At 35.6% G+C, this 72089-nt stretch overlaps 1 protein-coding gene across 1 annotated transcript; it reads right to left on the minus strand.

Annotated features, from left to right (window-relative positions):
- Positions 1 to 31030: 31030 nt before the first annotated feature.
- On the minus strand, positions 31031 to 39762 carry LOC131858607 (codeine O-demethylase-like). Its single transcript, XM_059211901.1, has 3 exons — positions 39580 to 39762; positions 38574 to 38811; positions 31031 to 31167 (listed from the first exon to the last, which is right to left on the minus strand). Exons 1-3 carry the CDS (start codon positions 39760 to 39762, stop codon positions 31031 to 31033), a joined length of 558 nt encoding a protein of 185 aa, XP_059067884.1.
- Positions 39763 to 72089: the final 32327 nt, after the last annotated feature.

Raw genomic sequence — 72089 nt, forward strand, 5'->3', positions numbered from 1 at the left:
TCTTTTCATTGTTTTCTAACATAATACATGAAAAGTACATGCGTAGTATACAAATATATAGTAAATACACAAGAACGTGAACTACCTTAATGAAGGTATGCCAATCATGCGTTTTCATCCTTGGCCCAAATTCACTCTTCTTTGATATGAGATTGTTTATGTTCGCAGCAAATCCTGTGGGAAATCAAAATTTTCGTATGACTTCTTTTATAGAATTGCTTTGCTGCTCTGTTAATAACCAAGGAAGGGCATTTATATTAATCTGATCTCCATTGCTATTTGATTGAATGATATTTTTCATTGCATGATTGGATTCCACAATGTCACTACAAATTTTGACAATTTTTTCTTTGTCACTCCTTCCATCCAATATTTTCCATAATGTCTCTGTTATATTCTTTCCAATATGCATTGTATCAAACAAATGCACAATTTGTAGCTGCTCGTAGTAAGGCAACCTACTGAATTGTTTGGGATAACTTTTTAGTCCCTTTGGAAGGTGGCCATCCATGCCTTGACTACCTTCAGTATCATCAATTACATCATCAGTAAACAAAACACGATAGAAAAATTCAAATTCCAAACATAAACCATTAGATGGAATGACATTACCTTGACGATTAATTCTATTATATTCCAACTTCCATAAGTGAGGAGTCATTCTTCATGGTTTTGATGTAGTCTCTTCTTTCCCATTGAAAAGATGTTTTTCAGTATTCCGGTACTTGTGATTTTTGTGAAGGAAGTGCCTATACTCTTCAAACACCTACTTTCCTAAACTTTTTGAATGACGGGATTTCATTTTTGGACCACAAACTGGACATGCAAATTTTCCCTTTGTTTGAAGACCTACAAGATAATGTATAATTCTATTAAATCTGTTAATTTTTATAATTATAATTATCATGCGCAACTTGAACACTATAACGTACCACAAAAATGTGTTAGCCCTAGGGCATCATGTATTGTCCATACAATCATTGCATGGAATTGAAATTGTCTTTGTCCTATTGGTCTAGAGATGTCATACATGGTCACACCATTCCATAACTCCAGCAACTCGTCGATAAGAGGCTCAATATATACATTCATATCTTTAACTTGGTACTTGCCTAGTGGAATGAACAAAAACATTACATAATTATTATGACCATTTTACTGCAATATTTATAATTAAATGCAGATGACTATTAAATGATAAAATACTTGGAACAATCATTGCCAACATTATGTTCTCCCTCTTTATTGACATCCATGGAGGAATATTATTGTTGATAACAAAAATAGGCCACACCGAGTAAACAGATCTCAACTCTCCAAATGGATTGACACTGTCAGCTGCTAATGAAAGCCTGAGATTACGAGGTTCTTCTTTAAAGTGTGGCCACTTTTCCTCTATGTCCATAAATGCTGAACCATCTGCAGGCATTCAAATAATGTCATCTCGACTTCTATTGCATGCATGGTAATCCATAAATTGTGCCAAGCTAGTGCACCTGAATAATCATTGCATACGTGGAATAATGGGAATATAACGAAGAACCTTGCGAGGCACCTTTTTTGTTATTTGATCTGTTCGATATCTACTGATATGACATTCAGGGCTATTCCAAATTCATTTTGTTTATGATATATAATATGATCATTGGGACAAGCATCTATTGTTTGATACTCCATTCCAATATCTTTCATAATGGCAGATAATTCTCGATATGAGCGAGGTAGAATATTTGATGGTGGTAAGAAAAACTCACCTATCAATCTATAGCAAAAAAAAAAGTTTGAGGTGTTAATATAAAGAATATTAATGGTACATGATTCACCATTTATTAACTGTAATGACATGTATGACACACCTTAACATACGAGAGATTGTTATGTTGGATAAACCATTCATAACCTTCAAGTTCACCAACAACAATACAACAGAGAGAAGAATTGTTTGGGAGCCTTTGTAAAGGAGCTCATATGCCTTCTCAAGAAGAGGTAAATCATGAACATCAAGGTCATCCTGATCATCATGATCAGCTGTGCTAGTACTAAATGTGTCATGGATCAATGTATTTGTACCATCATCTTCAATTGTGTTTTCTGGTGCATGATCGTCATCTTCCATGGGATCATTATCTTCAGCTTTGATATTCACACCTCCATGTTCGTCCACTTCCAAAACCATATTCTCAGGGTTTTGTTGATCCATACCATGTGCTCTAGGGTGCTCCACCTATATAAAATTGATATACATAAATAAACCGTGATCATGGTCTCATTATCAAGTGATTTATTATGTATATAAATTGTTAAAATGATATAATGAACAACTTACCAGTGGATGATAATCATGTCCCCCTTCAATGTGACCATGCTGCCTACAATGTTTCTTAGTTGTTTTGATTAGAAGTCTTCTAGTCTTTAAGCCCTTACAAATTTTGCAGGGACAATAACATTTCCCATCACCTTTTCTTTTCAAGTTAGACCATAATCTAGCAATTGTCTCCTTATTTTGTTCTTCGCTGATATTATCTGACATGGTCTTTCTTCATAGGCAAAAAAATCAAGCTATGGAAACTTCAGTGCAAAAGCTTCACAAAAATTGCAAATCGAACCAAAACCATTTAACTCTTCTTTTTCATCTTAAAACATTGAACTTAATAGAGAACATATTTAATGTAGCTGATTGTGTGAATTTCTGAGCATTGTGTCTGCAAATTCTTACTAAAAGTTTGCCTTTTGCAGACTTTCTGAGAGACATTTTTGAGTATTCTAAGCTAATTAGGCCATGAAAAGACAGTTTTACACCTTGCAAGGGTTAGAGAACAAGTTTTACAAAAGTTGCTCATAAGGAGTATGCAACATTGACAACTTTTCCTTTCTTGCTTTCTACAAACACATCTTTAGTATGAAAACCAATTACATTCTAGAACATGAGAACATGTCTATCATTAGAGACACAAGAGAATAACATTAGCCCTACACAAAAAGGCATTGGCAATTACAAAACAATAAGTTGTTCACTGTCAAGTTAATTATCACTGTATTTTTGCCCTTTCATTGGTTTTTCACTTTGGACCTGCACTTTACACTATCTAAACTCTTTCCCAAAGGTCTAATTTGTGCTCTTTATTAATGCCCTATCTTTGGATGCTTGTTATCCTTCATACCTGCTATTTGGAAGAGGAAGATAGCATAAACAACTTCAACAAAAGTGTAAAAATCAGTCATAATTAACTGTGACAGCCAGCTGGGCGTTACTACTTTTCCTAAAAGATCATTAATTGATCTTGGCAACCTCAAAACCCATGGGTAGGGTCAAAAACCACTCCTTGATCTTGTTTGCAAACAAATAGATGGAGGTTTAAAGCTTTACAAACTCCAATGTATGGTGGAGAGTAAGATATTGAATGGAAATCAACTCCAAAATAGTGACTCACTAGTATTCTAAATGATCATTCGACTAAAGCTACAAACATCAACATGATGCATTTCTAGCATGTCTACATGAATATCTATGGTTACTGTAACGTATTTCTATCATCATGAGATTTCTACTTTTTTGGTCAGTTTAGAATAGGATGTGTGTAGATGTATATATGTAACCACAGTTATTACTTCTGACACATCAAATAGACCATAGTAGATAAAGTATATATGTAACCACAGTTATTACTTCTGACACGTCAAATAGACCTACAATTCTAGGTACTAGTCTGGCAAATTTTCCCAATGATATAGAACTCTTATGAGGTTTAACCCTCAAAAAGACTTTGTTTTGAAAGTCCCATTCTTACATGCATAGCTCTTCTATATGTTTTCTACCTCCCTTAACCACCCCTTGGTTAATCTCATTTCATCATGTATCTCCTAAGATATTTGAACCAATTCCAATCTTGTCTTCAACTAGATATCCCAAATGATATGTGTACAATACTTTCATACATAAAGATATTTAAATGGTGTCATACCCAAAGATGCATGATAGGAGTTATTATATGTAAACTCTTCCAATGGAAAATACTCCTCCAACGTAGACTATTAATCCATGGAATACATCCTAAGGAGGTCTTTGACTACTTGCTTCACTATCTTTGTTTGTCAATTTGTCTGTGGGTAGTATGTCAAACTAAAATTCAATATTATCCCAAATATTTCATTCAATATTTTCCAAAATTTAGAAATTATATGAGTATCTCATTTTGATATGATCATCTCAAGTACTCAAATCAAATGAAATATCTCTCAGATAAACTTCTTAGATAACGTAAACAATCCATCCTAAAAAATCCTTTGGGTGAAGTATGCTACCTTGGTCAACTTATCCACAACTACCAAAATGACATCATGTTTATTCTTTTATATCGGCAACCCTTAAATAAAATCCATGCTAATAACTTGTCATTTATATTTAAGTATGTCATGTGAGTATACAAACCCTACTAGGTGTATATGCTTAGTCTTGGCTTGTTTGCACTCCAATCATCAAGCTACAAATTCATTCTCATCCTTCTCGAGTCTTGGCTAAAAATATAAAGATCTCAATTTTTCTACCATGGTGTGTTGTGGATCTCCTCTAAGACCAACTTCCTCAAATCCCTAACTTTAGAATGTACATTCTCCCTTGGTATCTTAATAATCCATCCAACTTAAATAAATATCTATTAAATCGATGGTCCAAGGGGTTTTTCTCTACATCTTTCTCCATCATGGAATAATCTCTTTGAAGATTATGAGCCACTTTTTCAAATTAGACCTTGTAGTAATCATGGCTGGTAGATGCCTTCTTCTACTAAGAGCATCTATTTATCTATGTTTCATCTCCTTAATGTATTCAATCCCAAATTTATATTCAATAAGAAACTATATCTATCTATTTTTGTGACCATTGAGATTGGGTTAAGTAAATATATATTTAAGGCCTAGGTCGTCCATCTTCAATTCAAAAGGCTTACCCAAAAGATAGTGCCTCCACATCTAAAGCACGTGAACTATGGCTAATAACTCTAGGTCATGGGATGCAAAGTTTAACTTATATTATTTCAACTTGGACTAGACTAATAAGCAACCACTTGCCCATTTTGCATTAGCACTCCTCCTACTACTTATCTTAATTCATTTTGTTATCACCATGAATTACCCATTTGGATTGGCTACGGTCAATATAGGATCTGAAATGAGCTTCTTCAAAAATTGGAAAGCTTGGTCACACTTCTCATTCCACTCAAATATTTTCCCTTTCTGTGGAGTGAAGTGATTGGTGCTACAATTTTAAAAAATCCTTATACAAACTTATTGTAGTATCTTGCAAGTCCCATGAAGCTCTAGATTTTAGTTACATTATGTGGTGTAGGCAACCCGACAATTGCTTTTATTTTCTCTAGATCAACTACAATCCCTCCCACTAAAATCATAAGGTGTAGATAATTCACCTTGTCCTTGTAGAAAGTACACTTGAATAGCTTACCAAAGATCTTATTCTCCCTTAAGAATTATAAGACTATCCTCAATCTCTTGGTGCAATGTTCAATAAATTCATGAAAGTTGTAGCATTATGTGACTCAATGACACTAATGTGAAATCGTGGTAGCCATAATAAGTCCTAAAATCTATCTTTTAAATATCCTCTTCCTTAATCCTTAATTTGTGGCAGCCATATCTAAGGGACCTATCTTAGATAATATTATAGATCATCTCATATGATCAAAGAGATCATTAATCCTTCATAGGGGATACCCATTCTTGATTTTTACCTTCACAATTTATGAGACTTCACAATTTTTTGAGTTGTTTGAAATGAGCGATTAGGTCAAACAAATTATGGTATCTGTTGTTTTTTGAATTTGGTAAACTAATGATTGGGTATGTGTTGTTTTGAATTGAGCAAGTTGGAAATTAAATGTTTGTGTATGTATGTTCTATCAAATAGACCAATTAGCTGGCATATGCAGGTATTAATGGGCCAAGAGGTGTGCAAGTCCCTGATCCTCTCCAAACATTGTTCACAAGATGGGGTAGTGATCGCTTCAGTCTTGGTTCCTATTCACATGTTGCAGTTGGGGCATCTGGTCGTGATGACCTAGCGAAGAATCCTCTAAAAGAAGATTTAGAGGCTACCAATATAAAGACATAAAAGCATTTTTATAAAAATAAACAATGATGAAATTTGAAACTGTTTGTTACAAATTAATTTCGAGTACTCATTCTTTCTATTCGCATCATTTGATTTAATTAATTAGAAATGATATATTAGCAGAGAGCGTGGGAGATGGTAGGTTTTTTTTTGTAGGAGAGGCCACCAATAGGCATTACCCTGCAACAATGCATGGTGCATTCTTGAGTGGCTTGAGGGAGGCAACAAACATTTCTAGAGTTAGTTAAGAAGGTGATTGTCGTTGTTTTAGATTAGCTAACAAATTTTATTGGCACGAGAATAACAATGAATCCACCATACATACATACCAGAAACAAAGATGAGGCGAGGTGGAAACTTCAGCCAAAAACCCTTGCTTGCAGTGCAAAGATCACTCTAGCGGGGGGGAGGCAGGCACGGCTTGCTTTCAAAATGAAAATGAGTTGTCTTTTTTTTTTAAAAATAAAATGCCCGAAGTCGTCAGAATTCTGACGAACACGGGCATTTTAAAAAAAAAAATTCAAATTTTCACACAATGCTCCTTGTCCGTCGAAAACTTCCGTTAGAATTTGACCCCAAATGTATTAGTGCATTTTTTGGTGAACCCGACGTTAACTAACAATTGTGCTAGCAACAATTGTGCTAGCATTTCTGATGTTTTTTTAATGAGTTCTTGGCAGGAACTAGGAGATAGACTTTAAAAGTGTTTTGTGCGGGTTTTGAAGTGTTTTGCATCTATGATCATAGTTTTGAGCCCAAATCTGCATCTCAAATTTACTCTAAATAGGAGGTTTAAATCACTAGTTTGGACTAATTCTTTTCTTTTGGGATTAAAATTAACATAAAGTTGATTTACATTTTAGTTAAAATTAACAACAAATTGCATCTACTTTCAATGCATGGGTTAAAACTGAACACAATCTGCATTTTCACTCATCTAGTTTAAAAAGAACCCACAATCTACATTTTCAATTTTAGTTGTTTAGTTTAAATTTCAATCAATATTAGATTAAATAGGGGATCAAATTAACCACAATCTTCATTTTTTATTTTACAAATCGGTTAAAAATAACCCTATAGCTTTTTTGTTAGTTGGATGTTAGATTTTTAGCTGCATATTAGTTTTTTTTATAAATTGCACGTCATTTTTAAAATAAAAAATTGCATGTTCCCTTTTTTTTTTTAGCTTTTTGGCATGTTAGCTTCCATAACCTTTTTTGCATGTTATCTTTTTTAGGTTTTTTTATTGCATGTTATCTTTTTGAGTTGCATGTCATTTTAAAAAAAATTGCATGTCAGCTTTTTAAGTTGCATGCCATTTATTTTAAGTTGTATGTTAGCTTTTTTTAGCTTTTTTGTTGCACATTAGCCTTTTTAGTCGCATGTCATCTTTTTTAGATTGCATGTCATTTGTTTTATCTTTTTTATTGCATGCCAACATTTTAGCTTAATTGCATATCCGTTTTTTATTTGCATGTAGCTTTTTCCATTGCATGTCGCTTTTCTCCTTTTTGCATGTTGTTGTTTTTAATTAGCATGTAGCTTTTTTCATTGCATGTCACTTTTCTTTGCTTGCATGTTGCTTTTTTTCCTATTGATTTTTTTTTGGATTGCATGTTTCTATTTTTGTTTTTACTTGCATGTTTCTTTTTTATTTTGCATATTATTTTTTCTACTTAAGCAAGTTTTATGTGTTATTAATCATTTTGTGCAGCACCTTGGCATTTGTTGGGAGAAGACAAACATTGAAACTATTGACATATTTGTTGCAGGACGCGGCCAAAGACATATTTCAAACCATGTGTTTGTCATTTCTAGCTTAGTTGCACACTTCATTTTCTAAGGGATAAATGAACACCTTGTATGTCATTTATTTTTTCATTTGTTTGTGTGTTTTAACCTTTAGTTAGTGGGCCTGCCTCCCGATTTGCCTAGTACCTCGATAGGCATTGGTGAGAGGGAACGACCCTAAGTGGTGACGGGGTTGAAGACAAACCTCTTCCAAACCACTCTAAATAACTATGGATGCAATGAAAGTTGCAGACAATGAGTGCTGGAATAGTATTGTGATGATTTATTCACTGGATCAATACCCACTGGAATGGATGCCTTAACTAGAACCCTTTGTTTGTAGAGACCAAAAACCTTCTATCTATTGGCTCAGGCATTGTGATACGCACATGCCAAAGACACCTCTCATGTACTCCTTAGTTAGAGATAGCATATTCTTGGGAAGTGATACCCCTTCAACTCAACTCGAAGCTTGGTATGCCCGAGAAGTGAGTGCACTATAAGGGGGAGCCAGTGCTACCAAGCGTCTAGCTATCCAGTTGAGTGTTATATTTTATGGTTAGAGGACTCAACAAATATTGCCCCGACCAGCCATAGGATATGTTGTGAATGAGCATGATTATCTTGGGTTGAAGTCCAAACATCATGTCTTTTGTGATTGTCAAAACTTGAATCATACACATTGTCACAAAAATAAAAAGGTAATTTTAAAACAAATTCAAAACAAGGTTCAAACAAAGGTCCAAAATCTTATCCAATTATTCATCCAACTTTCAAACATGGCTTGTCAAAATATTGGAAATCCTTGTCTCAAAATTCATGTCACTTAGGGTTAGACTTTGCATAGTCCAAACTTAGGTCTTAGGACATAATCAGTACTCTTCATTTTAGTCCATTTCATTTTAGCATCCTCATTTTGCACTCAGGTTTAAAATCATTTCCCTAAGTCTTCATTGCATTGTCATACCAAAGCTACGTTTTCACTTAGGTGACATCTTGCATTATCATTGTCATACCCAAGCTAGGTTTTCACTTAGGTGACATTTTGCATTATCATTATCATAGCCAAAAACTAGGACTTGTCCTAGGTTGCATTAGTTGCATACATCATTCCCAAAAATCAAAAATCCCAAAAACATTGCCTAGTGACATGGCTATTGAAATAAGGTTCCAAGCTCCAATGATGCAACAAACTTTGACATATCAACCGACAATGCAATCGAATTTTAATCCAAGGCAATCACAGTTATATCCAACCCAACAACAAAATATAGGTCAAACTTTTTATGATGAAACAAGTCTTCAAATACAAAAACTAGAGGAGAAACTAGCTCGAGAAACAAAGATCATTGAACAAAAAGTGAAAAACATTGAGAAGAATAGATCACAAAAGTCCAAAATGTTTTAAAAATTTCTAGGTTGAAATCCAAATATTGAGCCAATTGATGTAAGATCTCTTATCGAACGATCAAACATACCAGCTCTCCTCTCACAAATAGAGATGATGAAACAATTTCAAGAAAAGAGACAACAACATTATGTGCCTCCACAAAAAGAACAAGAAGGTTTCTACTATCAATCACATTTTTGACCATCACGACCAATTGTTCAAGAGTTCCAACATTTCCAACAGACACAACCAACGGTCCAGCATATAAAACCAACATAACCAATGGTCCAATTTCATCAATATGTCCAACCAACTGTTAATTATCAACAACAAACTCAGTATCAACAACTACAATCACAAATTCAAAAACAAAACTTGCAACATGCACCAAGCCAAATTTTGAACATGTCAAACCAATTTGATCAACATCTAGATCGAAATCAAAACATGAAATCAGAACAGAACCAACTCCTTGCCAAAGAAGTTCAAATTCCAAATACAACTATGTCAAAACCTCGAAAGAAAGGTGGCCTTATTGCAAGGATCTTAAGAAAATTACAAAGTGAGTTCTTTGAGGAAGATCAAAATAATGCACTTATGTCTAGCAATGCCTCATCCCCTCACAAACAAATTGAATCTCTAGTGGCATCTATCCCTACACCTTTAGAAGTTTCACAAGAACCTTCCATATTGTCCTCATAAAACAATACACCCAAGGATGAAATTATCCAAGGGCTATCCATAATTTATTGCCAAGATAATCCAATTCATGATGCACATCCTTCTCATGTTTCAGAAATACTAGACCCAATGCCACTATGCACTTTATTGCCTTTACCTGTTTTAGAGGACCCCATTCAAAGTCAGTCTCCTCATGTTCGAGCATTGATTCCTTGCCAAAATCCATCAAAACTATTCAAAGTGCATTTCCTTCATGCCAAAACATTGATTCCTTGTTAGAATCCTCCATGCATATCCAGAGTCTAACCCCACATCAAGAGGATAATTTAGAGCATGAAGAAATGAGTCCTAAAGAAAATCAAGATAAAGATCTTGAAACCTTATCATCCTATCTAATTGTTGACCAGGATCCCATTTCTCCAAACACTCGCAATGATTCCCTTATTCCTGTCCATTTTATCCAAGAACACAACACCCTTTCAAATCCCATTGACATTCCACATCCTGACCAAGATCAAGATATCCCAATCCATCCTATCCAAAATGATCCTCTTCCATTGCATGACAAAAATGTCCTTTTAAATTGGCAATCTACTGCCTGAGAAAGGTCAATATATCCCCTCCATCATTTCTAATTATCCCATTGAAAGTCAAGAGCCGAGCCCTTTTAAAGAGGAATCCAATGATCTTCCTCCTTGTCAAGATTAGAGTATCTTTCCAAATTCATGTCCATCTCAAGATCCTTTCATCCCTTTAAATTCTCCACAAGATTCCTTTGTTCCTCCATCTCCATGTCCTAATCCTACATATCCACTCCAAGATCTCATTTCTTTTGATGATCCCATTATTCCTCCCATTCTATCTCATGAAGAGTTTGTCATTGGTCCCATTTCCCCTCATGAAGCTAACATCTTGGATCAATATGTTCATGAATCATCCACTTTGATCTAGTCTGATCCACTTCATGATCTCATTATTTCTCTCATGTCATGTCCACCTCATAATGAACTCGCATCTTCTTCCCAAAGAAAAGAGTATCCTAGAAGTCAATATATTCATAAAGGCAAAGGGGTAGACCTCCACAAGCAAGAACCCCTTCATGTTAAATAAAATATTAATGGTCATGGCCTTAGTGACATTTCTCAAAACCTTGGCACCCCTGCTAAATCCAACATCCCTCCAAAATCCAAACATATCCCTTCCCCTTCATCCCTTCCATCCATCTTAGGTCCTTATATTCCTTCATCCCCTAGTCAAGGTCAACACAAACACACATCTTCGAGCACCTTCCATCCATCAAAAAGACCTCCATATCATTCCTATCCATCTATACATTCCATTCCCCCTCCAAGCAATTTGGATGCCAGTCATAAAAGTCATAAGTCTAACAATCCACGTGTATTGAAGGATCAACATGTCTAGTCTAATCGACATGTCAAAACAAAGAAAAATATGATCCAAAAAGAAAAAGAAATGTCCAAAAGGCCACAAAGGCCGACTGAGAAAAAAATATATATATATATATATATGGGCTCCTAAATCCCTTGTGCAAGTTATGCATTCCAAAGAACAATAGAAGCATGAAAAATCAAAAACCATGTGGATCCCTAACTAGCTTCTTAATGCACAGAAGCCTAAAGAGGCATCCAAAAATTTTATTCCTCCATCCAAACCTTCCAAGTCTATTCCTCTATCACCTCCTTCATCTATTTTGGGTCATTATGTCCCAAAATCCATTGCCTTTCCTCCATCAAAATCTTAAAATTTGAGATCCACTTTTCCTCCATTAGTCCACCACCCCTCAAGGTGTGTGCCAATGTTGATCTTGCCTTCATTTCCATCTGCTCAAGCCCAAATCTTCCAATACCCTATCCATTAACTAGCACCTCCTTTCCATCCTTTCATCCATCCTATCCAATATTTTGCATAAATCCTTGCCTTAGTTCCAGTTAGGCGAGGTAGAGGCTGAGTAGAAGAGGAATGAAGAAGACTGAAAAGAACCAACAGTGGTGAGAAGAAGAGAAATAAAGAAGAGTGAAACCGGTAGTGTCTAAACCGATAAGACTGAAGCATAGAAGCAGTGAAGAGACAAAATGACAAAGAGAATTTATTGGAAGTGTTACAAAATTTATTTCTAACAAGGTGCAGATTATTGTATTAATTTATCTCATTGTATTTCACTGAGTGGGTTCTCGGTGCAAGGGTTGGTCCTCCTTAAGTTGTTGCTTAAAATAGATTAAGGGTTGGTTCTCCTTGAGTTGGTGCTCATAATAGATTAGGGTTTTGTGCTCCTTGAGTTGGTGCTCAGAATAGAATAGGATTTGATGTCCATAAATCATTAGGGGTTGGTGCTCCTTGGGTTGGCTCCCTAAACATTGTAAATTGTTGTTTCATTGTGAGGCTGGATTGGAGCAATAGACTCCAGCAACATTTATCACCGAGTTTTTTCCCACTTTGGGTTTTCCTCATACATCCAGTGTTATGTGATGTGTCTTTGTGTGTGCTTTCCTTTTTATCATTTCCTTTATCTAACCGGTATACTCCCTTAGTCCCTAAATCTCTAACCGATACACATAGTCAGGTTTAAAAGGTTTAAGGTTTTTGATAACCACTAATTCACCCCCCTCTCATAGGTATCTTGTGATATATAGTCCAATCCATAAACAAGGTCATCTCCAAACATGTCTCAATTCATCCTTTCTATATTAGGTTTTGGTTCACCCAAATCCAACAACGACCCTACAAAATGAGAAATAATGTTCATGTCTACCCAGTGCTGATCCTCGTTGGCAAGAAATTCTTCTCCTAGTACACACTTTATTGCTACAATAATCTAGCCATTATGAGTATTTAAAAAATATTGAAGGCATGCATTACTAATTCTACCCAAAAGGCCTTTTGAGGCTTAGTTCTCATCAGGCTCACGAGAGCATCCATCTCAAAATACTATAACAAGTTATCACTCTGCTAAACGCTTCACTAATTGCCCAATTTGGAATGACCATAAGATTACTAGAGGCTTGATTTTATAGATGGCCAAACCCTTTTCACACAAGAGAACCTTTACTCCAACGATTAAATTTAGCAAGGAACTATTCCTAAGGAAGATGTGGTACATAGCAATAGTCTTAAGGGTAGTAGGCTCTCAATGCAAATATTTCTTGATATGACAACAAGGATTATATACACGACATGCCTTAAGTGAAGGAAGAATTAATGAAATTAATATTTTTATGACATAAGATTGTTTTGATCTTGTTATCTTTTTAGTTTCATTATTAAAGATTTGTGTGGTTTTTAGAATGCCTTGTCATGTATAGGTGTAATTTTTGTGTATCCTTAGCAATAAGTTCACATTTAACATCCCCATGAATGATAATATGAAAAATTAAAATATGTTTTAGGATTAAATGAAAAATCAAAAGGTCACTCTTGCTACCACTCTAGTTCCCAACCTAACAAATGGCTTAAGTGGTAATTGAAATATAAAAAGAAAGGGTAAAGCTTGTGCAAAAAGTAAAAATGTTACAAAAATAGGTGATGCAGACAACTCTATCAAGACTATGGATGCCTATCTAGTGATAGAGAAATGTTCAATGCGAATAAGGGCATTATCCTTATCGAGGCTATGAATGCCTATCTAGAAACAAGGCTCTATCTAGTTGGCTATGGGAGGTTGGGTCCAACTATTTAGCTTAACTTAAATTATATTTATTTAACTATCCTAATCTTGGGAAGAAGGAATCAATCACATGTACACACCTAAGTAGAAGAGTTATCCACCCTAACATGAAACTTTCTAAGTAGTGAACAATTAAATATAAAGTTGGGAACTCAACTACCAAATTCAATCTTATATTTTAATATAATGTTTCATGTTCGACATTCTCATATATCTTATGGTACAAGATTTATATTATCTCATCTTTGGGCAAAATGTGATGTCTACTTTGGCGATCTTCTTCTCTATAGGTAGTCATCTTATGGCCTTGACTATCTTTGAAGTTTATTCTTGATCTGCTGTGAATGTTTTTGGATGTGATCTGAGTTAATTTGGGTCATACAATAAAGGGTTTGATTTTTCCTTTAAAATTGTATCTTCTTTTATTTTCTTACATTTGACCTTTCCTAGTTCATAGGTGTAGTGTCATAAAATTGCGACCCTAACAATTTTAACAACATTTGAGGTCCTCACCTTGGCGACAACATCTTCCTTCCCAACTAAGACTTGTCTCTGCATTTTCACCTTGAAGCTCTCCTTGTTTAAGCCCCGAGATGGCCTCATGACCCTATCTGGACCCCAAGATAAGGCAATATAGGGTTGTGGCACCCCTGTCCCCCCCTCTGAGGGTGGCCCCAAGATAGGTCCCCCAAGTCCTATCTTCATTTTGGCATTCCAAAATTCCTGATGTCAGCCTTTAGTGAGATGAATTAATTCTCTGAGACATGTATAAAAGGGAGTTGGTCTTCTCATTTACATATACACAAAATATACAATAGGCAAAATTCAAGCGAAATGTCTTCATCAAGCATTCAAGTCTTCAAGAATCCATCAAGTCTTCTTCTTCATGTGTCTTCTTCATTCATCCATTGGAGCAACATCTACAACATTAATTTGCAAGCATATGTGTGCGTTAGTGTTTTGTCATGTTATATGCCATTTCATGGAGCACTTGTGATTTCATTCAAGAAGCAAAGCAATCATCCTCAACAAATTGTAGATCTACAAGGTATACATTTCCATTGTTTACATTCAAGCATTTGCAATTAATTTCCTTCAAGGTTGATTCCTCAACCGGGGTTTGACTGAGACAAACCCCTATCCACAACCCTTCTTCCCTTCTTTTCTGTGTGTAGGTTGCAGGTGCATAGTTGTATTTTCAGACTTGGACTCCATTTATAGAAGTGGAAAACCCTTTTCATTTTAGGGATTTTTTGGAGTACCATGTGCACTTTCAACATGGTCCTGATGACTTTTCTCCAAATTTGCAAGGAAGATCTGTATCAGTCTAAATATCAACTCAGATCCGAAGTTATAGTGCGATCCAAAATTGGTAGCTCCTCATTTCATTCATTTTATCTCTCTTTCCTACATAGTCAACCAGTCAACTTTCTCATTTACAAAAGAGGGCAAATCACACTTCAACCCTTGTAATCCACTTGGAATTCACATCCATGTTTCCCTTGGATTTGGATCTAGCGGATTCAAGCCCCTCTTTTGAATGTAAAGTTCCTCCAAGAGAAAACCATCCTAGTGACTTCCTTTCTCTCTCCTAGGTGGGGAGTCACACATTAATTTTGAATTCTCATTATTAGATCTGATTAAATGCAATTTTAATTTAAAAATTTCATTTCCAATTTTGATCTATTTTCAAATTTTAGAGGTTAATTGAATTGAAACCCTAATTTTTCATTTTGAGGAAATTAAGCTTGTGAGGTGTAAAATTTTAATTCCTTGTTTCAGATTTGATTTCTATTTCAAAATTGCAACTCAAATCTGTATTTTTGTTCTAAAAATTCAGTGGTTAAAAAGCACAACCCTAATTTTTAAGATCCTTTTATTTTTGACCTTTGACTGCCAATTTGACCACACTAGACATCTCCAAATCAATTGGTTTTTTGGATTCTGCAATAAAATCATAATATCTATAATCCTTGAAAATTTCAAAAAAGGTTGATCGGACTGTGTGCACTTTCAACACGGTCCCTAGCTTTTTTTCCCAAATTTCGGGAGATGGAATTGACTATTTTTTTTGCTTAAATCTAGAAAATTGGCATACTTTATTAATTTTAACACCTCCTAAGGTTGAACACAAATTCAAATTTAAATTTTAAGTTAATTTTCATACAAAGGTCCTAATTTTAGATCTTCTTTTCCAAAAAATTAAGATCTTAATTAAGAGACTGTGTGGGAGAAAAAGTGACACTAAGCAAACATGCCCTAATCTCACTTTCAACCACACACTTGTGGAATACGAAAGAGCCTAGAGGTATCACACAATTGGCTACTTCTTCTTGTGGAAGAGAGAGCCACGGGCTACCTATTAGGATTTCTATTCCTTTGTTGTAATTGAAAGATGAAATGATGCAAGTTCAATCCCTAACCCCAAAGTGCAAGTATGAACTAATGACAAGATTGCAGAATTGAACTTAAATGATGGAAAGTTGTAAACACAAGGACAAGACAAGAATGCAAATGCGTACCCGGAGTTAAAATATGACTGAAAATGTTCAGGATGGGGGCTCGGGCGCCACTGTCCTGATTCTACCCCTGAAACTGCTCTGGAAACTGCTGTTTTTGCACTCTGGAAAAGTTGTCAAAAATGTTGAAAATGCTATCTGTCAGGAGGACCAGGGCGCCCAGCACCCCTGTCCCAGGGACCAGGGCGCCCAGCACCCCTATCCTGGTAGGACCAGGGCGCCCAGCGCCCCTGTCCTGGTAGGACCAGGGCACCCCACGCCCCTATCCTGGTCTTTTGCTCTGAAATTTGGTGGGAAGGTCGGTCTCAGTCTGCTTCTCCCGGATCTGCAACTTGCGGCGTCGTCCGAGTCCCGAAACCTCCACTTATATCTAAAAAGGTGTTTGGGCGGCTATATAGGGTTTTGCCTTAGTCAAACCCCCGCTTCGGTGATTTCCACCTCCACGAATAGCCAATTTGTATTGTAAAATGTATTGTGTGTGCAGACCTAGTGTGTGTGCAAGGTCCTAAAATGCAAGAAAGCAAACTAGAGCAACCTAGAAAGTAAACCCTAATTGCTTGTAAATGATAATGTAAATGCTCTAAATCAAGATGCAAAGTGATCTAAAGCATGAATAAAGGATATTTGAAGCTTATGCAAAGACATGAAAACAACATGAAATCATACCCAACCCTCAAGGGAGGAGTACAAGCCAATCTTCAGTCGGTAATCTCCTATTGTTCTTCAATGTCTTCAAAGCCCTAAATGGATGAATGAAATTGATAAATGCTTGATAGAAGGATGTTGAATGTTGTTGAAGTCTTCAAAGATCTGCTCTTTCGTTGCATAGAAGGTCCCTCCAAGCCAAAAAAAATCCGGATCCCTTCAAATGAGGAAAGAGAGCTCTTATGTATGAAACCCTAGGTCGCAAATTCATATTTTGGCCAACCTAGAGATTGAATATCCTGCCAATTTCTTGGGGTTAAGCTTTATTTTATGATTGGATCGTGCTCCCAAAATTTCGGGAAAAATGTCCGGGACCATGTGCACCGGGCGCCACGGTCCCGACAACTTTTCACCAAATTTTCAGGGCCGTCGGATATGATGATTTTAGAGAGAATCCCGAAGTTACAGGTGATTTCGAGATGTTTTGACCCCCGAAATCAAGCCCCCAAGTTCAAAATAGGACCTAATTAGGGTTTTTGATTAAATGATGTATTGGAAGAATAAAATGAAAGGGGCACACTTTAATGAAAGGGCCCAACTTTATGATATGGGAGATGATAAAATAGAACCTTAGACCTAATTAATTTGACTAATTAAGTGCTAAAGGGGAAATGCAATGCAAAATACAAAATGCGCCAAGGCGGGTGCTAAACTAGGTGTGAAATTGTACCACCCTAGCAAGTGCGTACAATTTACGACGCTACATTTAGCCCCCACTTTAGCGGTCATATGAACACTACGTGCATATGCAAGCTAAAGTATAGAAAAGTAAACATTATTTGAAAAAGGATATATCCATAAGTCTGTCGAACGAAGCCCCCAGTGGTATCTGCAGTACACAGTTAGGAACCGCACCCTACAAAACACACGTTAGATCACAAAATCACCTAATGCTTACTAAGGAAGGTGATGAAAATTCAAGGGTAGCTATATAGTACAGAAAAGTAAACATTATTTGAAAAAGGATATATCCATAAGTCTGTCGAACGAAGCCCCCAGCGGTATCTGCAGTACACAGTTAGGAACCGCACCCTACAAAACACACGTTAGATCACAAAATCACCTAATGCTTACTAAGGAAGGTGATGAAAATTCAAGGGTAGCTATATGCCCCCCCTGTTTCGGCTTGCTAATTTTAGTGAGTTGAAACAGGGTATCATGTTTACCACTTCGAATTGTTAAAGAATATTGATGACAAATGCTCACAAGAAGATTTGATATGAGATCAAAAACTAATGGAGAATCATTTGGTAAGAAAGAGGACTAAACCTCAATTCCAACACAACAAAGAGTGTGAGGATTTGAGAGTTCTCTAACATAAGATGAAGTATGTAAATGGAAACAAAATGCAAAGAAAAGAAAAGAAAGGCAAAAAAGCATGAATACACACATTGGTGATCCATGAGAAGAATAGTGAGAGAGAAAACATGGACTTCTCGCCCCTAGATCTTGTCTAGGTGATCCATGGGAAAAAGGACATGGAAAACTAGCCCCTAGAGTCTGTCTAGGTGATCCATGTAAGGGAGGAGAGTGAGAAAGTCTAGCCTTATGCCGCTAGTTCCACTCAACCTCATGCATGTGTGTGTAAGGGAGGTTAGAAGCACCTCATAGGAGTCTATGCCCGAGTATGCTACAACCTGTATATGTATAGTACAAAAGCGTGACATCTCTCTCTAAGAGTCTGTGCTCTGGTTCCGAGAATAATCACCTTGCATAAAAGAAAAATGGAGACATCTCACTCTAAGAGTCTGTGCTCTGGTTTCGAGAATGACCCATTGCTCAAAAAGTGTAATGTTTATGTCATAAGAAAAGTAGAACAAGGATACCTACCTTCATCACAAAAGAAGATACCCCAAAAAATGCAACAATGTCATAGATCCAAGCAAGAGAGTTTTACACTCTTTAAGCAAGGATAAGATAGTTGAAAAGGGATATCTTGTAGTATGTGTAAAGGATATCCTTAGAGGAGAAGAGATTTTTGTACAAAAGACACCTATCCCCAAGAGGAATTGTCTTAGACAAATATAACATCTTCTAGAATAAGACAAAGAAGAGAATAAGAATGCAATACTTCCTTCTTTTGCGAGGTGAAAGTGATTCTTAATGACGGATGACGCTCTTTTTAACCCAATTGGGAGAGTGAATTCATTATAGATGTATTTTACCAAGTGCAAAAGAGGTTGTAGTCAAGGACTTACACCTCTTGTAAGAGAGAATCCTTGAACCAACAACAACAAATGCATACAAGGAATAACATCAAATAATAAAGTTCACACCATCCACGGAATAGGAAAAAGTGGATCCTTAGATAAAAATAAGGAAAGATCATTGCCTCAATGAGAAGGACTTACACAATCTTCTAGGGAGAGATTTGGACATAAGCAAAAGAAGAGATATATGAAATCACTCTTGTCCCCATAGAAACAAGAGATAACATAGAAAATTAGGCTATTATGTTGCTTCAAAAATATGATTGCACTTGAAATTGTACCATCATGAATGACAATGAGCCCCCAGTAAATGAGCTACCAATGTCACATAATGATGAGCAACATAATAGCCATTAATGTTATTTAAAGACATGATAGATTGAATGAGGTATTTGAATATGACATGCTAAATGCTCAACTATAAGTGAGATCAAAAACATGTATAAAATGATAAAAATTGAAGAAGAAAAATCACAAGAAATCTTAGAAGAGGGATGAGTGTAATTTATTAGAGCCTTATCCCTGGGGAAAAGGACTTTATGATGAATAGGAGATAAAGATTCATAAGTAGATTTAGAAATTTGAGGGGAGTCATAAAGAGATTTGTTCATCGCCAAGATTTCCTTATGAGGGGAATGAGAGTTAATAGAAGTAGAAGATGATTTGGTTGAAGTGAGATCATCATCAGTACTAAATATAGCATTCACATTGAGAGATGGTCTTTTAGATGCTTTGGTACGTTTGCAGGGATTATAGCCGAGTCCAAAGGCATAATTGTGAAAATTAGTCTCTAGAGGAACTTTTATCCCTTGTTAATGAGCACCACAACCATTTCCATGATACCCATGCTTAGCAAAAATGCGAAAACCACGACCATAACGATCAGCCATTTCAGGAAGAGTAGGTGGTTTTTCATAAGACAAAGAATCAAACTCTTCATAATTAGAGGTGTGAGGAGAAGAAGTTTGAGAAACGGCCACAAAATTATTGCTCATAGGTTCAGGTAAGATTGATTGATCTCTAGTTTCTTCCTTCTTTTTGCCTTTAAGATCTCTAGGAGGAACCCTATACTCACCTACAAAGGTGGGATTCAAGTCAAGGGATCCCCAATCGTCTTCTGCGAGAACCTTCTCAGGATCAAAAGCCTTTTCATGTGTAAACTCAAGTCGAGAAGGATCTTCTTCAGGAGCTTTAGACTCATCCAAAGAATTTTGATTATTAGAGGGTGATGATTCATCCATAGGTATCTTGTTCAAAGAGTCATTACTAGAAGAGGAAGGCTTAGAAGAACTCCCTTTGGAAGTAGATGTTTGCAAACAAGCCTGAAGATTAGTATCACCTATCAAGGTATATGTCTTATTGTTATAAACAAATTTAACTTGTCTATGCAATGTAGAGAGGACAGCTTGCATACTGTGAATCCAAGGTCTCCCTAATAACAAGTTGTATGTTAAATTTCCCGACATAACATGGATAGGAGTAGGCAAAGTAATAGGTCCCATTGTGATGGGTAAGGTGATAATACCTAATGAAGACTTAGCCACATTATCAAAGCCTCAAATGGGACGAGAGTCAGGCTCAATAAGGGATGTATCCACATTCATCTTATGCAATAGATTAATGCTACATACATTAAGGCCAGAGCCATTATCTACCAATGTTCGTCTTATAGCAGTGTCGTTTATGATAACCACAATCATCAAGGATCATATTGATGTTGAATTTCACTAGTAGGCAACTCATCTTGGGTAAACACAATTTGAGCTTTAGGATTCATCACAAAGTTAACCAAAGACACTATATTACTAGATGTATTAGGTGGAGGCACATTCAAATCTTTCAAGGCATCTTGTAACATTCCATGATGAGTGGAAGAAGTTTGGATCAAATCCCAAAGGGATATCTTAGCAGGGGTAGCTTTAAGTTGTTCTATGAGATCATATTCCTTACCAAGAACTTGTGAAATACGTGGAGCTTGCGGAAGAATTGGTTGGGAAGGAGGAGGTGAAGTTGGGATAACTGGAGGAGGATTAGGTTGCCTATTGTTTCTAGTATTATAAGTATGGGCAACCGCATGATAACTCTCTCTAGTCAATTGCTTAGCATACTCATAAGGGCTCTTAGAGGAATAACCTCCTTGCACAGTAATAATAGGTTTCTTAGGAGTGCAAAAAGAATCATTAGCATAACCACCTTGAACCACTAAGATAGGCTTATTTAAAGGTTGATAATTTTGAGAAGGACAAGCACCTTGGACAGTGAAGAGAGGTTTGTTAGGTGTCTCATTCACATGTATCAAATTGATTGAGGATGGTTTAGAGGAATGAAAAAAAATGTTGGAAGAATTGTTGATGGTCTTCTCTTGCACCAAAATCTCATCACGGATTAAATCAATTTTAGGAGAGAGACAAGGGGTAGGCATTGATGTTCTAGTAGGAAGAGGAAAGGTCATATCATCCTCTATCATCAAAGGATCTACATGGGGAATAAACTCTCTAGGAGAAGAATCAACATTACTCTCTAAAGTCTCACTTTTGAGAGGGAGATCTTTGAAAGAAATGTTAACCATCTTGCTTTGAACTAGGGTATCCTTATGAGTAGAACCAAGTTGAGGAGAGGGAGATGCTTTTTTAGAGGGAGAATAATTGATATTTAAGGAAGGTGAGAAACTATCAAGGGAGAGAGAATAATCTACACCTTCTTCTAATGGTTCATCCCAAATAGTGAGGTTGTTGAAAGGAATGTTTGAAGTATTGTCAATTTCGGGAGAGGAGATAACATTATTTATTAATTCCTCATCCTTAGGAGGGAGAGCATCAATAGATGTGTTAAACTTATCCTCTTTCCTCAAAATATGTTCAATATGATCTTTAGGGGAGAGAGAATTAAGGAAATTGCTTATTATTTCATCTTCTTTCTCTAAGGGATGCTTATGGGTAAGACAAACTTTAGGAGAAGGGTAAGCATTTATCATTAATTCATCATCTCTAGTTGGAATTTTGTTGGAAAAGGAAATGCCATCACTAGGAAATGTAGGGATAATGTCATCTTCTTGCACAAAAGGATCCTCATGAAGGGAGTGTTTTTTAGGAGGAACATGGACATATTTCTCCAAAGATTCATGCTTAGGAAGGAGATCTTTGAAAGAAGTGTTCATAACCTCTTGTTGCACTAACATGCCCCCATTGGAAGGACCAACTTTAGGAGAAAATAATTCAATGTCCATCAATACCTTTTGACTTGGAGAGGCATCATGGAGGGAAGGTGAAGTAACATTAAGAAAGGTGTTTATGATATCATTCTCTTCCTCTAGGATAGCTAAATAGGAAGGGCACATTTTAGGAGAATTGTCAAGACCACTCTTAAAGTCTTCATCCGTAGAGCATGGGAGAGTCTCAAAGGGATCATAAGCAACTCTTTTAGGCACTAAAATGTTGTTATAGATGGGGGGAGGTTCTTTAGGAGAAGGAAAAATTGAAACAAGGGAAGCTAACCCATTATCACATCTATGAAATGAATGCATCATGACAACAATTTTCCTCTTTCAAATGATAACACATGCAAAATAGAAGAAAATGTTCAATTTTAACTAATGCAAGCACTTAGAATGTAGATTTAGAAAATGAAATTTATGATTCAAATGAGTTCCTAAATCAGATTTGAAATTATTGATCCCAATTAGGCTATCCACAAGTTCAATTTTGAATTGAAAAATTAGGGTTTTAGCAAAAATTTCCTCTAAATTTTTGAATCTTGCAAGAAATTGAGACTTGTAAATACAATTTTGAATTTGAAATAGCATAAACACTCAAATTTGAAAACACAAATCAGAATTAGAGAAGATTGGAATTCACGTCGGGTTCACCAAAATGTGTGGGAGAAAAAGTGACACTAAGCAAACATGCCCTAATCTCACTTTCAACCACACACTTGTGGAATACAAAAGAGCCTAGAGGTATCACACAATTGGCTACTTCTTCTTGTGGAAGAGAGAGCCATGGGCTACCTATTAGGATTTCTATTCCTTTGTTGTAATTGAAAGATGAAATGGTGCAAGTTCAATCCCAAACCCCAAAGTGCAAGTATGAACTAATAACAAGATTTGCAGAATTGAACTTAAATAATGGAAAGTTGTAAACACAAGGATAAGACAAGAATGAAAATGCATACCCGGAGTTAAAATCTGACTGAAAATGTTCGCGACGGGGGCGCAGGCGCCACTGTCCTGATTCTGCCCCTGAAACTGCTCCGAAAACTGCTGTTTTGCACTTTGGAAAAAGCTGTCAAAAATGCTGAAAATGCTATCTGTCAGGAGGACCAGGGCACCCAGCGCCCCTATCCCAGGGACCAGGGCACCCAGCGCCCTTGTCCTGGCAGGACCAGGGCGCCCCACGCCCCTGTCCTGGTTTTTTGCTCTGAAATTTGGTGGGAAGGTCGGTCTCAGTCTGCTTCTCCCGGATCTGCAACTTGCGGCGTCGTCCGAGTCCCGAAACCTGCACTTATATCTGAAAAGGTGTTTGGGCGGCTATATAGGGTTTTTCCTTAGTCAAACCCCCACTTCGGTGATTTCCACCTCCACGAATAGCCAATTTGTATTGTAAAATGTATTGTGTGTGCAGACCTAGTGTGTGTGCAAGGTCCTAAAATGCAAGAAAGCAAACTAGAGCAACCTAGAAAGTAAACCCTAATTGCTTGTAAATGATAATGTAAATGCTCTAAATCAAGATGCAAAGTGATCTAAAGCATGAATAAAGGATATTTGAAGCTTATGCAAAGACATGAAAATAACATGAAATCATACCCAACCCTCAAGGGAGGAGTACAAGCCAATCTTCAGTCGGTAATCTCCTATTGTTCTTCAATGTCTTCAAAGCCCTAAATGGATGAATGAAATTGATAAATGCTTGATAGAAGGATGTTGAATGTTGTTGAAGTCTTCAAAGATCTGCTCTTTCGTTGCATAGAAGGTCCCTCCAAGCCAAAAAAAATCCGGATCCCTTCAAATGAGGAAAGAGAGCTCTTATGTATGAAACCCTAGGTCGCAAATTCATATTTTGGCCAACCTAGAGATTGAATATCCTGCCAATTTCTTGGGGTTAAGCTTTATTTTATGATTGGATCGTGCTCCCAAAATTTCGTGAAAAATGTCTGGGACCATGTGCACCGGGCGCCACGGTCCCGACAACTTTTCACCAAATTTTCAGGGCCGTCGGATATGATGATTTTAGAGAGAATCCCGAAGTTACAGGTGATTTCGAGATGTTTTGACCCCTGAAATCAAGCCCCCAAGTTCAAAATAGGACCTAATTAGGGTTTTTGATTAAATGATGTATTGGAAGAATAAAATGAAAGGGGCACACTTTAATGAAAGGGCCCAACTTTATGATATGGGAGATGATAAAATAGAACCTTAGACCTAATTAATTTGATTAATTAAGTGCTAAAGGGGAAATGCAATGCAAAATACAAAATGCGCCAAGGCGGGTGCTAAACTAGGTGTGAAATTGTACCACCCTAGCAAGTGCGTACAATTTACGACGCTACAAAGACATTCAATGGCAATTAATAAATTGGATTTCCTTGCTCTTTCACATATGATTACATTGTTTTTCACATATATTTACTACAATCATGTGTTAGATAAGGGTTTCTTTCATTTCATGTTGCTTCTCTTTATACAGAGCACTTGGGCATATTGCATTGTTAGGATTTTCAAATTATTCTATTTTCAATTAGATGTCAAAGCTTTCATGTAACATTTATGATGCATTATGGTGATGTTGTTAACAAAATGCATTTCCTATGTTAATCACCTTAAAGATTTTGTAGATCCTAACCCTTGTACCTCTCCTAGGGTATCTTGTGTGGATGATATGAGACCTAATGCTCTCTTTAAACAAGTGCAAGCATTGGAAAGTGACAAGGAACCATCTTCTTTTACACATACCCTTGAGCAAGGGGGGAAAAATCAAAATGTTAACATTCTTACATCTTTAGATCCTCCTTATTCTCCTAAGACCTATCTTCAACATCAAAGTATATGTAGGGAGGATGATTTCATGCATTTTATTCATGATCTTTCCCCTCGCATAGAAATAACTAAAAATGAGCTTCTAGATGATGAAATTGTTTATCCCCAATCCCCCACAAAGGATGAGATTGATAAAGGAAAGGAGATTGTCATTTCACATGATACTCCTTCTTCGTCTACAAATCCTTTTCTTCCCCCTTACACATCAGATTTCAAAGAAATTCATGATCCTATTCCTCCATCTAGTCAATTGCAACATTCTTATAGTCGTGGCTTTCATATAATAACAAAACAAGGTTTTAAGGGAAAAAGAATTGGGAGATTTGAGCAAGAAATTTTTGTCCATATAAACCCTCCTACACAAACTACTACAAAAGGCCTAGGAAGTGATGCTCCTCTTTCTATGGATGAATTCCTTAGGCTCCAAAACTTTAAAATTTATCTTCAAAGACAACAAATCAAAAGAGCCCGCAAGAATGCGTCTTCTTCAAAACATCTTTTTTTTTCATTTCATCAAACCCATGACCATAGTGCTGATGATTGCCCTAATTTTCAAAAATATATTCAAGATGGCATAGACAGTGGGAAAATTAGAGTTGTGGATAACAAATCTTCCTCTTCTAACAAACCTTCTCTATGTCAAGACCATATTTATCACCCTGAAAGATTGGCTTCAAGAATCTATTGGAGATTGAAGTATGATAAGAATATTTCCTTCCCTCAAAATAAAAACAAAAATATTAAGCAAGTGGAAGGAATTGAATATTGCCTTTTTCATGATTTACATTCACATTTTCTTGGGAAATGTTATGCATTGAGGACATTTGTTCAAAAGCAATATGATCTTGCATGAATTTCTCTTACAATAGATCTAGCTTTCTTCCTTGACATTAAAATAGTGCCTTAGCACTTCTTTTCTCTTCATGTTTCTCCTCACCCTTATCACATAAATAGTCAACTTAGTTGGGGGCGTTTTATCATTTTTGGTGGTGTTGTTTCAACTTTACATACTTTGGGGCAGTAACATGAAATTCATTTTTCCTCATTCTTTCTATATATTTATCTCTTCATCATACATTATTCATTATTAGATCTCTTTTCTTGCATAAGAATCATTCCTATGTTAGCATATAATTGTTCTTGGGTTTTCCTCTTTGCTTGAGAGTAATTTCTTTAATGAGTAGTGTACTTCTTCTCTTTCCTTAATTCTCTTGAAAAACTTACCTCTTCTATGGTCTCGATTATTCACAAGTATAACATGCCCCTCAACATGGAATAATCTCCTTGAGAAGTATGTACCCCTTTCTGGGGAGGATTTGCTCCACTAGGAAGGCATATCACTTGCCAATACTCACCATTAGAAGACGTGTAATGTTTTTCCTTGTTCTCCTCACTCGGAGGGCAATGATTTTCACTCCTTGTTTCCTTCTTTTTATCTCATGTATCACTGTTTCCTTTAGGGGTTGCATTTTTCATATGTGATTGTCATTTCTTACAATGGTATGTTTTTTATGATTAATCTCCCTTGGGGAATATGTGAATATTTTTCTCTCTTCCTTTTGAAGATTACCACTTCTTGAGACATGCCTTTTACATAAACTAATTTCTTTCCTTCCATGCATTCATGAAAGTGCATTGTGCATTTGATTATGTTTAATCTATCTCTAGAATATTGTGTAAGTTCTTCTCATTGTCCCTTCACTTGCGGGGCAACGATCTCTCTCTCTCTCTCTCTTTTTATTGGGTATCCACTTTTCTCTATTATGGTGAATGGTGTGAGTTATATTACCGGATGTCGTTCCTTGTGCGAAATTGTTGGTGGTTCATTCAAGAGTTCTCTCTCATATAAGAGGTGTAAGTCCTTGACTACAACCTCTTTCACACTTGGTAATGTGCATTTATTGTAAATTAACCCATCATTCTTGGGGGCTAACACTGAGTCATCCATCCTCAAGAATCCCTTTTACCTAGGAATAGGAGGAAGGATTTCATTCTTGTTCTCTCCTTTTCTTTATTCTAGATGTTATATTTGTGTAAGAGAACTCTCCTTGAAGGGAGATATATTTTCAACCAAGATCTCTTCTCCTCCAAGGATCCCCTTTACATTTACAACAAGATATCTACTTTCAAGTATCTTATCTTTCCTTGAATCTTGAAGAGTATTCCCTCTCTTGGTTGTATTTTTGACATTATTGCATAATGGATATCGTCTTTGTGATGAAGGTAGGTATCCTTGGTTTACTTTCCTTAAGATATCAACATCAACCTATGTTGACATATTAAGGGGGGGGGCACTCACACTGCTCCTTTGTACCATACTTCTCTCATGCATTATATAATGGGACATCCTCGAAACTAGAGCACAAACTCTTAGAGAGAGGTGACGCTTCTGTTTCCTAGTACAATGGGTTATTCTCTGAACCAGAGCATAGACTCTTAGATTGAGATGTCATCACTTTTTCCTTGTACAATGGGACATTCTTGGAACCAGAGGGTAGCCTCTTAGAGCAAGATGTCTTCACTTTTCTCTTGTACAGTAGGTCATTCTCGGAACTAGAGCACAGACTCTTAGAGAGAGATGACATTGTTTTTCCTGGTACAGTGGGTCATTCTCAGAACTAGAGCACAGACTCTTATAGCGAGATGTCATCACTTTTTCCTCGTAGAGTGGGTGATTCTTGGAACAAGAGCACATACACTTGAGTGAGATGATGCCACTTTTCTCTTATGCAAGGTAATTATTCTTAAAACTAGAGCACAAACTCTTAGAGTGAGATGTGATGCCTTTCTTGACATTTGTACTATACATCTTATACAGGTTGTAGCGTACCTGGGCATAGACTCCTATGAGGCGCTTCAAACCTCACTTGCACACATGTACATGAGGTTGGGTGGAACTAATGGTATTCTCACTCTCCTCCCTTACATGAATCACCCAGATAAATTTTGGGGGCTAGATTTCCATGTCCCTTTCTCCATGGATCAGCTAGTTTTAGGGGTGAGATGTCCATGGTTTCTCTCTTGTTTGCCTCTCTCCTCATGGATCACCAAGGTGTGTATTCATATCCTCTATCTCCTTCCTCTCATGAACCCATAGTTTTACTGTTGATGGTTCATGGATGATGTCATCTTTGCTCTTTTATGTGATTACTTGTGTTTATGTGATGGCATTGGTCTTTGTGTCCTAATTAGTTGTTGAGACATCTGAGTATCGGGGTCTCTTCGACTAGTTGGTTTGTCATTTTGTATCTTGTTTTTGTCATGTGTCTTTTTTGCTTTGTTTTGTTTTGTGTGTCTTGTTCCTTTTTGTTTTGTGTGCTCTTGCATATGTTTGAGTGAGTTAAGATCCTAAGATTGGGGGCTTTTTTCCTCAATATTAGTGATGTCTTATACTCCTTTTGGTATTGCTCTGCATCTCTCATATTCATCTCTATTTCTTTTACTTTAGTGACACTATTGGTGTAAGTCTTGCTCCCACTAAAGTGGGGGATAAATGTAGTGTCAAAAAATTGTGACTGTAGCTGTTTTAACCATATTTGAGGTCCTCACCTTGGTGACAACATCTTCCTTCACAATTGAGACTTCTCTCTATATTTTCACCTTGAACCTCTCCTTGTTTAAGCCCTGAGATGGCCTCAGGACCCTGTCCGAAAACCAAAATAGGGCAAGAAAGGAATAGCTAGATTTGAAAATTGCATTTCTCCATGTTGATTTGGAGGAGGAGATATATATGGAACAACCCCAAGGATTTGAGGTCAAAGGTATGAAGAAATTGGTTTGCAGATTGAAGAAGAGTTTATATGGCCTGAAACAAGCACCTCGACAATGGTACTTGAACTTTGATAGTTTTAATGATTGAAAAAGGCTACAAAATTTGTAATTTTGACCCTTGTGTTTATTTTATGTTTATATGTTCATGACATGCTCGTAGCGAGATCTAGCATGGATCACGTTAGAGAGTTGAAACAAAAATTAGAAAAGTCATTTGCTATGAAGGATTTGGGGGTAGCCAAAGAAATCCCTGGTATGAAAATTTGTAGAGTAGGAAGAACAAAAAAATGACTCTATCTCAGGCTTATTATGTTGAAAAAGTGTTGTAGATTCCATATGGAGAATGCAAAAGCTATCAGCACACCTTTGCCTACTTGTTTGAAAATGACTAAGGAGATATATCCAAAGACACAAGAGGAGGAAAACAAAATGTCCAAGGTACCATATTCTTTAGGCATAGGAAGTTTCATGTACACCATGGTATGCATGCGACAAGATATTGCACATGTTGTTAGAGTCAAAAGTAGGTATATGAGTAATCCCACATTGGAGCATTAGAATGCAGTAAAACGGGTTCTTAGGTTAGTGAGAGGTACATCCAATAAACACTACAAACTCTAGTGAATGTTAGACAATCAAAAAGGCTAATTAGACCTCCTGAAAGGTTCGTTCCCTCTTTATATTCTATTTTTTTACTATATATTGGTGAACCAGAAGGATATGATGAAGCGATGCAGGTGGATACAAAGTATCAATGGGAGATTGCAATGAAAGAAGAAGTCGACTCCATGTGAAAAAATAGGACTTGGGAATTATGTAAGTTGCCTACGAGTAAAAAGGCTATAGAAAACAAATAGGTTTATAGGTTGAAAGAGGAAGATGGAGGTAAGAACCAATTTAAAGCCAAGTTAGTTATCAAAGGATTTGCACAGAAAAAAAGGCATTGATTTTGCTGAGTTTTTTTCTCTAGTTGTTAAGATGACTTCTATTCATACTGTTTTATGTATTGTGGTTGTTGAAGATTTGCATTTGGAACAACTAGATGTGAAAACCACCTTTCTCCATGGTGAATTGGAGGAGGAGATATATATGGAACAACCCCAAGGACTTGAGGTCAAAGGTAAGGAGAAATTGGTGTGTAGATTGAAGCAGAGTTTACATGGCTTGAAACATGCACCTCGGCAATGGTACTTGAAATTTGATAGTTTTACGGTTGAGCAAGGCTACAATAGCTATAATTATGACCATTGTGTTTACTTTAAGAGGTTGGATAATTACAACTACATTATTTTATGTTTAGATGTTGATGACATTCTTGTAGCAGGGTCTAACATGGATCACATTAAAGAGTTAAAACAATAATTAGTAAAATCATTTTCTATGAATGATTCTAGGGTAGCAAAAAAAATCCTTGGTATTCAAAAAGTTGTAGAGTAGAAAGAACAAAAAATTGACTCTATCTCAAGCTGATTATGTTGAAAAAGTGTTGTAGAGATTCCTTATGGAGAATGCAAAAGCTATCAGCACACCTTTGCCTACCTATTTGAAATTGACTAAGGAGATATGTCCAAAGACATAAGAGGAGGAGGAAAAAATGTCCAAGGTCCCATATGCTTCAACTATAGAAATTTTTATGTACACCATGGTATGCATGAGACCAGACATTGCACAAGCTATTAGAGTTAGAAGTAGGTATATGAGTAATCCTGGATTGGAGCATTGGAATACATTAAAATAGGTTCTTAGGTTTTTGAGAGGTACATCCAATAAACATTTATGTTTTGGGGCCTCTAATAGTGAATTAGTAGGTTATGTAGACTCAGATTTGGTAGGGGATATTGATACTAGGCAAAGTACTATAGGTTATGTCTTTATTGTAGGTGGGACAGTGGTGAGTTGGATCTTTGGGTTGAAAAAGGTTGTTTCTTTATCTACCTCACTGCTAGAGTATGTAGCTGCAATAGAGGCAAGTAAGGAGATCATATAGCTAAAATCTTTCACAGAAGTATTGGGCAAATGATAGGCTAACAATTATTTGTTTACAAACAACCAGAGTACCATCCATCTTGTAAAGAATTCTACCTTGCATTCAAAGACAAAACACATAAGTTGAGGTATCACTTCATTCAGTCAATGTTGTATGTTGGACTATCAAGGCTAGAAAAGATAAATACAGATGAAAATCCAACATAAATGTTTACAAAGGCAGTGACAATGAAGAAGCTGAGCTCATCTTTAGCTTCAGTTGGTCTTCGAGATTGAAAATAACAAAAACATAATAGCAAGGTCCAGGGTGTTTCATTTTGGTGGGAGCTACAGTGTCAGCAGTGTTATGATCAGTCTCCAAGTTGGAAATGCTATGTTGTGGAGTTTGACCAGTCTCCAAGTGGGAGATTGTTGCCATATGGAGCCTAATCAGACTCAAAGGTTAAATTTTCCCCTTTTATCAGCACAGTTTCCCCCAAATTATTTAATGGGGGTTCAGGGAGAGCACCCCTTGCAGGGTCCATAAAGGCGTTGAGAGTTATTTTTCTATTGGCTAATATATACTAACCCTATTTTTGTAACTGAGATAAGTTTTGATAAAATGGCTAAGGGTTATAGTTTTTTGTTGAGGTTTTTTGTAGTACTTAGTAGAGGTATTGAGTTGCAAGAGATTGCTGGTTGTAATTGGTTTGATTTGATAAATAATAATATTAGACTCTATGTTTGGTGGATGTAGGCCAATTTTGGGTAAACAACATTAAAAATTGTCTCTTCATTGCTATTATTTTTGTGTTTTTCATTCCTGTATTTTTGTATTTAATTGATATATTTTGCATGCAATTCCTAACATTGGGTCATTTTAAGATTTCATGTGCAATCATTATACAGAGTGAGGAATTCAATTGTCTAGTATGAAATGATATACAAGGGAACACAAAGGGATAAAATTATACAAAGATATTGTACAATTCCCAAATACCAATTTTACAAAGAAAATAATAATAACAACTTACAAATTCAAGCCATAAAAACTTACATAAAATGGTAGGATATTCACAAATCACCTCCATCATAATGTATTTGGTTGAAGTAACCTGTTTATGACATCTTGTTTGCTAAAAATGGACTCCATATGTAAAAGTTACGCAAGTATGAATAAAAAGGGCCTATTTTATTCTCACCTAAAATATGCTACAACTCTCAGTTGCACCACATGACTAGGAAAGGTAGCTCACCAAAAAAATGGGCCCCTTAGGGCAATATAAGCAGTAAATTGGTAGGTAAGTTGCACCAAGCACAGTTACTGTCTAAATAGAAATACTTTACAACAAAGACTAGAAAAAATTCAACACATCACTCTACACAAGCACCAATACTACTAGGCACCAAGTGCACATGAGAGAGGCTTTAAGGAGTGTGTGAGTCAAAGATCACAATAGAAGTTTTGAGGGTTAGGATATATGAGGCCCAAAAATATTTCTAACATTATGAATTTGGGATAAATGTGCATCAATGATTCACCCCGAATCCACCTCAGGGCCACTAGAACAACTTCTGTGTAAATAGAAAAACTATGTGTGTAAATATTTCACATAAACTACATAAAATTGCCCACAATGAGAGAGGAGAATCCTATGTCAGAATGGAAAATGAGCTCGATGTCCACACTATGTTAAAAATGATATGTGTTCAATGAAATATTGGACAAGGTCTAGATTGAACTAGGCAATATATGATGTCGATGTAAGTAATTTGGTGCTATTAAAACCACCAGTCATCACATAGAAACAACAATAAAAATAATGCACCATCCCAACAATAAATTGAGATAGGATATCAATGAAAACTAAAACCAAAAAATAAATATGGCTTTCAAAAAAATTACCTCACTATAGCCCCAAATTTGATAGCCTAGATGATGAATAAACTTGCACCAATATGCATACCATGTGATTTAATCCTCAATGCATGCAAATTTGATCAGTCATGGACTTAAAGGTAGACTAATAATCTTGGAGGAAAAAACTAACTTTGCAAAATGGTGATGGAAATATAAGCACTAAACATAATTCTCTTGTAAGAAAAACACTGCATCTTAGACCTAGTGAAAATGACAAGGGCTTCACTAGTTGGGCAATATTATATCACATGCATTCATATTGGGGTGTTTAATATTCTAAAAATCAAGAACATTATATTGCCTATCTGGTGGAAATAGGGGGGTTTTAATTTGGGCTATGAAAAATATAATATTTGGTGAAAATAGGGTTTTTAATTTGAGTTGTGTATTGGGAGCGGGTGACAAAAAAGGAGTTTAGGGAAATATTTTTTGAAAATAATGGGATTCTATAGTATGCCATGAAGACACATGATATAATGTAGGCTCACTAAGTGAAACCCCCGTGGTGCAAACTCAATTTCCTGGAAGGAGTTGTAGTCACATTTGCTCTGATACCAGGTTGATATACCTAGGAACCCATGTTGCAAGCCAAACTAACCTCCATAGAAACAAAGAGAAGCTACATGAGAGAAGCTATTTCACTAGTCAATGAACAAATGCATTGATAGAAATGATATATGGACTTGTGCAAATAAATCAAACACTATATGGACCTCATGCAAATAAATCAAACTACTTGAGGGAGTAAAACATGTGATAAGGATGAATGTCCCAATGAAGAAGAGTAGTTATAATCATTCTCTCAAGAAACACAAAACGATATACCTAGCAATGTACAATTAATGTACAACTATAAATAATATTTGCTAAGTAAACTTAAGAAATTGTGCATGGTGTAAATGCATACACCAACATATATTGATTATGGAGCTTCTATTTTAATGTCAGTGGGCCCAACTCTCCTTTAGGAGGGATTTAGAGCTTTAACAATTGGAGCAAAATTTCATTCTTATTAACATCTAATGAGCTCCCAAAATGGGTAAATTACTAAGAGATAGGATTTCCTTCTTTTGATTTTAGAATAAAATGGAGGCTATTTAAAAAAATTTCCTTGATCCTCTTTCCCATTCACCCACCTATCAGGAGCAACTAGTTGCAATAGGTTGGAATATTTGTATTGGGATTTCTTCTCCCAATTTTCTTCTAATGGGTAACAACTGAGTAAGTGTATTGCTAGTGAAATTAATTCAGGTAGGCCAATATAAATTTTGAATTTTTGTGTGGGAAAATGATTAAACATTAAATAGACAAAAAGGGAGAACATCTCTCACTTATTCAATTGAAGAGAGTGCTTCTTCAATAGTAGTTTTGGGTGGAATAATATTGCAATAGCAGTTGTGTATGAACGTGTAGTGAAGAGTGAATTCTCTAGGCATTTGTTGCTCCAAGTGAGTAGTGTGCATGAGAGCTTAGTAGGTAATAATTAGAAAGAAAAATGAAGAATCCAAAAGAAATATTGATGCGTCTTAAAATATTGTTCTCAAAATAGTTAAATAAAAATGATGAAAGAACAAAATATTCAACTAGATCCATCACTTGTTATGTGCAAAAATAAAAAAGAGAGTCCAAGGTCAAAAATTTTAGTGTAGAATATCTCATGTGATACAAGTGATTTTTATTCTTTATTTGATAAGGGTAATGTAACTAAATATTATTTAGGTAAAGAGAGTGTGTTTGAGGGTAAGGATGTATTGAATCTATGAATTTTATAGTCCAAGATTTTAATAACAACACTTTGATAAGAATTTCTATTTTAAGATAATAGAGAAAATGGATTATGATGAAATGGTTTAGGAAATTATGGGAAAATAATTAGAAAACGCATTCAACAAAGTGTGAATGAAACAATGAAGGATTTGAAATAATACAAGGCATTGAAATGATGAAAATATTACTGGTGTAGCTCAAAGAGTAGAGCGTAGGTCATGTTCTCATTTTCACAAGGAAAACGAGAAAAGCATTGGGATATTCACCCTTGTAAAAAACTTTCTTTGAAAGTAATTTAAAAGAAAATATAGCAGAATAAAGAGTAGAATGGAAAATATATGAGAGATTGTATGCAGATTAATTGTTGATGGATCCAATTAAGAAAAAAATAGAAATATTTTAATAATGTTATACAAGCCTAAATGTTTGTATTAAAATGACATATTGGTCAAACAAAGTTCTAATATTTAAGTCAAATTGATTGATTATCATTTATTATGATTAGCACATTGAATAGTGTCATGTAATCTTAAAGACTACAACAAGTCTTCTCTATATGAGAGAAAAGAATGGAAAATCTTATTTTTCTAAATGAGAAGAGAAATAAGTAAATAAGAACTTGCCTTCTATAAGTGTATTGGTACTAAGTGAGGATATAAGACTAGGCACAATAGTGATGGTGATATTGCATAGTAAATTATAAATATTTAGTTTGTGATTCATCTTAGCATCACGGGAGAGTATGTTGGATAACGATGCCAAGCATGTAGTTGGAGTCTTGTAGACAAATCATCTAAATTGTTTTCTTAATTTTTTTTGTAATTTTGTAATAGATTGTAATTTTGATATATTTTAGCCTTTTAATTGCTTTAAAAGATATAAAAAAAGGGAATTCTATCTCTATTCTAAATATTTTAGGTATTTTGATCCATAGAAGCAATTTCGTTTGTCATTTAGTTTGTAAGTCTAAGGAAGACCTTTATATTGAGGTGCATTATGATGTAATCAATTTCATAAATTTGATTGAATAAAATTTTGTCTTAAAATAATTTGTATTTATTTGTTAGAATTTTAGGAATTTACACTCTCAATCAATGAATCGATCTCCTCTACAATGATTTCTACTAGGACATGAGATGAAAGCCAAATACACTAGCTTTAAATTGATAAACCACACTACTTTTTTCTCATTTAAAATTGACTATTTATAGTTAAATATGATCACTAGATATTATAGGTGTGAATGAAATGAATTAGTTGTTCATTCATCTAAGAGAAGGACTAATGTAGTGTGCCCTAATAGATAATTATGCAAAATTTGGAAGCAGAGACAATGCACACGAATTATTTTAATAATTCCATCTATTGCACAATGCCATCCCCATTTTATTTTTTTTTGACAAAAACTAATAAATTCACAATTTCCAATAATTTGAAAAATTATATAAGGAAAATTATTAAAATGCAAAAATTGTGAGATATCTACAATTTTGAAATTAACACATTGTTTAATGCAAAAAAGATAGAAAAAATGATCAAATGAAAACAATAATTTGTGCTTTATACGAATAAAAATTAATTAAGCCCATAATGGCTTCCACTCATCCCACATTAAATTATCTCTCTAAATTTTAAATTCTCTCCTTCCAAGTGCTAGTTTCTCTATTGTGTTAGATCTTATAGTCAATGTAATGCTTGCAAGCCATATCAACACACCTACTATTGCTACACAAGAGCGTGTGGTGTCATTGTTTTCTCTTGTTGTATCTTCAAGGGTTGCAATTGGCTATGGGGGTCTAATCATGTCTTCTCATGAGGATGGGTTATCTATAGTCGATGCTAAAGTTAATGCTCAGCTTCTTCCATCACATGTCTCATGAGGATGGGTTATCTATAGCCGATGCTAAAGTTAATGCTCGGCTTCTTCCATCACATGTGGATGGGACTCTATCTCCTCAATTATCTAGGTGGACTATACCTGATATATCTTCTCCAGCTGCTAGTCGGAGGTTTCACTTGTTCTTGTTTATGGGAAAGGTCTCCTATGACCTCATTTGGAGACCTTTTATGTAGGCCCTATACATATTCTATGACAAGAAAGTTGAGCCTAAACCTTGTGTTTCTTATGAACTCTAGTTGGTATTGAGTGAATATGCGATGGACTTCATTCCTTTTTTTTTCGAATAAGGGTTTGATCTAAATATTTAGTTAATTGTGGCTGTAACTTCTTTATTTACATCGATGGATTTTAGACAATTGGATGCCTTTGGTAGATTTTAATTTGGAGATTTACTTTTGTTCTAGAGTGTTTATTCCTATTTGTTTTGATTCTTCTAATGCCTTTGAGGTTATTTTAGCTATCAGGGATCAGAAAAGGGACTCATATAGTTTCTCAATTAGCTCTTATACCCACTCCTTCAATCCTCTTAAAGATCCTAACAATGTTTCTTCTCTTTGGGTGAGACTACCTCATCTTCCCTGACAATATTAGTTTGAGCCTTCCTATGTAGCAATTGGAAATGCTATAGGTCATTTTTTGAAGGTAGATCTAGAAACTACTATCTTTTCTCATACTTCTTGTGTTCATATTTTTGTGGATATTGATCTCTCCAAAGCATTTCCTTGGGTGATTGTCTTAAAGGTAAATGAAGATTAATGGGCATAACTAATTGACTATGATGGCATTCCATTTCGTTGTAGAAGCTCATTTGCTATAAGACATTTGGCCTCTACTTGTGCTTGTGTGTCTCATGAATCAGTATCCTCAACTTGGTGAATTAATTGTCATCATGATCACCTAATAGTTTATCTTGCTTATTCAAACAACAATTCTATAGATTCATATTCTTCTCATCCAACTCCTTTGTGTCTTGTAGCTTAAAACCCAATTCCTTCTCCTTTTCCCAGACAATTGAATATTGACTAAATGTCATTCCTAAAAATCCACAGGCCATGATGGCTATTGTTTGTGGTTGTTCATTCACCTCCCAAACATCTCTTGGTTCTATGAATCAAGTTAAAGAAACCATGTCTTACCTTTTCCTTCATAGTGTTCAAAGGCGTTCTAAAGGTTCATCCTTCCCCCTTTGAGAATTTTTCTGATTTTGATGATGGTGCTACCTCCAGAGAATTGTTCAACATAAGAAGAAATATCAGACTAACCATTTTTCTCCTTCTTAGGCTAGATTGTTAGATAAACAGCCCCAAGTTTAGATTCAAATTTGCTTGTATCCTAATCTATTCCAGCTCTACTATTTTTTGATTGGTTACCCTTTCTGTTATTTTTGTGTTTGAGTTTGTTTTTAGGTGTTCCATACTTTTTAAAAGATTCTCAGTTCTTTCAAAACCGTACTTATTATAATAAATTTTTTTTTATTATATTGAATAATATTTTTTTTAATGTAATTTCATTATTTTCTAATTTTATCATAGCCATTAGATAAAAAATCATTATAGTAACTTATTATTCATCATATAACTTTACCAACAACGAGAAAATTAGAAAAAAGACGTACACAATATGCAGATTTCATACTATCATAAAGAAAACATTAAGTGACAACATAAAACAACCATGTATAAACTCAGATAAGTAGATCACTATTGCTAATAGTTAGAAGAATAAACTTAGAGGGACAGCAAGTGTGATTGAACTGGGAGAACTAAATAAATCAAGGTGATCAACTCGGATTATCTATGAACATAATTTATAAAACTTTTGAACTCTGTGTATACGAAAAAGTTGAAAAACCTAGGCATTTTAAAAATATGCATTGACAATTATTTTCTAATGACTATTAGTCAGCTGATATAATCTGCTCCTGTCTTTATGAAGTCTAAATTATTGTGTTGCAGCCATACATTCTGTAAAGGGCACCGAACCTTCCGGCTATTCCATAAATAAAAACAGTTGACTGTACAAGACACTAAAATATGGAACAAAGGTCTAATAGCAGCGGGTTTTATTTAGTTTTTTTAATATAGATTAGTATATAGATGCCGAATTTATTATCAGATCCTTGCAAATTCTAGCGATTTCTTTCCGTTCAGCTTGTTAGTAAGATAGTGACGATTGTAGTCTGCATGTTTATAGTTTTTGAACAGCTTTGGGTGATCTTCATCTATCAGTTGAGGCAATGGACCCAACTCAACATCGTAGCTTGGAGCATGAAATGTAACCATCGATAATCTTTCTTTGTTTCTGTATATTACTGTTCTGTGCTCAACAGTCTTGCACTCTCCATTTGCCAAAACCTCCAACAATTAAAGCACTTAATTCATATAGATTCAATGCAATTCGAGTTATTTTGGCTAATGGAAACTTGTCTAGACATACCTTTAGAGTATCCCCTATGTTGATAACTAGTGCATCTTGGATTGGCTCTACAGAAATACCTCTAGAGTGTCCCCTAAATTGATAACTAGAGAATCCGGGATTGGTTCTACAGAAATCCACTGGTTCTGCCTAAGAATCTACAAACCTACAATTATGACGATTAATTCCGCTGGTAGAACTACTATTTGTCTTTAGGAAGTAAGTGTTCAAGCAATGCTTTATTTAAAACGCAAAGCTGCTAGTTATTTCATAAATAACAAAAACATTAAAAGATGAAACCACAGGCTGATAGCAGTGGGTTTTATAAAATTATTTAATAGAGTTCATATCATATTGATATCGCAATTATTAAAGGTCAAATCCTTGCAAAATCTAGGGATTTCTTCCCGTTCAGCTTGTTAGTGACATAGTGACTATTGTAGTCTGCATGATTATAGTTCTTGTACAGCCCTGGATGATCTTCATCTATTAATTGCTGTAATGGACCCAACTCAACATCGTAGCTTGGAGCATGAAATAAATTCGAATTGGAGGATGATCTTCATCTATTTCTTTGTTTCCGTTTGTTACTGCTCTGTGCTCAACACTCTCGTACTCTCCATTTGTCAAAACCTGCCAACATTCAAACAATATGGGTTCATTGACATTTAAATTCATTTGTCTAATGGAAACTTTTCTGGGCATACCTCTAGAGTGTCCCCTATATTGATAACTAGAGCATCTGGGATTGGCTCTACAGAAATCCACTTGTTCTGCTTAAAAATCTGCAAACCTACACAGTCATCATATTGGAGCAACACAGTAAGAGCGCTACCATCAGAGTGTAGATACCTCCATTGAATCACCGGAAAACTCGTGCAAGAAACCATGCACTAGCGAGATCTCAGCTCATGATTATCAATTGATTTGCCTTCAGTGAAATGGATTTAAATCACTGTGTGTATTACAGAATTCGATCAATGACTTTGCCCATTTCTATTCCATAGAAAAACTCTAGTTGATGAAAACGAAATGAAATCTGCATAGATTACCTGAACAGTAGCGGCTTTGCATGCCAAAGGTTTTTCTTGCGGGTAGATTTGGGCATGATTCCCAAGGCCATCATGTTACACAAGTCTAGCTTCTGGTCATCTGAGGTAATGAAAGCGTGACCGTAACCCGCAAGGAAAACCATTGCATACTTATCCTTTTCTTGAAATAGCAAATTGATGAACTCCCTCGCCACCTTCTTTATTAGCTCCAGTAGACCCAGGTCGATTCCATGATTGAACACCTGAAGGAGAAGACAAAAGAATTCTGAATCACACTCAATTTTTAGCATTTCAAAATGATACTCAACCAAGGCCAATTAGATTCAATATCTACCTTATATTATATATATGAATATACAAAGTTATGTTGACCCAAGAAACTACAATTTGTATAAATGTCCCATGTCTTTTGAAATACTTAGCGAGTTAACTCAGAAGCTCATAAAATAATAATGCAGCAGTCAGACATCATGTCATTGATAGTATATATAGGCAAGCAAGAGCGAACATGTCATGGCCAAGAATCTTTGGACTCTTATGTCGCTTTTTAGTAGACCGTTGGACAGATGCTTGATTGTGATCTAATCATAAGTATTATATTTACATTAATAATCAGTTGTCCTAATTATTTATGATTAGCGCTTTACTGTTGCTACACTGTATTATTAATCACAATCATTTGTAATTTGAGCTAATGTTAATTTTTTTAAATAATAGATTATAATAAATATATGAAAACTCTATGTAAGATCAATACATATCTTCTTATTTTGGACAGTTTTTTTTTTAAATTATTTTTTTCTTAAATATTCTAAAATATCATTATTCCTAAAAATGAAATTAATGTTTTGGAGAATAATTTTTTTATGGTTGGATGATGGAAATTCACATATAGAGGATTTAATGGCATAGTCATAAAATATGATACTTCTATTAGTTAAGAGTAATGAAAAAATATAGAAGGATTAATCCCTTGAATGTGCTAATAATCTCTTTGTTTTTTAATCTGGTTCTGTTAAAAATGTTGTGATTGAAAGTGAATAGTTTTTCACTATCTTGTTAATTAGATTCTACCTTTTATAGTTTGGCCTTTCATATCTATGTAGGTTGCTTATTGACCCTTGAGGCTCATTATGAATGGTAATCTTAAAACTTACCTTTGCATCAATGTATTTTTTATTTAGTATTATTTAAAGAATTATTGTTTTCTTAAATTTATTAAAATGAAAATTCTTCCAATTTTTTTTGAAATTATGGTTTGTGCTCCAATAATTTTTTATGGTTGGATAAAGGAAATCTAGTTATATAGACTTGAATGCCATAGTCAAGAAGGATGATACCACTTTCTAGTGAAAAGCAATGAAAATCTTTTGAAACTAATAATGGCATTGGAGAGTCACAACAAGATTAAAACTATTCATAGTCTTGGTGTCTTATATAAAAGGGGAGGCATTCCTTTTAAAAAATTTTAATCTTTACATATTAAAATGACATTCAAACTTGGGAAAATTTGATATCATAGTGCTTCTTATAAAAATAAAGTCATGGATATTTCCATAAAGGAGAATGACGACACCTTTTCTTGCCCTCTTTGAGAGTCATTGTTGAAACTTAAGACCTTAAGAACAGCTTTGGTTTTAAAGATGCTAATGTTGTTCATGCTAGGGATGATGGTGGTATGAATAGAACCACCCTAAATATTGAGGATCTTAAATGTGTACATAATCTCTTTTTATTTGAATTTGGCGATGTTATAAATGGAGTGCTTCAAAGTGAATTTTTTCTCTACAAGTGACTAAATTGGTAGATTTTACCATTTATGATTGGACCTTCTACATATACATAGTTTTACTATTGACACTTCTTGGCTGATTATCAATGACAATATAAAAATTTCCATTTATACCAATGGATTTTTAAATTTTGTATTATTATTTACAATAATTTTGGAATTATTTTATTCTCAAATAGATCTAAATGTTGCTTCTCCAAAAAAATTATGAGATTAGTGTTTATCATGTTGAATTTTCAAGCTTGCATTATGAAAATACACCAATAGGATTTTCTAATAATGATTAACACGAATACCTCTATTTTTGTTAATAGCAATAAAGAATACTTTGCAACTAGTAATTGAGTTGGTGAGCCACAACAAAATTTCATTTTTTGACACTCTCAATGCCCTACATAGAAGGTAAGAAATAAATATAAGAATACCACCATGAGAGGGAAAAAATCTGCCACTACCACTACTCTTCATGATTCACCACTCAATTCAATTACTATTAACAATACCCCGTACTTTACATATGGAAATTCCTTTTAGGCTAAGTAAAACTTAATCTCCTAGTTTTCCTTGTAGAAATTGTCTCATCTATATAAGGATATTGCCATGAATGGGAACAAAGACAATATTTCTTTCACTCTTTAAGATTTATTGCTTAACTAGCTACCTTTAGCAATTGATAAGGTTTTATAGATTATGTTAGTTTTAATGATATAGTACTGGTTATAAATATATAATCACCTAGAATATTTAGCATGTTGAATGTGAAAATGGTCCTCTTGTCTTACAATTCAATTTTTTTATAAAAAAATGAACTAATTAAAACATATGACTTTCTGTCTATGAACTGAATAATTGATAATTTCCATGATGTATGGTTGCACCTTCAAGAGATAACTAAGTTGAATACTCACACCTAATTGGTCTATTATTAATTCTAATCTATAAATTAACCCTTGCACTAGTTCAATTTTATAATTACCTTTATCTAAAATATTTTTTTAATTATTTTTTTTCTTAAATATACAAAAAACTTATTTCTTTAATAATATTTATTTTGGAATTTTTATGTGTATTTTTTGGATCAATATACTTGTTAACACCACACATAGTGATGCATCACTAGGAAGAGGAAAGTAAAGAATTGGATGTAGACCTAGAATTCAAAATAGGTAAGACATAGTGAGTTCTAGTAAACAACGAGCAAATGAATATAATTATATTGCTCCTTATTTCTTTAACCTTAGTCCTCCTTTAATCTTATCTTTTTAGTCCAAGTTTGTGTGTTATTCCTTCATATTCCTCATCTTGATGATGGGGTTCATTAAGTGTGATCTAAAATCTCAATGAAAAAATGTACAAAGTGAATCCAACAAAATCCCTATTTATTAACATGCACTATGAAAAATTAATATCATCGAATGTTGTTTCTTCCAAAGATTGTATAGAATTGGGGGTTCTGAGGATAAATATTTATGATTGGATGACAAAAATAAACCTATAGGAGAATTGAATGCAACAATAATGATTGATGATACCTCTATTTGTGTGAAAATCAATGAAATTATCTTACTAGTAGTAATGGATTATTGTATCCATACAAAGACTTAGGTTACTCTCAATTCCTTACATGCAATGTAAGGCATTACTTATCAATGGCACCATAAAAGGGAAAAATAGTCCCATTAATATATTTATTTTTAAGTCACTACTCAATTTAAGGACTATTAATAATATCCCATGCCTTGCATAGAAATATTATATTCAGGCTAGGGAAAAATAAATCTACCACTTGTCCCTATATAATTCATGGAAGATTTGTAATGACATTTCCATGAAGGGGAAAATGACACCATTTCATCTCCTCTTCAAGATTCATCGCTTGAATTAAGACCTTCAAAAGTTATAATTTTCTTTTTGTAGATGGGAATAATTCAAGATATAGGGATAATGGTGATGATATATGAACGTCCAAGTTGCATCATCCAAAAATATTATTTAGTTTTTAAATACGAGCTAAAAATTGGAAGGTTACACTTTTTAGTAAGTTGTCATTTGTACACGTATCAATATAAAATCTTACCCATTGACCAAATATAAAATTGCCATCATGAGTTATTATGTGATATTATGCCTATGGATGTTTGTCATGTGTTTCTATGGAGAACTTAGCAATTTGATCAACATGTAGTACATAATGGACATGCCAATAGATATTCCTTGACAAAGGATCCAATTTGTCATAAATTAAAGCCCTTGAAAGAGGTGGAGGAAAAGGTATGGAGTAATGCTAGAATATGTTTATTTGATAGAATAGTTTTTTGGATGGAATGAAGCATGAAAATATGTGTAAAACTTTTATTCCTATAGTTGATATAGAAGATGATAAAAAGATACTTGTAGGGGTTTTAGATTTGTTGAATGAGTTTTAGGATATTGTTTTTAATAATGTGCTTGAGGGCTTACCTCCAAGAAGAAAGATTAGTCATCAAATGGACTTGATTTTTAGAGATAATTTTCCAATTATGGCAGCCTATAAAATGATTCCAATGAAGAATGATGAGTTGAATAGACAAGTGCAATAACTATTATAAAAATAATTGATTAAATTGAGTTTGAGTCCATGTGCAATACCTCGATAACTAGAACCACAAATTGATGGAGAATGGAGGATTTTGAACACCTACAAAGACTAAGAGGATGGTATGAATCAGTCTGAAACTTCAAAACAATTATTACTTAGCTTATTTAATATCAACACAACAAGCAAAAACACATAAACACATGAACACCATTTGCATAGAAAACCCAAATAGGGAAAAAACATGGTGATAATCTAACTCACAATATGAATAACAATATTTAAAAAAATTTAGGCTTGCAACCAAGGAGCACTAACCCTTGAAGGACTTGCAGACCAAAGGCGCACTACCTTAGACAAGACACAAAAGGACTTGTATAGTTGAAGAACACTTTTTGAGGAAAAGATACAAACTACTACCAAAGGGCTCACTATCAATCAACAATGAATGAAATAGCTAAATTGAAATTAAGAAGGATTCTTCTGATCATGAAATTATCCTTGAACAATAATAAAGCAACCAATAATATGGAAAATATCTCTGATGGTCTCCACTGTCACAACACTTTGTCTTGGAAAATATATTAGCTTCAAAGCTCTTCTCAAACTGACTTTTGCATCACCAAAAACTCAAATCTGCTTATAAACCATTCACTTACAATTCTCACACAAATTCACTTGTCATCTATACTCAATTCATCATCCACATCTTATATATGAGCTACAACATTAAAATCTTAATCAAGGGTCGACCAAAATAGAATAAGCAATATTTCACAAAATAAGCCACCTGGGCCTATAATACGTAGATTGGTCCACTCTAGGAGAAAGAGGGAACACAAAAATATCATAAAAAATAATCCCATGAATGATCTGACAAACCACAGAAGTTAACATATGTTCGAAAGAATGTTATAAAACATAATGTGTAGATATAATCAATCAATCAGCCACATAACCATTTTCAATGCTAAATACTCCATCTGGATCTCCACAAACCAAAGTGAGACTCAAACAAACATCTCAAAACATCTCCCAACACATATCTGAACTAAAATAACATGATCCAATTAACCACAACTCAATCAATATATCTAGAGTGTACTAAAGTGTAAGTGCACCAAGATGGTGTGCAAAAAGGGGGGTATAAGTGGACACTTTTTTCTTCTGAAATTAGGTAAACCTGAACTTGGAGGAGAAAGTTGAGAGTCATTCGCTCAAGATATAAACATGCTCTAAGAAAAATGATTGTAATAATCTGAATCTAGTTTCCCAAGTACTAATTTTTTTCAGAATTGGATAAGATTAAGGGGGTCAAATCCTTCGCGCACGAAAGACAGACCTTGATTTTTTCTAAAAAACATAATGTAGTATCTGACATGTGCATCAAAAAAGTCATAGCTAGATTTAGTATTTTGATAAATCCTTTGGCAGAAAGATAGTTAAGAGTGAGCACTATAAGTTGTGTATTTTTTTTTTGTAATTTTTTGTTGAGTATTTTTTTTTATGATTTTTCCAATCGATCACATTTTGAAAATCAGGTACCTGTTCGTGCACAAAGCATAACTTGCACCAAAACAATTGAAAATGCAATTTTAAAATTTTTTTTTTCTAAATAATCAAGTACACTACAATAATATATAAATTTTTTTTTACTTATAATTTCATAGACGAGCGAAATGGAGGTGTTTGAAGGCAGCAAGAGCAGCAGTGGCGATAGGAGCAGGGTTATCGATGTGCAAAGTTCTGGCGCTCAGGCCACGAAGATTGGATCATGGAGCGATGAAGCAGATATTGCCTTTCCCATTGAAGCAAGTAGGTTGCAACCCACTCAGAAACTGGCTAATTCTAGGAAGGCAGACATATTCCATGGTGACAGATATCCTAGACCATGGATGAATTATGGAAATCTGTATTCGAGTGGCAACCAGTGCCTTATTGACCTGCATGAATGGAAGGAAAATGGTTTCATTTGGAGTAACAAAGGTTGGTTTCGCAAAGCCAACCATCTTGCTTCTAAGCTTCCCCAAAAATGGCAACCATCACTTGAATCTAGCATCCCCAATGCAGCAATTAAGAGAGGCAATCCTCACTTTGAACCCAATCTTGTCCCTCCAAAATCTTATGGTAATTTCCAAATGCGGAATGGGCACTTCGGGATAGATAACTCAAGGGCAAACCATGCCAGGTTTTGGAGATCTAACTTCTATCCTTAAAATTAGAACCCTTGGTCGAATCGAGAGGGAAACCTTGACTTTCGAAGATGGACCTTCCTCCCTCATCGACCCAGTCATCCTAAACCAGTAAGAAAAACTTCAAGACCTATCATATTTTTGAATGAAAACAAAATTAATTCTTCTAGGTCAAGTTTTCATGAGTTTTGCTTTTTCATCAAGTGGGGTGGTGGAAAATGGGTTAAGGACAACTTTGAATACTGGTGTAGAGCACAATGCGGAAAGGATATTAGCATCAATATTCTCCCAAATGACTTCTTTATGATTGAATTTATGAGAAATGAGGAGAAATGGCAAGCTAAAAACAAAGGTCCATATATTTTGGATGGTGTTGAAGTTCACATCATTGATTGGCAGCCCAATTTCAATCCCCGAACTCATGTATTATTGCATAGTAAGGTATGGATAAGATTCTATAACTGTCCCTCAAACTACTGGCACATTGATGTCATAAAGGATATATGCAAAAACCTTGGCACATTTGTATCGATTGATGACATTTTGGAGGATGAAATATGGGGACAGATCAAATCACCAAGATACCCGATGAAGTTAAAATTATTGGTGCTGGGAAGATCTGGATCCAGAAGATTGATAGAGAAGATCAGTTGCATATTTTTCCTAAATGCTTCTCCTTGGATCACTGTGACTTAGGTTGTGATGTTTTGGCTATGATATAGAGAAGTTATTCTTGTATACAATTTCCTATTGAAGAAAATCTGCAATCGGAACCTCCTACCTCCATTGATACCGGGGATGATTTTTGCAACGAAATTCATGATAATGAGAATATTCCATTAATTGAGGTAACTCCTTTGAACATAGCTCCTCCCTCCTTTGGAAGAAGTGAGAGCCAAAAAGATCTTCTCATGCTTCAAGAAAAGACTAAAACCTTACAGGTGGATATTGAATCAAAATTAACGAATTCGCTACCAACCTCTCTTCTTGTGCCTAGGAATCAGCTAGTAATTGAAGATTGCAAAATTCACACTCAAGGTATGGAGGCTAGAACTCTAGGGGAGATGGGAGGTAATATTTTCTCCTCGCTAGGTATTGAATTGGAAGATGGTGAAATTGAGTCTTCCTCCTCGAAGGGGGATGAAGACTTTGAACCTGACTCTGATCTTATATTGGAGGAAACTACAAAAGGTTTTGGGAAGTCAGATTCAACCATTGACAAACCAAATTTTAAGCCAAAAGGTGTGCGGGGGCGCAAGTCAAAAAAAGTAATGCTAGCAATGTCTGGTGCTACTAGCGGTCAAACCAAACTTAACTTAGGGAAGGGAAATGCCCTTCCCCAGGAGCAATGAAAATATTATCTTGGAATGTCAGGGGCATCAATGCCCCTGACAAATGGCACTTGATTAAGCGCCAGATGGATGACACCAAAGGAGATATTTGGCTTTACAAGAAACTAAATAGAGTAAGGCTGAGATTGATGCAAAAATGAGAGGTTGGAAATAGTGGAATGGTCTGTTTAGGCAATCATATGGAGCCTCTGGTGGCTTGGGAATCATCTAGAATCCCATGAATGCTAGGATCTCTCTTGTTGGGGAAGATAGGTATTGGCAATATTGTTTAGTAACTATCCTAGGACAAAATGAGAATTTCAATCTTTTTAATATGTACGAACCATCTTCTATTGGTGATAAACGTGCTCTCTGAGATCTCTTAACCATCAGACTTAGCAATATTACTGATGGCAGTTGTGTGGTAGCTGGGGACTTTAATGCAATCCTTTCCAGCAATAAGAAAAGTGGGGGCACTCAAAGGACTGGTACGACCTAGAATGACTTTTTGGAATTTGTTGAGAAGAATCACCTAGTAGATATTGCTCCTAAAAATGGAGTTTTCACATGGATGAACAAGAGATTAGGTTTTACTAAAATTGTTGAATGGATAGACCGGTTTCTTGTTACTAGTGATTGGCTAGGACAAAATCTAGCATTAGAGTCATTGATTCTCCTGCTTATTGGATCAGATCACTACCTGATCTATCTGGAGGTCACCATGGGACAAGCGAAGGGAGGAACTCCTTTTCGGTTTGAGAAAATATGGTTCAGAGTGCCTGAGCTATATGATCTGATATCTATTTGGTGGAATGAACCGGTTCTAGGGAAAAATTTGAGATTATTCATACCTAATAAGAAGCTCAAGTATATTAAGGTTAAGATCAAAGAATGGAATAGGAGCCATTTCAAGAATATTCATATGGAGAAATTAAGAATTAAGGCTGAGTTGGAAGAAATAACCAATTTTGTTATTACTTCAGGAATGAATGGGGATTTATTTAACAAAGAAAATACTCTCAAATCTTATCTAAATGAAATCCTTCGGTGTGAGGAAATCCATTGGCATCAAAAATCAAGGGAGTTATGGCTTAAGGAAGGTGATAGAAACACCAAATTCTTTCACAGATCGACCATTGCCATTCACAATAGAAACAAAATATCAGAGATTATGAGACCGGATGGAAACACTGTGAGGAACTATGAGGGCATTATGCAAGAAGCTGCAAGATTCTTTGAATCTTTAATGAATGGTGGTCACCAGATCGATCATGAAGCAAGAGCCATAATTCTTAACTCAATCCCATCCATAATATTTGATAGTCAAAATACAGCTCTCTTTAATCCTATTTCAATTAATGAAGTATGGAAAATTACCTTCTAGCTAAAACCTAATAAGACTCCTAACCTTGATGGCTTCTCTGCTGCTTTCTTCCAACAATTCTAGGATATCATCGCTCAAGATCTACATCTTGAGGTACAAGAATCAAGAAAGAAAATGACTATGTTAGGTTCTATTAATCATGCCTTTTTACTTTAATCCCAAAAAAGAAAAACCCTCAATAGATGAGTGATTTTAGGCCCATTGCTTTATGCAACACGGTCTATAAGATTGTAACAAAGATCATAGCCAATGGATTGAAGCCCCTCCTTAAACATATCATATCAGATGAACAAAGTAGATTTGCCCCTGGAAGATCCATTGTGGAAGGCATTATCATTGCCCATGAAATGCTTCACATGGTCAAGAAAACCAAGGATTCCTGCATGATTTTAAAACTGGATATTCTAAAAGCTTATGATATGGTGGACAAGGGTTTCTTAATTGATGTACTAAATAAATTTGGTTTTTGCAACGAATGGATCACATGGGTCACGAGTTGTTTATCTTCCCCCAAGTTCTCCAGGCTCATCTCATGGCTTCTTTTCCTTAACAAGAGGAATACGACAAGGTGATCCTATGTCACCATGTTTTTTTTATCATAATGGTTGAAGCCTTAGGTCGATCAATAAGAGCTCTTCAAAAACATGATCATTGGATTGGAGTCAATGTGGTAATAGCGGTTGAAAAATGACTCACTTGTAGTTTGCCGATGATACCATTTTGTTTGGTTTGGCTTGTAGGAGAGAGACAAGAATAATTAAATCATGCCTCAATGATTACTATATGGCTTCCGGGTAGAAAATCAATTGGCACAAATCTGAAGTGTTTTTTGTCAACACTCCGATTAACTTGCAAGGTGTCTTATCAAGGATTCTTAATCTCAGAGTTGCAAACTTCCCAGGGAAATTTATTGGAACCCCCTCTTCATTGGCAGTAACAAAACTTACTATTGGAAGCATCTTATTGATAAGTGCAAATCCAAGCTTGCAATTTGGAAAGGCAAGTGGTTATCCTTTGCTAGGAAACTCACTATGATAAAATTGGTCCTCTCTGTGCTACCAGTTTTTTCCATGGCTTGTCTGAGATTACCAATGGCAATTGAAGATGAATTGATTTCTATAATGAGAAATTTCCTTTGGAATGGTTCGGATGACAAAACGAAATTTCCTCTGGTAGCTTGGAAAAAGATCTGCCAACCAAAAAAAGCAGGGGGTGCTGGCATTCGACAAATCTCGATTATGAATTTAGCTATGGGTGCAAAATTGGTTTGGGAAATTTGCAGTGGTGGTAAACAAAAATGGGCAAGGCTTCTAAAACATAAATATTTGGACTCCCTGGAGCCAAAAAGGATTGTCACTATAAACAAACCCCTAGAGGTTTGGCCATCTGGAATTTATTGTGGATAGCAAGGAAATCATAAGTGATCAGGTTACCTGGGATGTTAGGAATGGAAGGGATGCCTCCTTTTGGATTGACTCTTGGGTTGGTGAAGCTGCCTTATATCTCAATCCTTCACTGCAACCCATTATGGTAGAAACTTGTCACCTCTAGGGTCATAATATCTATGATTATAATTATCCTATCCAAGAAAATGGTATTGCTAAGTTGAAATAGAAGTCCTTGGATCCCTTGGACTTGGATCAGCATCAGAAAGACTTGTTTTTTGACATTCTCAGCAAAAGGGTTATTTTCCCTTCCCCTAAAAAGGACATTATTAGGTGGTGTGGTTCCTCTGATGGTAAATACAAAGTATGTTTTGATTAAAAATTGAAAGAAGAAGCTATAGACAAAAAGGATTGGTGTGTTAATCTTTTTTGGCATCGACATCTCCTTCCCACAGAAGGCTCATTTGCCTAGTTGGCTTGTCAAAAAAAGATTCTAACTAAAGAAAGGCTCTATTTAATGGGTATCAATGGACCCAACAAATGCATTTTATGTCAAGAGCATGAAGAGACTACAGATCATCTACTACTCCACTGCAAGTTCTCCAGCCATTATTGGTGGCATTTCATGGGAAAATTGAGAATCTTTGGTCCCTTCCCATCAGGGCTGGATGAGTGGTTTTTGCAATGGCCTAAACTGGCAGGAAAGGCTATTTTTGCTGATTTGCTTTATATTTTACCCTCTCTTCTAATTTGGGAAATTTGGAAAGAAAGGAATTGCAGAATTTTCCAGGGTAAAGAGATGAGTTTAATGTCTCTATGTGGGAAAATTGAGAACCACCTGACTGAGCTCCTAAATGAGGCTGCTCTATCCAAATAATTAAAGAAAAATATTTATATGGACTAGGATTGGAAAATCAAGGTGGGTCTTCCAAGTCTGCTCATTCCATCACTTTTTAGCAAGGGAACCTTGGTTGATCAGGTCAATCCAAGAGTGGTTGTTAAATGGGAAGCGCTAGAGCCTAGGTGGTGCAAGGTAAAATTTGATGGTGCTTCTACAGGAAACTCGAGTCAAAGTGGTATTGGGTGTATATTGAGGAACTCCGATGGTATTTGTATAAAAGAAATCTCTGAAAAGATTGGAGTTGCCACTAACAATGAAGTTGAATTCAGAGGGGCTTTAAGAGGATTGCTACTAGGGAAGGATCTTCGAGTGCAGAGAATTCATTTGGAGGGAGACTCAATCAATGTGGTTAATGCGGTCCACTATAACAACATCCCTAGTTGGCACCTTAACCAGTGGCTTCAACTGATTCTAGTGTTGCTAGCCACCTTTGTTGAATTTCGGATCAGCCACATCTATAGGGAAGGTAATGGAGAGGCTGATAGACTCTAAATTGGTGATAGCCATTGGTGAATCCCCCTTGGCTCTCTGATTGGGTCTTTCTAACTAGTTTGTTACCCCTATTGAACTTCCACTGGTTGATATGGCCCGTTTATCTTGCCAGTAATGGTTCTTTCCGATTGAGTTTGTCGGTAGTGGTCTTTACCAATTGTCTTTTACTTCCAGTTGATGTTTCTCTTATTGGTCGGTCGATGATGGTGCTAACTGGTAGTATTGCCTCCATCGGTAGACATGGAATCCCGACTATCTCATTAATGAGGGGCTCTCCGGTTGAGTTTCTTACCGGTTACGTTCTCCTTTCTCCTTTCGATTGAGATTCTCTCAATTTGAACCACTGATTGTGGTGCAAACCGTTGCATTTCATTCTCATTTTCCGCTTTGTTTTTTCTTAACCTAATGGTCGTGGTTTTTGATGGATTGATTGACTGATTGATTTGTTCCCCTGCTAAGGTTTCTTCTTTTCACTGAGATGTGGCACACTGCTGTCATTATTGTTCTGTGTCAGTTTGGGCCCCATGGAAATTGGACATAAGTGTACTTTAATTAATATCTAGTTACAACTAGATCCTCTCAATATTTTCTTATAATTACTTGATGGATAAAGTCGGTCGACATTAAGTTGACGATCATTGGCTCAGAAGATGTTTGGACACTGGCATTTCATGCATGTGTGTATTCAATTGGCATGAACTACTTGCTTGGTGCCCGTATCCCCTGGTTTGATGACTTTCTATTTAACAATGGAATGCCCTCATTTTTCAATCAAACTTTTGCATTCTTCACTTGATGACTTTCTATGGAGACCCCAATTCTCCTTGAAGCTACTTGTCAACAGATGGCCTTCTTGGGCAAAATCACTGACAGATGTCTACAGGAGGTCCTCTACTCTCGACACCCTCTTATTCTTTATAGCCTTAAAAGGATTCAGGGGAAGGATTTCCTTATGGCTTATCATAGGTACAGAGCCAATGTCGATATCCTGGCCTTTTTCCTTGCAATGGTGATATACATGGGTACTATCAAGCTGAGAGAGAAGCTTTTAACTCAAATGGTGTTTAAACATTGCCTGTTGGGGAAATTGATGTTGCGTTGGACAATATTGATGCCAACCTGAGAATACTGCTTCCCCAAAATTACTATATGTCCTTGGGCAATGGGGTGGAGGTGAGGAAGTTTGTGATTGTGAACTCTCTAGACTTTGATGCTCTTCAAGAAACCTGGCCTGCCATTACCAGGAATATTAAATTTTTGCTTAAGGTGGCGGGCATTCAAAAAAATTTCATGTTGGAATGGAGGGAAAAATTTCTTCAAGATGAAGAGTTAGCAGGTGCTGATGGATTTGGTATTCTGGAGAATGGAGATTTGGTTGATGGTAATGACTGAGGTTTGGGCTTGGTGAGGATTGGTTCCCAAATGACTACCGACTCCATAAGGAGAAGGCAGAATCAGTGGCTCACTCAAACTATGGCACTGAATGCCCTATAGTCATGGATGTGGCTCATGCTCCTATGGTTATTGACTCTGAAGACTCCCATTGACTCCGGTTGTCACCTCTCCCTCCAATTTCTCTGTTTTGGTTATTGTATTTTTTTTAAAAGGCCTCTATTACCTACTTCCATAGGTTGGTATCCAATGTTTTGTACTTATCCAACCTCCATTGCTGGTATTTTTGTATAAGGAATAGAGCTAGCATAGGGGGTTTTATTCCTAGTTCTTTCCCCCTACCGCTCTCACTAAATCAGGCCTTGTATTCTCTTATTTTGATTAATACAAGGGTGCTACCCCTCTGTAGCTATTTACTTATTAAAATAATAATAATAATAATATATAATTTTTTTTAAATATGGTATAAGTAGATCAAAAGTTATTAAAAAAATGGTACACGTATGTCTCTGAGAACTATGGAGACACTCGTAAAAGAAATTCAATAATAATATATAAATGTTGTTCAAATTTAAAACAAAATTATATGGTTAGAAAGCTCAAAAGATGGGTAAAAATATGGTGGAAACTTTAAAAATACTCTCTTGATGAAGTGTAAACCTGATAATGACAAAGTTGAGAAACCAAGTTCATAAAACAAAACACGTCAAAAAGGATGAAAATAGAGGGAAGCCAAACTTCCAAACCATAGTTTTGTCATAAAAGACTATTCACAAGCCTAAATAGACAAGAGTGCATATGGGGTTTATTTTGAATAAGAACCGTGTACGGGATTCATTTTGAATAAGAACTGCGTACGGGTTTTTTTTTTAATAAGCACCACGTACGCGATTGTAAGGAGAAAATATCGCGTACGTAATTTTGCCTATGATACTCTAACATAAAGAAATTAATGTTTATGTTTAAAATGTGTGTGTGTACACACACACACACACACACACACACACACACACACACACACATATATATATTGTATGTATATATGTATATATAATATGTACGTATCTATATTTTCTGTTGATATTTTATGGGTATTATTTGTATATGTGTATGTACATGTACATGTATATTGATATATATTGTCTTTTGATATCTTATTGTACATTGTATTCCTCTCTCTCTCTCTCTCTCTCTCTCTCTCTCTCTCTCTCTCTCTCTCTCTCTCACACACACACACACACACACAGAGGACCCCAGATAACACCTAATGATATCATTTAAGGTCCCTTAGCATACATATGACCCCTTAAGATCATATGATGTCCTAAGGGGTCATATGATGTTCTAACACATGTGTGGCCCCATTATGACCCTACATGACCAGCAATGATGCCATATTACCTCTTTGAACCATTTGTGATATCTTAAGGGGTCATGTGTGGCTCAATTAGGACCCCACACAACCCCTAATGACATCATGTGACATCTCTTCCTCTCCCCCCATCTCCCTCTCTCTCTCTCTCTCTCTCTCTCTCTCTCTCTCTCTCTCCCTTAGGACTCCACATAACATCACATGACCCTTTAGGAGCATATGATGTCCTAGGGGTCATACGATGTCCTGAGGTGGCAAGATGAACAATTATTACCATTATATGATGTTCTAACACATGTGTGACACCATATGACCCCTTAGAACACCATATGACCCATAACGACACTATATGGTGTCGTAAGGGGTCATATGGTGATTTAAGGGGTTATAGGACACTTTATGACCCCTAAGGACACATTATGACCCATAACGACACCTAAGGGGTCATATGGTGTTGTGAGGGGTCATAGGACACTGTATGACCCCTTAGGACACAATATGACCTCTAACAACACTTAAGGGGTCATATGGTTTCCTAAGGGTTCATACAACACAATATGACCCATAACGACACCTAAGGGATCACAAGATACCATATGACCCCTAAGGACAACATACATTCCATAACATGTTATTGTGTCGTAAGGGGTCATATGGTGTCCAAAGGGGCCATAGGACACAATATGATCCCTAACAACATTTAAGGGGTCATATGGTGTCCTAAGGGGTCACAAGATACCATATGACCCCTTAAGACACCATATGACTCATAATGACACCATATGGTGTCCTAAGGGGACATAGGACACAATATGACCCGTTAGGACACAATATGACCCCCAACAACACCATATAACCCTAATGTGGTTTTCTAAGGGGTCATGTGGTGTCCTAAAGGGGTATCTCTCTCTCTATCTCTCTCTCTCTTAGGACCCCACATAACACCACATGACCCTTTAGGAGCATATGATGTCCTAAGGGGTCAAGATGGCAAGATGGCATTACAGTGTCGTAAAGTGGTAAGATGAACCATTATTATAATATAAGAAGAAATACCAATACCACTTACAACAATAAAAAACTAGCATTCTCCCCCTCTCCCCCTTCCTCTATACCTAATGACATCATGTGACCCCTTAGCTCACCACATTACCCTTCAGGAGCATATGATGTCCTATGGGGTCATATGGTGTCCTAAGGTGGCAAGATGAACCATTATTACAATATAAAAAGCAATACCGATACTGCTTACAAAAATAACAAATCAGCATGCTCCCCCTCTCTCCCTTCCTCCATACCCCATCCATACACAAATTCAACTTGGTAAGCAACTTATTTATTGAAAAATTGGCTACAAGCCTCACAAGTTGTTTATAATTGGTTTCTTGTGTAGAGAAAATTCAGTTTCACTTTCAAGCTTTCTCCACCTACCTCCTCCACTATCACTTCTACTCTTGCGTTCTCCATTAAAATTTCAACCTAAAACACAATACTTTCTCCTCCCACCTCTTTCATCACTATATTTTGTTTACCCATCTTGTTATATACCACTTGGAACATAATAATATTATCTCCCACCTCCTTTATCACAATCACTCCTTTCTTTTGAACCATCGAATCCCCTTCAAACATGGCCTGAAAAACATTTGACCTGTTTGCCTACCAATTTATTATAAAATAAAAGACAATGGAATTTCCTTAATCTGAGCTCTTCTCTCTCTCTCTCTCTCAATCTCTTCCTCTCTCTTTCTATCCCTCTCCCTCTCCCTTACTTTTCCATCCTCTCTCTCCCCCCCTCTCTCTCTCTCTCTGTCTCTCTTTGTCTCTCTCCATCTCTCTCTCTCTGATGCAGGAGCACCAGTGTAGTTCTTATCGGTTGAGCAGTTAGTAGTGGAATTGCTTGGAGATCGTGGCATTTCTTCAAGTTTGAGAGTTTAGCATTGTGGATTTGGATTTTATCCCTTGAGTTTGTGGTCTTTATCATGTTCGAGATTCATGGCATTCTGATTTGATTCTGATGAGATATCGATTCCAGTATTGGCCCGGTTGATATGTTCTTTACCGATTAGTCTTGCAGTGTGTTGAGTGAAGTTGAATCGGGTTGCGGTTGATCTCTGTGACTTGTAGATCATTGATTTAAGTTTCTTGTGCCTTGTTTAATATTCCCAGAGAACCACCTAATGTTTTATGCTTTTGGATATGTTCTTAGTCATTTGAGTCGACATGTTACCATTAGCACGTTTCATAAACCAGTTGGTATTTGGGCCGACTTGATCAAGTTGTTATTATTTGCGGATGATATAAATAGAAGTTTACGAATCATTTGAGAAGATAGAAGATAGAAGGTTTGCAAGTAAATTGCTGATCGTAGAGCTTGAGCTTGAGGAATTTAGTGGGTATACACTTGAACATATCATTGATTGAGGAAGGTTGCAGCTTGGACTGGTAGATCACCGTTGAGAGGCAACCAAAAGCTCTAATCAGATTGCCAAATCCCTGAGGTCGTTGCAAGTACCTACTGACAGATCACCGAACTGGATCAAGTGATGGGGGTATTAGTATTTTGGATGTGTTGCATTGGTTTTGTCATTGATGTCAACACTTTCTATCAACACTTGTTATGTTCATGGGCATATTTAGTGGCTTATGCACAGTCACCGACATCTTGTTCACCAACAGGTTATATTGTTCACTAGCATTGAGGATGATCTATTATCATCAAGAGATTACTTTGTTATGTCGAAAACATTATTTGATCACTTGGTTTTGGTGATTTGATTGTTGTTCTAATCGGGTTTGCATATTTTCTTTTACTAGCAAATAGGTCCAGGTTATACACCAACAACATTATCTATTCCAGATCAACACAACAAGTTATGGAGATGATTTATTATTGTTGTAAATACATTGAGCCGACATGTTATATCGGATATTGCATCAGATATTGATTTACTTGTAATTGATTTTATTGTAATATCTTTTGTAAAGCTGACCTACACATTTGGTCTTAGGCTTCAGTATATATGTAAGATCTTATTTGTAAGATCAGAATGTGAGTGTGGATGTGGAAGTGAATGTGAAAAAGATTGTAAGAAGGTATATGCGAATAAGCAGAGCTATACACGCAAACATCATTTGAGGATTGAAGGAAGGTATTAAGGAGACTAGCAGAGCTTAACAGGTACTAAATCCAGCATATGAAGATGTCATTCTGACCAATACATTTATCATTGGATCTAATCATCCAATTGTAGTCAGTTCGACTCCCATCTTGTAGTTGAGCAGTGAGGTCTAGGTAGTTGGCCTTTTTGCATGTGCAGACTCTATATTGTACACACATACTATCTACAGTAGTATCATTTGATTGTGGGTAAGGCTTCCCATCATGGTTTTTCCCCTTATAGGGTTTCCACATACAAATAATTGTGTTATGTGTTGTATGTGTTATTTGTCTTTTTGTTTCATGCATTAAACTTTACTGGTATTGTAATTAACTGTTAAATTGTCTACCGGCATTAAAGTTTGGTTTATCGACATTAAGCACTAAGTTAGGTTAACTTAGTTTTGGTTTAAAATTATTGGACAACTGATTCAGTCTCCCCCTCTCAGTTGTCTCCAAGACCAAACAATTGGTATCAAAGCTTAGTTCTCTTTTGCAGAAGTTTAACAACTTGAGGAGATCCAATGTCTACTAACTATTTAAAGTAGGGCAATCCGAAGCTTGATGGAACTAACTATGGCATATGGAAGATCAGGATAGAGACACATTTGAATTGCCTTGGTAAGGACATCTGGGATGTTACAAAGAATGGATATATTGCTGCTACTCTAGGTCAACCTAATCCACCAACCTTGGCTAAAGATAAGGAAAATGATTGCAAAGAAAGAGAAGCACTTTTGAGTGCATTGTCAGATCAGCAAATCATGAGATTATTAGACAAATCTACTGCTAAAGATATTTAGGACAAGTCGGAAACATTGAATCAAGGTGAAACCATAGTCAAAATTGCAAAACTTGAATTGTTCCAGGTCAGGTATGAAAATATGAAAATGGAAGAAGATGAAAGAATTTTTGCTTTTATGGAAAGAGTAAATGAAATAGTTTTGGGTATACAATATTGTGGAGGAGCCTTAGGTGAAGATGAGATTGTTTCTAAAGTTTTAAGAGCTTTTCCAGTGGCATATAAAATGAAAGTTACTGCTATAAATGAATTGAGAACAATGCCTAATGCATCAGTATCTAGAGATACTTTGGTTGGAAAACTATCAACTTTTGAACTTGAGGAATTTGGTCATGTTGCTACTCTTAAGACAGATTTAGCTTTCAAGGAATCATCATCATCTACAACATCATTTTCATCATCTGATAAATTTGATTGGAAATCCTTCTATGCAAGAGAACTTGAAGAAATCAGGAAGCAGAATGAAGAACTGGAAGAGCTTGAAGCACTATTTGCAAGGAGAATGCCTAAAGGTCCAGTTGGAAGTAAGTATGAAGGTAAAGCACCATTTAAATGTTTTAACTACAATAAGATTGGTCATATGGCATCTAGATTCGCTAATAGACATGCAAGTTTAAGAGAAGAAGCTAAAAGAACATACAAGCCTAACCCTGATTATCAGAAGTACAAAGTAAAGAAGAATAGAGGCAAATATTGTTATTATGTTGATGAAGGAGTCATTGATGATTCTGATGAGGATCTGATAGACAATGGATGGGCTTTTGTTGCTATAACAAAAGATCAACCGACACCTACTGTTCAACTAGTAGAGTAGGCACTGGCAGCTAATATTAAATATAAGGATGAATGGATCATTGATTCAGGATGTTCACATCACATGACTTGTGATCGGAGTAAATTCTTAACCTTTTAGGAATACAATGGAGGTCTAGTAAGATTTGGAGATGATAAAGCTTGTTTGATCAAAGGAAAAGGAACTATATCTTAAACAAAACTGGTTTGGAAATTGCAACCGGTAATCAGACTAGAGGTAATATCTTTCATTTGAATAACAATGAGAAAACATGTTTGATTGCACATATTGATGAAAGTTGGTTATGGCATAAAAGACTGTCATGCAAATTTTGATTGCATTGTGAAATCAGTACAACTAAGGTAGGTAGAGATTTACCTAAGATTGTTAAACATCACAATCCGGTATGTAAGGAATGTCAATTTGTAAAGCAAGTTAGAGAATCTTTCAAGAGTATTCAAGATAAATCTAACAATGTTCTTGATTTAATTCATACTAATTTATGTGGTCCAACAAGAACTAGAAGTGTATAAGGAGATATATATTTTATGCTAATCATTGATGACTATTCTAAAATGTGTTGGGTTACTTTTCTCAAGGAGAAATCTGAAGCATTTGGGAAATTCAAACTATTCAAGGTGATGGTAGAGAATGAAACCGACAAGAAAATCAAATGTTTAAGATCAGATCAAGGAGGTGAATTCACATCTAGGGAATTTAATACATTCTGTGAAGTGAATGGAATCAAAAGATAGTTATTAGCACCTTCGACACCCTAGCAAAATGGATTTGTGGAAAGGAAGAACAAAATAGTCTTGGATGCAGCTAGAAGTATGTTATCTGAAGAAAACCTACCTCATGTATATTGGAGAGAAGCAATCAATACAGTTGTTTATACATTCAACAAAGTTCACATCAGAGGTGAAACTGGTAAGACCCATCATGAACTATGGTTTGGAATACTCCTACTCTTAAATATTTCAGAATATTTGGAAGTAAAGGCTATATCAGAAGAGATGAGTATACTAGCAAAATTGATCCTAGAAGTGATGAAGGAATATTTCTTGGTTATTCATCTAAGAGCAAGGCATATAGATGTTTTAACAAGAGATTGCTGAAAATTGTTGAAAGTACAAATGTGAAGATTGATGAACAATTTACAGGTAATTCAAGGTACATAGACACTGAACTGGCAATAGAGATAATATCAAATTATCCTGTATAGAATCCACTAGTACAAAATGTTGATCCAGTCACACCGACATCATCTGTAAATTCTACAATGACTGATGAAAGACAACAAGTCAATACACCTAGGTATGTAAGACTGAATCACTTTGAAAGTTAGATAATTGGAAATAAATATCAAGGAGTTATGACTAGAGGAAGATTGGTAAATGAAGAGGTATGTCTTATTTCTCAAATTGAACCTACATTTGTTAATGAGGCATGTGAAGATAAATATTGGATTAAGGCTATGGAAGATGAATTGGAACAAATTGAAAGAAATAACACTTGGTCATTAGTTCCTCCGCCTAAAGACAAAAATGTAATTGGAGCTAAATGGGTTTTCAGAAATAAACTTAATGAAGATGGTAAAGTAATTAGAAACAAAGCAAGATTAATGTGTAAAGGATATTCTCAGAAAGAAGGAATTGATTACAATGAAACCTTTGCATCGGTAGCTAGAATTGAGGTAGTCAAACTTTTATTGGCTTTTGCAACACACAAGAACTATAAAGTATATCAAATGGATGTTAAATGTGCATTTCTAAATGGAGATCTTGAAGAAGAAGTTTACATTGAACAACCTGATGGATTTTGTTTAACAGATGACAAAGATATGTTTTGCAGATGAAGGAAAGCTTTATATGGATTGAAGCAAGCTCCAAGAGCTTGGTATTCTAGATTGGACAAATATCTTTTGAAGCTTGGTTACACAAAAGGTAATGCTAACAATAATTTATACTTCAAAGTGACTAATGATGACATCTTGGTTATTGAAGTTTTTGTTGATGATATAATCTTTGGAGGAGAAGATGGATTATGTAAAGACTTTTCTAATAAGATGAAGCAAGAATTTGAAATGTCTATGATCAGAGAGATAAAATTCTTTTTAGGATTGCAGATTTTATAGACTAATAAAGGTATATTCCTATGTCAATCTAAGTACTTAAAAGAGTTATTGAAGAAATCTGGCATGGAAAATTGTAAACCGGTAGGTACACCTATGACTACAACTGATAAATTATCTTTGAAGGATTAATCAGCACCTATTAATCCAATAAGATACAAATCTATGATAGGAGGTTTACTATATTTTACACATACAAGACCTGATATTATGAATGCAGTATGTATTGTTTCAATATTTCAGAGTAATCCTAAAGAAAATCATGAATCAACAGTAAAAAGGATTTTTCGGTACCTTCAAGGCACCACAGATCTTGGTTTATGGTATCCTAGAGATGAAAATTTTGATTTATGTGCATACACAGATGCTAATTGTGTAGGAGATGTAGATGACAGAAAAAGCACCATTGACAGAGCATTTTTTCTTGGAAGCAAACTTATTTCATGGTTGAGCAAGAAACAAAGTTGTACAAGTCTATCAACAATAGAATCAGAATATGTTGCAGCAACAACTAATTGTACACAAGTATTATGGATCAAGCAAATGTTGAAGGACATAAAGGTAAATTGCAAGGAACCTATAATCATTTACTGTGATAATATGGCAGCAATTGATATATCTAAGAATCTGGTACTTCACTCTAAAACTAAACATGTTTCTATCAAACTGAATTTTTTGAAAGAGAATGTTGAAGCAAAAGAAATGAAATTGGTTTATGTGAATACTAATGAGCAGATTGCAAATATTTTTACCAAGCCTTTTCCTAAGGACACTTTTGAATATCTCAAAGAGAAGCTTGGGGTTATACCCCCACCGGTAGGGACTTAGACAGTTGATGTCTGTCATCAACTGACAGAAATAATAGAAAAATCTTTTTTCTGGATTTGATGAGGAGAGCTACTTCTCAGGGGGAGTAGTTAGATAGTTGGATATTTTGGTATTTTATAAACAGTTCTATGAACTTTTGTATCTGGTTTTTGTTATACTTTAGCATTTGATGTCGAAGGGGGAGAGATTGGTTTGGAAAAACGCATTATCCCTTGGGGGAGAGATTGGTATGGAAAAACACATTATCCCTTCGGGGAGAGATTGTTACTTGGGGGAGAGATTGATTACTCTCTCTATCTGTATTTTCATTTCTGGTTAATGATCTCTTTGGGAGATTGTTGGGTTTTGGTTCTTGTCATTTCTTCTTTGGCCCTTTGATGGTTTTTCCATCTTGTGTTGCCATCAATGCCAAAGGGGGAGATTGTTGATATTTTGGATGTGTTGCATTGGTTTTGTCATTGATGTCAACACTTTCTATCAACACTTGTTATATTCACCGACATATTCAGTGGCTTATGCACAATCACCAACATCTTGTTCACGGATAGGTTAAATATTTCACCAACACTAAACATGATCTATTATCATCTGGAGATTACTTAGTTATGTCGAAGACATTATTTGATCACTTGGTTTTGGCGACTTGATTATTGTTCTAATCGGGTTTGCATATTTGCTTTTACCGACAAATAGGTCTAGCTTCTACACCAACAACATTATCTATTCCAGATCAACACGACACGTTTTGGAGATGAATTATTATTGTTGTAAATACATTGAGTCGACATGTTATATCAGATATTGCATCAGATATTGATTTACTTGTAATTGATTTTATTGTAATATCTTTTGTAAATCCGACCTATACATTTGGTCTTAGGCTTTGGTATATATGTAAGATCTTATTTGTAAGATTGGAAAGTGAGTGTGGATGTGGAAGTGAATGCGAAAAAGATTGTAAGAAGGTGTATGCGAATAAGCAGAGCTATACATGCAGACATCATTTGAAGATTGAAGGAAGGTATTAAGGAGACTAGGAGAGCTTAACCAGTACTAAATCCAGCATAAGAAGATGCCATTATGACTAGCACATTTATCATTGGATCTAATAATCCAATTGTAGTTAGTGTGATTCCCATCTTGTATTTGAGCAGTGAGCTCTAGGTAGTTGGCCCTTCTACATGTGCATACTCCATATTGTACACACATACTATCTACAATAGTATCATTTGATTGTGGGTTAGGCTTCCCACTGTGGTTTTTCCCCTTACAGGGTTTTCAAATACAAATAACTGTGTTATGTGTTGTATGTGTTATTTGTCTTTCTATTTCATGCATTAAACTTTACAGGTACTGTAATTAATTGTTAAATGATCTACTGGTATTAAAGTTTGGTTTACCGACATTAAGCACTAAGTTTTGTTAAGTTAGTTTTGGTTTAAAATTATTGGACAACTGATTCACCCCCCCTCTTTGTTTTCTCCGAGACCTAACAAGGGCTCACTTTTCAATTAACCCCGAGAGTCTAATGTAGAAGCATCGACGTAGTTCTTACCAGTTGAGCAGTTAGCAGTGGAATTGATTGGAGATCGTGGCATTTATTCATAATTGAGAGTTTAGCATTGTGGATTTGGAGTTTATCCCTTGAGTTTGTGGACTTTATCATGTTTGCGATTCATGACAATTGAATTTGATTCTGGTAAGATATCAATTATGATATTGGCTCGGTTGATATGTTCTTACCAGTTAGTCTTGCAGTGTGTTGAGTGAAGTTCAATCGGGTTGCGGTTGATCTCCATGACTTGCAAATCATTGATTTATATTTCTTGTGCCTTGTCTAATATTCCCAAAGAACCACATGATGTTTTATGCTTTTGGAGATGTTCTTAGTGATTTGAGATGACATGTTAGCATTATCACGTTTCATGAACCAGTTGGTCTTTGGGCCGACTTGATCAAGTTGTTATTATTTGCGGATGGTATAAATAGAAGTTCGTGAATCATTTGAGAGGATAGAAGATAGAAGTTCGAGATCAAGAGAAGATGTAGAACTAGCAAGATTCTTGTCTAGCAGGACTGAAGCCGGAAGGGCTAAGGTCCAAATTAGGGTTGAACCGACAGAATGTTACCAGAGGTTGATTTCATGTGTAGATGATCTGCAAATTTCATATTTATGTTTTAAGCATTGTTTGTATCATGGACTACAACCCAACATGTGGCATATGTAAGTCTTCAAACTATTATAAGATTCGTTCATACTGTTTACTAGTTATGTATTTTGTGTTGTTTTTTATAAGGATAAATGGGTTTTACAAGGACCCGAAACCTAAAGTTTTACAACAACCAGCCAATAGCCAATCTGACAAGAAACAACAACAAAACAAAGGAGCAACCCCGAACAGAAATAGAGACAAAAAAGCAAACAAACAAGCCAAAGAAAAAAGACCTCTTAGTTAAGCGAGAGCACCAGATGCTTGTTCTTTTGGATGGAAATCCTATTGATTTCCTCAAGCTCCTCCATGATGAATCTGGAGGTACCCTTGTTGCTGCTTCTACTCCTCGTTGTGGAACCGGGTCCAATGGTTTTGCTGTCTCTAGCAGCCACATCATCTCCTCCAAGTTCTTTCACCGGGTCACTATGGAAGGATCTATAATCAACAACCATCTCATTAATCTTTTCAAGCCCCTCAATGCTATTATTCATGGATTCTTTACTAATGTCGCCCAGATTCTTGAGATTTTTCTTAATCGTAGCCATGGATTGTTCCACCTTATCAATCCTCTGTTCATGGAAACATTTCATTACCTCAACATTTTGAGAGAGTTTTTGAGTCATGATCATGAGTTTTTCTGGCTTGTTGGGTTCAGGGGAAGCAATGAAAATGTCAATTATTTCTTTAACCCCCATCTTTAGGGTGTCGATTTTGCACTCGACCCACTTCCAGTAGTGTTCTTGGCTTCTGGTGGATTCCATGACAAGACTCATCAAACTACCATATTTCCTCTAATTATCTTTCTAGACATTGATAGGGATGTCCAGTTTAATCCCTTGGTCCGTAATCTTCGGGCTGTGATCCTTCGCCGCCATCTTTTTCTTTTTGGTGAGGGGTTCGGCCTTGGAAATCAGCTTGTTGTTGTTTTTATATTTACTAGCTATCCATCTGGGGGGGTTCTTGCTGCTGAGCATCTCAGGAGTGACCATCTTTTCCTTTTCATCTGTAGGTGCATATTCAGGGTCATCAACAGGAACCCCACTATCATCCAGGTCCATTTTTGAGTCAGAAATGTCTTGGACCTCCATCTGCAGACCAATCTCGGTAAGTGGGGACACAATTTAAAGGGATTTGGCATGTTCCATGATAAGAATGATAAGTCCCACATGAAGAATAGGGTTGCTAGGGTTTTCTAGGTTCTTTTCTAGGCTATTCTCAAGGGAGGAGGCAAAATAGAAGTGAACAAAGATAATTTTACCATGATGAAAATGATTTAAAATATTGAAATGGTAGGAGAAGAGACTTTCATATAGACCATCAAGGGTGATATATATCATTATAAATTATTCTATTACCGATTGTTCTTTCTGCTTTATCTGGTGTTGAGTTAACAATTATCAGTACATCTTGCATGGTGTTTGTGTTAGGCTGCAAGGATGTGATGTCCTTCATTGGACTCTCTCTCTCGACCTTTCTCTCCCTCCATCTCCCTCTCCATCCTCTCTCCCACCTCTCTCTCTCTCTCTTTGTTAGAATCAATGATAGTCCCAAAGACACTAAGAGGGGGGGTGAATTAGTATCTGACTGGTTAATAGAATATTTACACTTATTAATAACTTTGCATCCCAAAACAATGTACCGGTAAATAAGAATTAATATAGAAAATAAGAATAACAGAGACAACATAGAGAACACACCATAACATAAGATATTTAACGAGAAAATCGGGTGTGGTAAAAACCTCAGTGGGATTTGTGACCCACAATATTCACTCACTAGCCAATGAATAAATATTACTTACAATGAGGGGCCTGCACATGAAGGAAGGCCAACTACCTAGAGCTCACTTCTCAATAAGAGTCACAATGACTACAAAAGTGGATTAACAAATCCAATAGAATGTACTGCTTCAAATCAACATCAACTATGCTAGGTTCAGTACTGGTTTAAGCTCAAACTATAACCAAAACCTTCGCTGTCAACTATATCACCTTATATAAAATTCGTCTTATGCATTCACATACAATATCATTCCTTTTCCTTATTTTTTATATTATCCTTACATTCCTACATTCCTTCATTACATAATGACTTATATGATTTCATACATATATGAGTCTTTTACAATGTACCATGTTGGCTTTACAAAAAGATAATTTCAATAAAAAACAATAGACAAAAGTTTATTCCCTGTCGGCTGCAGTGTCGGTATGCATTGTTGCCACTATTGGTGAAGTGCCTGTTGGTGTATGTAGAAGTCTATGCTAGTGTCGGTAACTATCGGTGGATTTTCAAATGAATGTCAGTTGGTTGCCAGATGGTTGCCAACAATGACAACATCAACTATTCTCATAATAGTGTAGAATGCCAACAATATCCCCCTTTGGCATTGATGGCAACACTCATGATAAAAATCCAAAAAATATTTTCAAAAATTGAAGTCCAAAAAGATGTGCTCTCCTTGAGCAAATGATCTCCTCTAAATAAACATTTTTCTCTCCACTACTCCCCCTTTGACATCAATGACAAAGGTTGTACAAAATAGTCAAACGAGTGAAAAAATGTCACCTCAAAGTGTGTAACTGGTTGCTTACAATTTGAAAGATGTCTACACAAACCAAATTTAGACTCTACATGAATCTTTTGTTGTCGGTCAAGGTTGCCTCAGTCTATTGGATCGTTCCGGTGGGATAGTGCATGTGTTCTTTCGGTGATCGCTCTCCTTGAAGTAATGCCTTAGAAATTTCATTACTTAGAGAGATAAGATTGTCCAACTTAGGACCAAGTTTATTTTTAAGTTCTCAGGCATTAGACTTAATCCTTGCCTTCTCTTTCTCAAGTTTTTCTAATTTATCCTCAAAACCTACTATTTTCTACTCAATAACGTATATAGGTCTGGATAAACCAATTATGTTATCAGCCATGTCAACGATTTCTTTCTGTGTTCTACTGATCTCCTTTTCTAAATCCTCTATCAAAAGGTGAGGTTTGTATGTTTCTCTGCAAAGCTCCTTGTACTCCAAAATTGTAGAGTTAAGTGTCGGTAATAATGTATCCAAGTGTTCTATGCACCTCTTTATGGTGTCCTCAAAGAATTTGTTCTTCTCTTTTTCCACTTTCTCCCTGAATGTGTCCTCATTGACCTTGTCAATGGTTATTACATTATCAACAATAAATTTGGACAGTGTGTCCAATTTTCCTATAGAATCCTTGATATGATCTGTGTTATAGTTTGGTGCAATCAACTTCAGAACTGGTAAAGTGTTATCAATTGCCTTGTAGGCCAATGCATTGAAGTCTGTTATCTTCTTGATTGAATCCAAAAGTACCTCAGTAACATTTGTAGGTCTGAATTCACTTGTAGATGTGTCAGTTGTCTAACCAATGACCTTTATTACCTCTGTGCTTCCAACATTTGTAACCATTTTACTTCCATTTTCCTCTGGTGGATTAGTCTGAATTTGCATTTCAACCTGCAAAGGTTTGTCAGATTGTTTTGATGTCTCAGTGATTGCTAGTTTCTCTGATTCAGTGTGTACCTCTACCTCAGAAGGTTTTCTTGAAAGTTCAACTATCGGTATCTCTGTCTCTAGTGGCCCTGTGCCAGCATCTTTATCTTTAGTAGGTTTCTCAATTTCTTACGGTTGCTCTGTTTGGCTTGGGATCTCAACTTCAACAGTTTCTACCGGTTTCTCAGCCATGTTGCTACGATCAACATTATTTGTCTTAACCTCTGAATTATCCTTATCTACAACAATATTTACTTCCTCAATATCCACATTCATGGTAAAATGTATCTTAGATTCAAGATTTGTGTCATCATGTGTGATACCTTTAGTGTCAATAACTCATGGATCATATGAATGTACCAGTGCAGTATCCAAAGGTGGTGGCAGTATCTTGAAAGTAATCTTGACGTTTTTAGTTCCAGCAATCTTTCCTTTTCCCTTGTCCTTGTTCTTCTGATACACTTTGAATGTCTTTTTAGGTCGGTTCATTTCCTCTTGTTTTTCCTTCTCCACAAAAAATATATCCCAATTATCTGCAGTCTCATCTACAATATCTTTCACTCTTCCTACCATTAAGCTTACTTGCTGGTGCCCACTAGAAAAAATGGATCTATTAGCCTTAGAAATTAAATTATAAATTTCCTCTTTTGAATTAACAGGATGTACAACTAGAAGTTTTTCAATTTTCATTTTCTTGTCTAATTCCATCACTGCTATCCTTTTTGCTTCCAATCTTCTATAGAATTCATTTGGTAAATCATCCACAACTTCAATTAGCACTTTCTTATATATGTCAAAGTGTAAAATAATATTGTTCTCAATGCTTTCCCTTTCAGAATCATTAAATGTATTATACAGTTTGTGCACATTAGCCAAATTTCCATCATCAGTTATTTCATTCAACAAATCATCTAATGAAGGAGTAACTGGTTTCTGTTTCTTGGGTGTGAGTTTCTTGGTTGGTTCCCTTACTGCCTATTGTTTCTTCCTCAAGGTCCTTGTTCTCTTAGGTGAAGGAGAGGGTACCGGTGAAGGTTTTCTCTTCCTCCTTTCTACTCATTTAAATTATGTTGCCTTATGACTATCAGTTCCAGAAGATGTGTCAAGTAGTGAAATATGCACCTCCGATTGAAGTCCTTCAAGCTCACTAGTTGATATGCCAGTAAAGTTCATGACATTTTATTTGATTTCCTTTACTTTCTTAGAAGCATCTCTTATGTATTTGTCTCTTTTCTTCCTTTTTTTCAATATTTTTACTTTACTCTCAATGGTTTTAGCACTACAAAAAACGTTTTTTGATGGTTCTCTTGGTGCATCTAGTAAAGCTTTGGCATATGTTTCCAAAATACTAAGATCTACTTCATAACCCATCTCAATGACCCATATAGTCCGAGGTAGTACTACCTCCATCAATGTCTCATCTCTTTAGATAACAAAACAAATCTCTTTGTCATATTTGTTTATTATACTCTATGGTAACCTTTCTCTAGCTCTCATCTTAGCTTGGAAAGTTTTGAAGTAATCTATTATGTTGTTGTCTCTAGCAGTTCCCATGCTGGTAAAAGATTCCCGTAATTGCTTTCCTACTAGTATATCATAACCAAAGTCTTTGGGTCCTGTACCGGGGATCTCTTTAGCAAAGTACAACATTAGACATACCAAGAGGTTTCCAAAACGGAATATACCTTTCTTGTCTCCCTTGATCTTTTTCAAATTGTCAATAAGGTCATCTTTTAGCCATCCACATGCATCAATCATTGCATTGTTGTTTACCATCTCATAAGCATTGTGTATACAAAGACTAGAAACTAAATTTATCCTGTTAGCATGTGTGGTCTTGTATCCTAGTACCATATTTACAAATCTCGCATTGATGTCCTTAATATCATTTACTCAATGATCTAGTGTCAGATGTTGCTCTGGTTAAGCTTATTACCGTGTTGTTGGGAATCTTCTTTGTTTTATCAGGTCTTTTGTCGGTTGAGGGTAAAGCAGTGACTGCCCTAATTGCTTGTCAGGTTATTTTGCAAATAGAATCCAACCATAAGAATTCTCCATGTGCTCTAATCAATACTATCGTAACTACCTCCTCTGGAAATTTAGGGATATTCAGTATCTCAACAAAACCTAGAGTTTCCACAATTTTATGTTCGGGTTTAATAGCACCATGTTCATCACAAATAATCTTTTCAAACATTTTCATCAATTCCTCAGAACCTAGTTCATCAATGTTGCAATGTATATAAATCCTAGGGTCTTCTGCAAATGCTACACCTTTAGGAATTTTTGAGAATTCCCCTACAGAGTCACCTTGCTTTGCAACTTTGGGAATTATCTTAAACACAAGCCTAGCGTGTTTCACATTTTCCACAATAGTAGGGTTCTGAATAAATTTAGGAGCAGAAGAAGAGGCCATTGAAAAATACCTTTTAGCTCCCTGAAAATATTTTGAATGTTTGAAGAAATCACTTCGCGCCTTTGCCTTGAATGTCATCGCTTAGTTTTCGTGTTCTCAGATAATTTGAATGTTTGGTGAGTCAAAAAAGAGGGAAATCAGCTGATTTATAATGCAATTTCTCTCACCAACCGCATTAGATGCTCGTCGGTTAAGTGAAAACTTAACACATCTTCCGGTAAGGAAGAAATCTATCTTCTCACCATCAAGCGAGGGTACTCTGCATGATTTTGAACTTGCTTCATTATCCCCAAAAGGGTTACTTCTCAGGTGGATGAACAATCTCCTACCAGTGGAGTATTACTTTGTTCTACCGATGTAGAGACAGTTTCATCAACTGTCTAATTTGTCTTTCTAGTCCATTGTTTTGAAAATTCTTGCTTTACCTCATTAGCCTTTTCTTTGCCTTTCAAACTAGATCCTTTATTGTTTGCTAGTGAAGTCTTGTTTCTACAAAATTTTGCAATATGTCCAATCTTGTTACAAGCATAACAAGTTACATTATTTTTCTAAATAGCCTTTCCATATCCTACGCTGATTTGTGTTCTGCATTGATTAGATAAGTGCCGAAATCTTCCAAAAACATAACATCTTACATTCATTTTGCAATTCTCTAAATTATGACCAACTTTGTTTCATTTGGAACATTGACCGGTGGGTGCATTAATATTCTGATTGTTTTTAAATCTGCATTGATTTTCTCTATGGCCATACTTGTTACAGTTAAAGCTTTTCACATTAAATTTTTAAGCACTAGGTTGTCTTACCGGTTTACTATGATCATGATTGTTTGCAGTACCAGAACATTCTCCAACTTCAAATCCAAGTCCATTAGTATCTCCATTAGGTTTCTAATTTTTTAGCATGTCATCAAGTTCCTCTAAACTTTTCTTGAATTTTTCTTTGTGCTTATTTGTAGTATCCAATTCATTTTCCATAATTCCCTTTTGTCTTATAAGCTCAGTTATATCATGTTGCATGTGAATCAGATCTGTCTTCGGCATATCATTTTCATGACTAAGTCTTAGATTTTCATTTCCAACATCATTAAGTCTCCTAGTCAAGTCTTCTTCATTCTTCTTCCTATCTTCAATAACTTTGCATAACCTCATAGTCATATCTTGCATTTCATTCTTCATATTACTGTTCTCTATTCTCAACTTGTTTACAAGTCATTAGGAGTTTATTTTTCATCATCATCTTTTTTCATCTTCTCATGAAGTTCTTTTCTTTTATTTCTGGATATAGTGAGGTTCTTCTGAAGTCCTTGAATGAATTCATGTGCAGTCCTCAGATCATCTTCAAGTTTGACATTCTTCAATTTCTCTGCATCGTAATCTACAAGAGCTCCTTCCAATTGTTTTCTTCAGTTCTCCATCTGTACCAGTGTCAGAATCTTCCTCAAGTTGTTAGACTTTTGAAAATAGAGGACCAGGCTCTGATACCAATTGTTAG

This window comes from Cryptomeria japonica, chromosome 9, assembly GCF_030272615.1.
Source record: "Cryptomeria japonica chromosome 9, Sugi_1.0, whole genome shotgun sequence".
NCBI lineage: Eukaryota > Viridiplantae > Streptophyta > Pinopsida > Cupressales > Cupressaceae > Cryptomeria > Cryptomeria japonica.

What these genes read in the sequence shown, in the direction of transcription:
- LOC131858607 (XM_059211901.1), bottom strand. Translation starts at nt 39,762, where the DNA reads ATGGTTTCTTGCACGAGTTTTCCGGTGATTCAATGGAGGTATCTACAC. An exon ending in ATATAGGGGACACTCTAGAG is followed by an intron (nt 38,812 to 39,579) that starts GTATGCCCAGAA and finishes TAATTGTTGGAG; the next exon opens with GTTTTGGCAAATGGAGAGTG. An exon ending in ATCGCTAGAATTTGCAAGGA is followed by an intron (nt 31,168 to 38,573) that starts TCTGATAATAAA and finishes GTTTTTGTTATT; the next exon opens with TTCAATCTCGAAGACCAACT.